Source organism: Ahaetulla prasina, chromosome 2 (assembly GCF_028640845.1).
Source record: "Ahaetulla prasina isolate Xishuangbanna chromosome 2, ASM2864084v1, whole genome shotgun sequence".
NCBI classification, from domain to species: Eukaryota; Metazoa; Chordata; class Lepidosauria; order Squamata; family Colubridae; genus Ahaetulla; species Ahaetulla prasina.
In genome coordinates, this window is record NC_080540.1 from 5,131,091 (window position 1) to 5,202,021 (window position 70,931).

The following is a 70,931-nucleotide window of genomic DNA, read 5'->3' on the forward strand; positions in this document are numbered from 1 at the left end:
GTGGATGTTTTACAAAGCAAAGGTTTTAAGGAGGTTTTTTATTTATTTATTTATTATTTTTTTAAACAAACAAAACAAAAAACCATCTTCAATCCAAATATAGTGTGTCGGTGGGCTGATTACAAATCTTTTGTGCAATTTCACCATGTACATATCATTAATTTATCTAGTCTTATATTTTATCAGTCTAATATATATCCAAACATTTTGATCAGTTAATACTTTAGTTAACTGTGACATTTCATTCTCTCATTTCATATACCGTATATACTCGAGTATAAGCCGAGTTTTTCGGCACGTTTTTTGTGCTGAAAAACGCCCCCTTGGCTTATACTCGAGTCTACCTCTGACCGACCCAGGAGAGGGTTTTTGCCCTCGGGAACAGCTGGGCCGGCAGGGCGAGCAAATGCTGCCGGCATGCTTTGCCAGCTCGGCCGGCTCGTTTTAGGCGGGCTGGCCTCCGGCGTTTCTTCCGCTTTTGATGGCGGCGGCGGTGGTCGGCGGAGGCGGGGCGGAGGGCGTTCGACATTTTGCCCCTCTCACTCGTCCTCCTCTTGCCCAGCGGTGGGGGCGGAGGCGTTGTCACCCTCGCCCTCCTCTCCAGCGAAATTGAGTGCGGCGGCAGTGGGGGTGGGTGGGTGGGGAGGCCGCCGTGAAGTGCCGGCTGGGGGCCGGGGCCAATCCGGGCTCCCCAGCCGGCTGCCTACGCACTCAATTTCGGCTTTGAAGGGAAGCAGTGACAAACAAATAGAGTTCTTCTGCCCCTTGGCGTTTGTCACCCTCGCCCTCCTCTCCGGCGAAATTGAGTGCGAGGCGGCAGTGGGGGTGGGGGGAGGCCGCCGTGAAGTGCCGGCTGGGGGCCAGGGCCAATCCGGGCTCCCCAGCCGGCACTCACGGCTCCCCACCAACGCCTCGACTTTCGAAGGGCGGTGACAAGCGAAGCAGCTCTCTTTGTTGTCACTCTGCCTCGGAGAAGGCGGAGGCGTTGTCACCCTCGCCCTCCTCTCCGAGCCGAAATTGAGTGCGGCGGCAGTGGGGGTGGGTGGGTGGGGAGGCCGCCGTGAAGTGCCGGCTGGGGGCCGGGCCAATCCCGGGCTCCCCAGCGGCACTCCGCCTCCCCGCACTCAATTTGACTTTCGAAGGAGGCGTGACAACGCCCCTCATGGCGAGTGACAAACAAATAGAGTTCTTCTACGCCCCTTGGCGTTTGTCACCCTCGCCCTCCTCTCCGGCGAAAAGTGAGTGCGGCGGCAGTGGGGGTGGGGAGGCCGCCGTGAAGTGCCGGCTGGGGAGCCGGGATTGGCTCCTGGGCTCCAGCCGGCACGGCGCCTCCTGCCGCACTCAGCCGGCTTTCGAAGGCGACGCCCTCGCCCACCGCGGGCAAGAGGAGGGCAGTGAGAGGCGAAAATGTGAGCGCCCCTCCGCCCCTCCGCCGACCACCGCCGCCGCCATCAGCGGCGGCGGAAAAGCGCCGGAGGCCAGCCGCCGCCCAAAGCAGCGGCCGAGCTGGCAAGCATGGCACTTCAATCCCGGGCTCCCCAGCCGGCACTTCACGGCCTCCCCACCACCACCACCCCCACTGCCGCCGCACTCAATTTGCTTTTCGGAGGAGGCGGCGAGTGTGTCAAGCGCCAAGGCGAGAAGAACTCTCTTTATTTGTTTGTCACTCTCGCCCTCCTCTTACTTCCTCCTCTACGCCCTCGGAGGCGGAGGCGTTGTCCTGAATACATCCCAATAAAATGCAAAGGTTTCAAAGCATGTTTTGGAAAAGCAGCGAGGATGGGGAGAATGCTGCCTTGAATGTGAAAAGCGTGGAAAACTCCAACTACAGTATAAAAAAAACATTTGCACTCAGTACTTTTTATTTTATTTTATTTTTGCCAAGTTTTCCCCAGGGTTTTCCCCTATGGAAATTGGGGAGGTGGGGAGAAAGAGGTGAAAAGAAAAGCCTCTTGGAAGCGAAAATCTGGCAAGAACAAACAATTTCTCCCCGAGAGAGAGGAGGAGGAGGAGGAGAGATGGGGCATTGCAAGCTAGGGTGGGAAGAAGGAGGAGGAAGAAGAAGGAGGCAAAAGAAACCGACCCTCGCAGATCACAAATTAGCTTTCCTTCTCCAAACCAATTTTTTAAAAAAACCCGTTCTACCCAGAGCAAATGGCAAATAAGCAGCCCGTTTTGAGTCTGATTATTGTTTCATGGTTGCCCTCTCTGATCTCCTTGTACATGACAAGGCACCTCTAACCCAGCGCTTTGTGTTTGTTATTGGTAATTCTCCTCTCCTTCTTCCATTGGAGTCCTCTCCCTTCCTTTCGAGCAGGCGGGCGATTTACCTTCTCTGCCTCTTTTATTTTCCTGGAGGTGGAGGTGTATTCCTAAGGATGCCTTCAGTGCTGGGGAAGGAGCCGATCCATGGAGGGAGGGCGGCGCTGCCGGCCGCTGCTTACAGAGGCGAAAGAGCCAGGAGACCTTGGCATGGGTGGGCGGCTGGTGTAAGGCAGGGCAGAACCTTGACCCATAAGGATCCCGGGAGGTGGGGGCGAAGAGAGGCAGAGAAGGAGGGAGGAGGAAGGAAAAGAAAAGAAAAGGGGAGTGAAAATAAGAGCAGTCCGAGCAATAAATAAATATTGCTGGGCTGCTTTCCAAAATCCTCAACGGAACTAAAAGTTGCAAGTGTTTTGTGAGTTCAAACAGTCCTTCAGACTAACACGTTTCATTAAAAGATACAAAGTTTGGTAAACTGAAGCTCGCTCTGTCCAATGCAAAAATCATCATCATCATAATAATAATAATAATGATAATAATAATAATAATAATAATGATGATGATAATGATAATAATAATAATAATAATAATAATAATAATAATAATAATGATGATGTTGATGATGATAATAATGTTAATAATGTTAATGATAATAATAATAATAATAATAATGATGATGATGATGATGATGATGATAATGATAATAACAATAATAATAATAATAATAATAATAATAATAATAATAATAATAATAATAATAATAATATTCAGCCGTGCTTACTTTGATGGCAGCCTGACGTAAAATGGGGGCAGGGGATACATACAGTTAGGGAAAATAACAAAACAATGTTTTGGGCTCAATTGCAGTCTTAAATTGAGGACTACGGTGCAATTTGAACCTTATTGGACACTTCATTCCTGGAGGGTTTTTAAAGAACAGACTGGACAATCCTTTGTCTGAAACAGTATAGGATCTCTTGCTTGAGGAGTGGGGACTGGACTAGAAGATCACTGTTAGTTTGGGATATGTTCAGAGCCCACACATCTGATGACATAAAAAAATTGGCAAAGTCATCTCAAGTCACTTTGGCCGTTATTCCAGGTGGGCTTACATCTGTATTGCAGCCCCTAGATGTCAGTTTAAATAAACCTTTCAAGGACCATGTGCGAAGGATGTGGCATGAATGGATGACATCTGGTCAAGCTCGTCTGACAAAAGTTGGAAATCTGAGAAAGCCAGACATAGAACTAATAGCACAGTGGGTTCGTGATGCATGGGAAGATATTCCAGAGGACATGGTGCAACGTGCCTTCAAGAAATGTGGCATTAGTAATGCTATGGATGGCAGTGAAGACAGCGCATTGTATGAGAGTGACACCAGTGATGATGCCGACTGTGAACTCAGTGATGACGACAACGTATATGCGGATAACATCACAGAAGCTGAAGTAGCTGAAGCTCTGTTTGGACAAACAGATGATGAGGAGGAGAACTCCAGTTTTGAGGGATTTTAGCTCTCGTTAGCTTGGTTGCTGTTACTTTTAAAGATACTGTATTTTTGATACCATATTCTTTTTGGGGACCCCCTTTTGCACTTTTATTGTTTTTCGTTCAAATAAATATTCATGTTATTTTACTTGGCTCTATCTTTATTTTTTACATTGACCAGTAGCTGCCTCATTTCCCACCCTCGGCTTATACTCGAGTCAATAGTTTTTCCCAGTTTTTGTGGTAAAATTAGGTACCTCGGCTTATATTCGGATCGGCTTATACTCGAGTATATACGGTAGGTTTTTCTAAATTAATATTATACATCATCCATTCCATCCTCTTAATCAATTATATAACTCAACCTTTCTCAAATCTCTTTAACATATTTTCCCTTCTAGCCATTGATAAAAAGGTCCAATATCTTATAATATTGTTTGTCTTCCTGCTCTCTGATTTCAAATGTCAATTTACTCATTTCTGCACATTCCATTATTTTCCTAATGATTGAGTCTTGCAATGGTAATTTTTCATTTTTCCAATTCTTAGCAAACACAATCCTAGCTGCTGTTACAACATTCACAATCAAATATCTCAATTCTCTATTATATGTTTTGGGTATAATTCCCAATAGGAAAACTTCTGGCTTAAAGTCTATATGTTTCTTTATCATCTTTTCCAACCATGTGTGGATTTTAGTCCAATATCTTTTAGTTTCTGCACATGTCCACCACATATGGGAATATCTGGTGAACCTTCCAACATTTTTTGGATTTGTTCTTAAACATTCTGGCTATTCTTGTTGGGGCAAGATGCCACCTGTAAAACATCCTGTACAAATTATCTTTATTTGAAGTAGACATCGTCATTTTATAATTTTGCGTCCACAATTTTTGCCATACCTCTAAATCAATTCCGTGTCCAAAATTTTTCCCCCAAGCAATCCTCGTCTCTTTAACTTGTTCATCTTCTAATTTAAACTCTAATAAATACCCATATAATTTCCTAATTAAATTGTCATCGGTACCTGTTAAAATTTTATCTAAATTAATCAAATTATTATAAAAACCTTCTGTTTTGGAATCTTTATCATATCTGGAGAGTATTTGCAAATAAGAAAACCAATTCATTTTTATACCTTGTGTTTCTAGTTTTTGCATAGTTTTTAGATCACCCTTTTCATTCAACAATTCACTATATCTAACAATTTGTTCTTTCCTAAATATTATTGAATATGAAAATGCCTCAATGGTTGGTACCCAGACTGGAATTTTTAAATAGTGAATTTTTTTTAATCCTTTCCCAGTTTAATAACAAAGCCTCTCTTATGGTTTTAAGGAGGTTTTGAGGCTGGTTGCCACCTGACACTTCCCTCTGCTTCCCTACTATTCCCAGAGGGGCTGCCAAGAACCCGGGGGAGGGGGGGGAGGCAGAAGGCTTGGGGTGGGGGGAAGGAAGGGAAGGGCCGTGTCTCCTCCAGATGCTGCTTCAAGGTCAGCCAGCATCCCACTTCATAGCAAACTCTGCATGGACACCTTGCCTGAACCTCTTTGGTTGTGGGGTTGGGGAATGGGAGGAGATCAGCCCTTTTCACACATGCTCTTCCCCATCTGATCTCTCTCACCTTCCTTTGAGTTTTCCTACTCACAACTATGCCTTGGCTCCCTTTGGACTTCATCCTGCTGGTTTCTTCCATTTTGGTTCATCAAAATCTTTGTTAAATGATGTAGGCTTTCCTGCCTGGGCAGGGGGTTGGACTAGAAGGCCTCCAAGGTCCCTTCCAACTCTGTTGTTGTTGTTGTTGTTATTATTATTATTATTAAATCTTGGTTTAGAACATAAGCATTTGTTTTTTATGGTTCCAATTTGGGTCGGTTAACAGGATCAGAGATTTTTGTCTTCCGAGCTTTAGGTCTTGTGCTGGAGCCCATCCTCAGGGAACTTCCCTCCAGCAGAGCGTATGCTATTGTCTGTGTGGTGTGGTTGTGTCTGTGGACCACACCAAGTTCTCTGAGGATGGGCTCCAGCACGAGTCCGAAAGCTCAGAAGGCAAAAGCTCTGATCCCGCTGACCTACCCAGATTGGATCCTGCAACTTCATCCTGGGACACGTATATTCGCCTTTGTTTTTTATCTTTATTTGTCAAAACGGCAATGCAGTGAAAGTTTTTGCCTTCATTATTTGTGTTTCCTATGGGCAGTCCTCGACTTATGACTAAAACTGGACTACCATCTCACTTGTTCAGCAAAGCGGTCATTATGTGAGAGATCATGTGACCGCTTTGCTCAAGAACTGCAATTCTGCCCTCACTGTTGCGCTTGTTATTAGCAATAGCACTTTGATTTAGATACATAGTGGTTTACAGCACTCTCTGAGCAGTTTACAGACGTCAGCATCTTGCCTTCAACAATTTTGTGGTTTTCTGTGTTTCTTGAAAGGAAATAATGTTCTCATTCTTCTTTTTTGTTCCACCAGCAGGAAAACAACTGTGATCAAAGATTTACCTTTAAGACAACTAACGAGAGATAGTAGAAATTCAGCCCAAGGCAGCAGCCAAAGGAAAGCATGAAGCATGGGAAACTCTTGGATCCCCCATCAGACAAAAGCAGCCCTCCAAGAACGCCCAAAAGAACCCATGAATGCTCAGAGTGTGGGAAATCCTTTGCTCACAGATCCCTCCTTTTGACCCACAGGAAGGTCCATGTGGGAAGGGGATCAAGTCAAGGTTTGGAGTGTGAGAAATTTTTCTCTGGGAAAAACTCCAAAGATCTCAGAAGCCTCACGACACCAAAACCCTATAAATGTGAGGAATGTGACTTATGCTTTGGTCAAAAGTCAGCCCTTCTCAGACATCAGAAAATCCACACAGGAGAGAAACCTTATCAATGTCTGGAATGTGGGAAATTTTTTGGTAGAAAAGCCACTCTCAGAAAACATGAGAGAATTCACACAGGGGAGAAACCTTACAAGTGTTGGGAATGTGGGAAGAGCTTTTCTCAGAACTCAAGTCTTTGGATCCATGAGAAGATTCATGCTGGAATCAAATCTTACAAGTGCTATGAGTGTGGAAAGTATTTCAGCCAGAGTTCAGGTCTTCGGAGTCATGAAAAAACACACACAGGGGAGAAAAATGTAAAGTGCCTTGAATGTGGGAAATGTTTTACCTCAAAATCCACACTGGTGCTACATCAGAGACGTCACACTGGAGAGAGACCCTATGAATGCCCAGAATGTGAGAGACGATTTGTGTTTTCTCATGAACTTCAAACACATCAGAAGTGGCACAAAGGGGACCTACCCCATAAATGTGGGGAGTGTGGGAAAAGTTTTATTTCACCAACCCGAGTTCAGATTCATCAGAGAATCCACACGGGGGAGAAGCCCTACAAATGTGGGGAGTGTGGGAAATGCTTTTCCCAAAAACAACACCTTGAACGCCATCAAATCTTCCACACAGGAGAGAAGCCATTCAGATGCGTAGAATGTGGAAAATCTTTTGCTTCTCATGGAGGCCTTTGGAGCCATCATAAAACCCACACAGGGGAGAAGCCACATCAATGCAACGACTGTGGAAGATTTTATCGTAGCTCATCAGCCCTTAGGAGTCATGTGAAAATTCACACAGGGGAAAAAAACTACAAATGTTTGGAGTGTGGGAGAACATTTGCTCATTCAGGTTCCCTTATAAGTCACAGCCGAATCCATACAGGAGAGAAACCCTATAAATGTGTGGAGTGTGGGAAATGTTTTGCCCAATCTTCAGCACTTCACCTGCACACCCGAAATCACACAGGAGTGTGGCCTTACAAGTGCACAGAGTGCGAAAAACCTTTTCCTAGTAAATCAAAGCTAAAAAGGCACCAAAAAGTCCATAGCAGAGATAAATCTCCTCAGCTGTGAACAACATTTGGGAGCACTTTTTTTCAACACAACCTTTACCAGGAGCTTCACACAATGACAAAATGGAAATCCTACAATTATTTGGTGCAAGTAAAAGCTTTTCCTACGGAAGGGACCTCAAATCCCATCAGAGAGTACACAATGAGGCAAAAGGGTGCAAATGTTGGGAATGTGAGAATATTTTGCTCACAAAGCCGTATTAGTCACTTACCGGAGTGATTACACAAAAGTGTTATAAGTATGTGGGGAGTAGATAAAATGGTTTGCAGAGAACAGGAGGTCCTTGACTTACGACCACAATGTGGAATGGATTTCTGGTCATAGGTTGCTACAGTCGTGAGTTAAGGAACCAGGAATTTCTTTTAATTTTTACTAGACTTTTTTGACCAATGAGAAGTGAAAATTTAGAGAGAAGAAAAGAGTGAAGGGTGGAATGAATCTGGTGGTTTATATAGTGATAAAATGTTGTTGTTAAATCTGCTGGTTGAGGATGAAGAAGGAAAGTTTCTTTTTCCTGTTACCCTCTTTGGAGGGATTTTTTTTCCTTTTTTTCATTGTTTTTTTCATATATTCACACAGAGATATTGGTATTAATTTACTTTCTGTGCATATAATTCTGAATAAAAGTATTTTTTAAAATAACCAAGAGGGCCTTTTTCAGAAGATGGACTGGGTGGCTCAAAAAAGACAAGATAGCAGTCAGATTGTGCCATACGGTGCAGCCAAAGTGGGTTGAGAAAGTGGCTCTCGGACCTCCCCTGGATCAGGAGATGGGCTGTGAGGAGGAGGAAGAGGAGGAGGAGATGGAAGGGTGTTTGAGAGTGCAGGGCCCATGGTTCCCAGCGGCTACTAGCGGAGGGAGCCTTGCAGGGGTGAAATGCTCCCATTTCAGACCAGATCGCCCGACCCGGTCGCGATGGCAGAAAACCAATAGCAAAAATCCCTGCCCCCCCCCCCATGCCCAGCTAAGCTGCACGATCATTAGAGGGTTTTTTTTTTCTTTTAAAAAGCATTTTTTCTTCAGCCGAAAAAATGCTTTTAAAAGAAAAAAAAGTTGGCCACGTCCACCCAGTCACATTACCCCCCACCAAGCCACACCCACAGAACCGGTAGTAACAAATTTTTCATTTCATCACTGGAGCCACGTTTTTAGAGGAGGGGCGGGAAACCTGTTGCAAGAGGCTACCGGAAGATGCCCCCTAGAGGAGAGATGGGAAATTGTTGGTCCCAGCAGGATCCACCCTTGGGGGGGGCTGGAGGGGGGAGGAAAATGAGGTGAAGGGGAGCTTCTTCCTGAGCCTCCTCCATCTTCCCAGGGTGGAAGAAGGCAGGCAGACACTCAACTGGTCCAGCAGTCCCCCTAAAGCTCTGGAGGGAACCATGGATCCCAGTGGGGCCTCTGCCCCCCAAAATACAAGAGATGGGAAGAGACCCCCAGAAGCTTTCTGGGCTGCAAGGAACGTAATATCCATGCTTCTCTATCCCTCTTCCTTTGGGGGAGAATCTGGGGAGGGGATCACAATACGGATTCCTACACCCATAATCCTCTGTTCTCCCAGCCCTTCGACCCCCACCTGCCCTGGAAGGTGAAAGGGGAAGATTTTCAGGTTTTTTGTGGGGGCGTCTTGCAGCTTGGGGTGTTTCATACCAGGACCGGACGGCAGTGTGAACTTCATTTTGTGTCCTCAAAGACACTCAACTGGAATCTCCCTTTCTCTTTGTGCCTGGAGGGGTGGACTACATGCCCCTTCAAGGTCTTTTGAGTCCAGGCTGAGTCTGCTGTGGTTTAGAAAGGGGAAAGTAGAGCCAGGGGTCTCTATGAAGAGCCTCCATCCTCCAGGTCATGGTTGTCCTAAGATGTTTTTCCAAAAGGGATCTGGACTTTTTTGGTTTTTTTCCCTTGAAAATATTTCCCTTCTCATTCCAGAAGCTTCTTGTCAGGAAATGTGATGAACTTGTGGGTGTGGGGCAGGGCTGTGAACTGTCAACTGGGTGTGGAAAACCTGGAAGCTTTTTCAGTTTTGGGTTTTCCCAGCTGTGCCAACGTGACAGCTCTAATGAATTGGAACTTTATTTTGTTGGGGGTCTTCCTTGGAACATTTCTTCCGTTCTGACTGAATGGTGGAGGATGGAAGGATTGATATTCCTTGCAGTCACTTGGTGCTGAATCAGGGTGCAAAGGGGTGTGGAGCCTTCCTGGGGCTGCTGAAAGGACCCTGTTGTAGACAGGAGGAGGGGGGGTCCTTTCCACCCCCCTCTGTTGTGGGAGGGCTGCTCATTTTGGCAAAGATTTGGCCCCTCTTTCCATCCAGGGCTCCTCTCTGTCCAGAAAGTGGAGGTGGCTGTCCTCAAAGGAGCCCCCCCCATGTCTTTTTAGATGCAGATGGGCATCTCCTCCTCCTGGGTTTGTCCTCTGGGACACAATACAAATCCTTCCTTTCTCCCCCTCCCAGTCAGTCAGAACTGAAGAAGCTTCTTAGGTGAGAAGGGAAATGTTTTCAAGGGGAAAGAATACCCAAGAAAGTCCAGTTTGCCTTTTTTTTGTGGGGAAAAGCACCTTTGTGAAGTGAAGCCAGAATTTTGGGGCTCCTTCAGATTCAGGCTCAGGGGAGGAAGCCCCCAGCAGTGGCTGGTCCGGAGCCTTTTTTAGAAGTTAGCCAAGTTGGGGGAGACGGAGAGTGCCTGGAGGGCTGGGGTCCCTGGAAACCATCCGAGCAGCAGCTCCTGGAGAGGTGAAACGTTCTTCCCCCCAAGAGCCCAGAGCGAACGAGCCCCCAGGAGCACCCCACCCAGGAGAGACCCCCCCCTTCAACACCAAGGACCCTGTGCTAAGCCTGTGGGACAGACCCTCCCTCCAGAAGTGGCTTCCTGGTGCAGCTTCCTGGTGCAGTTGAGGAATGGGAGGTGAAGGTCTCCCCTTGGGGAGCCAGCTGGTCCTGGGTTCAAATCCTGATGCTGCCACTCTCACCTTTGAGCATGGGAGCCTGCTGTGACCTGGCTGAGGTCCTGCTTTGAGAAATTGGGCAGAGAGGGTTGTGTTCTGTCCCCCTCGCCTCAGTCCAAGCGATGACTTAATTAGCCGCCACTATCAGCTCTGGCAGCAGAATAGCCAGCGTCTGCCAAGAGCCTCTGTTATCTTCTACTATGCTGGTGATTCACCTAGAAACAAACTTCAGCTCTTAATCAGTGGATTTGCCTGTTACAAAGAGACAGAGCAACTCTGGCTGCCTTTTATATCCTGTGGGGTGTGGCTCCATGACTCAGCACTTCCTAGGCCTGCCCCACCCTTGCTTCTGTTGTTCCCTCCTCTCCTGCCTACGAAACCTAGGATTCAACCAAGCCTGATTGCTGTCAGCTGGGTCTGGAGGCATGGCCTGGGGGGGGGGGAAGAGTCAGGGGACGGAGGCCTCGTTATCTCTTCCACCTGGCCTGTTTCTGGCTCCTGGAGCTGAGTCAGGCAAGCCAGTGCTCCCGAGGTAAGTCCTGACGGCCCTTCCCCCTCACTGTCCAAATCACTTTCTGGCAGCAGGCTCGGGGGTGCAGACACAACACTAATATCCATGCTTCCCTATCACTCTTTCTTTGGAGGGGATCACAATAAGGATTCCTACACCCATAATCCTCTGCTCTCCCAGCCTTTTGACCCCCACATGCCCTGGATACTGCAAACCTTTTTTCTCCCCCCCCCCCCGTCTTCATCCCCACTATCTTTCTTTGAATGGTTTTCAAGGCCTCTTTCCTGACCCCCTTCCAAATTGGCCTCCCTGTAGCCCCCCAAGATCATCTCCAAGGGAGGGGCCCCAGCACCCTTCACTCAAGGGAGAATTTGGAAGAGCAACTCAGACCCCCCCCCCCAGTAGAAGCAGAGAAGGTGAGAAGGGAAGATTATCAGTCGGGGGGGGGGTGTTGCAGCTTAAGGGGGGTGTTCAGGGGGCTGCTTCATGCCAGGACGCTTTAAGAGCGCAGAGTAGACTTCCTTTTCGGGGGGGGTGCATGATTCTCAACCCAAATCTCCCTTTCTCTGTGTGCTTGGAGGGGTGGACTTTTAAGGGTCTTTTAAGCCCCCCTTGAATCCAGGCTGAGTTTGCTGTGGTTTTGAAAGGGCAAAGTGGAGCCAGGGGTCTCCCTGAAGAGCCTCCATCCTCCAGGTCATGGTTGTCCCTAAGATGCTTTTCCAAGTGGCACCTGGACTTTCTTGTTTTTTTTTCCCCTTGAAAACATTTCCCTTCTCAGCCCAGAAGCTTCTCCAGTTCTGACTGAGCAGTGGAGGATGGAAGGATTGATAGTCATTTGGTGCTGAATCAGGGCGCAAAGGGATGTGGAGCCTTCCTGAGGCTGCCTCTAACTATGGTTCATTCTCTCCTTTTCTTCCATCCTCCATGAAATGGCATCTCCTCCCCAGCTGAATGCAGCACAATGTTTTCCTAGCTGTTTTACCTGGCAAGGGGACTTTTCTCTCTTGATCCCATAGAAATCTCCTTTGTGACATCCTTGCTGATGTTGTCAGAAGCTGGGATCAGCTGGACTCCTATTGGCTACTTCAGGGGGGCTTCTGGCATCTTCCTGCCCCCTCCAAGCACATGGTGGGTCCCCCTGTGAGCCCCTTGATCTAGACACCTGGTTCCCCAGAGGCTCCTCAAGTCTGATGGAGGCTCTTTCTCTTTATGGTTATGAGGTTCTCTGGAACGAAGGTCCATTCGTGGGCTAAATGGGAGGTCAACTGAGTATCTGGATATGGACACCTGGTTCCCCAGAAGTGGATCCCACGTAGCACAAAGGATGAAGGGCACCTAATTGGAGGGGAGGTGGCGTATCCCTCTATGCTGCTCTTCCTTTGGGTCAGGATCCCCCCCTCTTCTCCAGCTCCAGAAATGCCAGGAGCCTTAGAATCAATCAGGGAGAAGAGCTCAGGGTGGAAATCGGGGGTCCTTAGTGGTCTCTGAGCTTCGGTGTTTCCCCCGGAGACGTCTCATTACCCAACTAGGTAACAACATCAGGGCAGCAACCAACCACCAACCTCTGGGAGCCCCAAGGACTCTTCAACTCTTACGGGGCCTTTTTGCCAAACTCTTTCAGGGCATCTGCAGAGCTTCAGCTTCCAGTGCGCTCACAGACACATACAGACACACACACACACACAAAATATCACAAAAACACACAAAGGGTTTCGGAGCACGTAATCCTAGCTGAAAGCGGGAGGGGGACGGAGAAGAGGCGGAGCTTCAAGGAGTAGGCGGAACCCGAGAGGAAGGCAGAAGCCCCGCCCCCAGTCTCTCCTGTCCCACCGGCTGGATCTCCGCTTCTCTCCGCGAGTCCGTCTTCAAGCAGGCAGGACCGGCGCTGGATCCCTCGAGAGAGTCTCCTGGATCCCGCTCGGGGCAGGTGGGGCTGCTCTCCCTCTGGCTTCCAGATCCTCCCAACGCCAGGAGGAAGGGAGCTGCGGATCCCGCTCTTCGGCTCGCAAGGTTTTCCCCGGAGAGATCCGGCTCTGGCGTTGCCTGCAAGGACCGTCTCCCTCCCTTCCCTCCGGGGGGGGGTGGCAAATAGGGGGGTGGATCTACCCCCTTCTCACCCGGCCAAGGCTCCCCGGGGAGGGGGGGGTCCAGGCAGGAACTTTGGGGAGGTTACTTTCAGAAAGTCTCTCTGTGGGCCGTTTGAACAGGAAGCCTCTGAACATCCGTTTCCCTCAAGTGCAGTTGCAAAAATGGAGTAAACGGAGTTTTAAAAGGTGGTTTGAGATATGCAAGGTGGATTTAACACAGACTGACCTCAGGGCAATGGGAAGGGGAGCGTTTGGGACATAGAAAAGATTTAAATGATTTGAATGGAGCTCATGTTTTCTTCAAACCCCTCTCCCCGCCCCCGAGTTCCTCTTTCTTTGAGCTCCGTCTAAAAGGGGTAAAATAACATTCTTTATTTTTATGCTAATTTTTACTTTGCTTTTTCTTTAAAAATCTGGGTAGAATTTCTAAGCTTTGCATTTCCCTTGTTTTGCCCAGAAGAGGCTGGGATGTGGCATCGCCTCCTAGGTGGATGTTTTAGAATCCACAAACTCTTAAGGAAGTTTGGAGGCTGGTCTCCTGAGTAGCTCCCGGAATAAGCTGATGGCCAGAAGGCTGCCTTGCGTGATTTTCAAACGCCTGTCCAAAGTAGCTTTGGGTCTGTGACGTCCTCCTGGCTACTTTCCATCTCAACCAGTGGCAAACTCGCCTGACCAAATAACCAGCCAAGAGACAGCGAAGACCTTCCGTTTCTTTTATTGCCATAAACGGGGAGAAGCTTTCAAAGTTTGATCCTCTCCAAAGTTTACCTTCTCGAATCAAGATCTTTTATACATTCCCTGCACTGGCCGCCAGTCCCTATTTGTCAGAAATGGTGTAGGCTGACTAGATGACCTGTTAGGTCCCTTCCAATTTTGTTAATCTGTTAATCCTCGTTCCCCATTGGCTGAGATAACTATGAGGTTACATTTTCTCTGACTGCCTTCTTCATATTACCTGCTTCCCTCCCCAAACATGGCAAGTCAGATATTACATGTGCATTTAAATAAGCAAGACAATTTATGCAAGGTGGATCAATATTCAATAGTTTATGGAGCCATATTCTTTTAGCTTGTTTTGCAGTTCCTGGTTATTTTATGCATTCTTCGAACAATAGGGACTTTCCCAGGGGTGAAATGTAAAATTTGTTACCACCAGATCTGTGGGCGTGGCTTAGTGGGGGTGGGGGTAAAGTGACTGGGTGCACATGGCCAAGTTTTTTTAAAAAAAAACTTTTAAAAGCATTTTTTCTACAACCTCTTCGGAAGAGTTTTTAAAAGCTGCGCAGGCTGAAGAAAAAATGCTTTTAAAAGTAAAAAAAAACCCAACCTCTGATGATCCCTCAGTTCAGCTCGGCATGGGGTGGGGGCAGGGATTTTTGCTACCGATTCTCCAAACCACCCACTGCCATCATTACCGGATCAGGTGATCCGGTCCGAACCAGGAGCATTTCACCCCTGGTCTTTCCTCTTATTGATGAACGTATCTTTTCTTTTATGTACACTGAGAGCATATGCACCAAGACAAATTCCTTGTGTGTCCAATCACACTTGGCCAATAAAATTCTATTCTATTCTATTCGTTTTAGTTTTAGTTTTCTCTTTCCTGTTTTTCAGTTTGCTTTGTTTTACCTTTAAGCTAGCTATTTCCTCTTGTAGCTACCTCCCCTTCCAATTTTATATTCGTAAGATCTTTCACTTACCTCTCTCAGTGTGGCAGCCACTTCTTGGTGGATGTTTTAGAAAGCAGAAATTTGAGGCTGGTCTTGTGAGCAGCTGGTAGAACAAGCTGATGGCCAGAAGGTTGCCTTGCGTGATTTTAAAATGCCTGTCCAAAGTAGCTTTGGGTCCCAGGAAGCCTGGAATCTTGGTGGTCTTGCAGCCTCCAAAAGAGTGGGAAAGAGCAGCCCTTTTCACTCATGCTCTTCCCCATCTGATCTCTCACCTTCCATTGAGTCTCCCTACTCAGAACTATGCATTGGTCCCTATTGGACTTCATCCTGCTGGTTTCTTACCTTTTGGCCCGTCAAGATCTTCTTGAATCATGATTCTATCTCCATTGTTTCGTGTCCTCAACCAATAATCTTATTTTTTCCCTCCTTCTTCCAGGTCATTTATTAGATTATGGTGGGGCAGGTAGGGAGGAGGTGAGGCTAACATGGACGGTATTGTGTTAGCTACAAAAGAAATGATGGAGTATCGCATTGGAGGAGACTGCTAAACTGAGAGCAAACACCCCCTGCACTTCCTGCTTCACCCACCTGCTCTTCATTTTTAATTTGACACTATTGTGCCATCATTTTTTTATCCCATTGTTTATCGTTTCATTATTCTGATATTGTTTCTGATTTACACCTATATTCATTTCTCCATTTTTACTTTCCTAAGTCCCCTGGAGTAGGCCCTCAGTGAGATGGGTGGCAAATAAATTTAAACAACAAGTAAATAAACAGCACGAAGAAGAGCTGCGTGGTCTTCCCAAGAGGAAGAGGCTGAGCCGTGAAACGGATCCATGCGGGGAGAGGAAACGTGTCACGAGAAAGCCAGGATGGATTAGCCAGGATGGGATGGAGCTCATAAGCAGAAAAATCAGAAAGAGCAAGAAAAGGGGAAAAGAAATGAGTTGCTTACTCTAACCACAACACTTTCCTTCTCTTTTGCTTCTGCGATGCCTTAATCTTTTGCGTTGCCTGTTCTGTAGTCCTCGATTTACGACTACAGTTGGGATTAGAATCCCACTTGTTTTGGAAAGTGATCGTTACGTGAGATATCACATGATGGCTTTGCTCAATGAGTGAAATTCTACACTCACTATCTCGGTTGTTAAGTGATTTCACAGTTCATTAAGTGGATGGAGCCACAGGTAAGAATCACAGGTGTGTCTCGGGTGTGTGTGTGTGTGTGAGGAGGGAGGGGGCAGGGGAGGCCCCCAGATTCCCAGTACAGTTTGACTTGAGGAGGTCCTGAAGAAGCTTAGAGAGGCTTTGGTCCACATTGCTTATAAACAGTATGGAACATGCAGCTTGGACAACAGCACAAGGCTGCAGAGGCCACTGGTCTGGGGATTAAGGCTGCTTTTCTTGGCGGCAGTGGTGGCACTTTTTTAAAATTTTTTTATTTTTATTTGCATTTATATCCCGCCCTTCTTCGAAGACTCAGGGCGGCTTACACTATGTCAAGCAATAGTCTTCATCCATTTGTATATTATATACAAACTCAACTTTTATTGCCCCCAACAATCTGGGTCCTCATTTTACCTACCTTATAAAGAATGGAAGGCTGAGTCAATCTTGGGCCTGGTGGGACTTGAACCTGCAGTAATTGCAAGCAGCTGTGTTAATAACAGACTGTTTTAGCAGTCTGAGCCACCAGAGGCCCTTTTCAGAGGCTCTGGGCTGAAGTCCAGGCCTGGAGTCAATGGCAGATGGCTGAAATGGTTTTAGTCTTCGGCCTCCACTTAAGGCACCACCCTGGCATTTCTGGCCCGTTGCAGGGCCCAGTTGGGGCGACTGAGGCTTTGGGGAGTGGCTGCACTTTTGCACCTCACTTAATTCATGCGTGGCCTGGGCTGCACCTCCAGGGTCTCCCCCACACCCCCTTCAGGCACCCCTCCACTTCTTCCCTGGGTCTCCCTCCACTTAACAACCCACAAAATCACTTAATGACCACAACAGCATGAGGGTTTTCCTCCTAGTGATTTTGTGAGTCTCTAAATTTCTTTGTTTTTAAAAAAATATTTTTTATTGTTTTATATCATACATTCCATGTGGGGCAATGCGTTCTCTAGGTGTCCATGGTGTTAACATACCAACAATATCATTGTCATTATAATCGTATACATATAAACAAATATGCGGTAATGTATAAACAAATAATAATATCAATCATCTTTACAACATGTGCTGTCTTCCATCAAAGAATCGATTATATAACCGTCAAAATATTAACTCATCAGTTTTTCTTTCTCATGTAGACCATATTTCATCCAATTCCATTCCTCTAATTTCAATATCTGTCATTTAACCATTTGTAGAATAGTTCCCATGTTGTAAAATAATCTGAATCTTCTTTTCCTTTAATTTTGGTGGGTTAACCTGTCCACCTCTGTACACTCCAAATTTTTTTTATGATAATAATATCATCTTCAGGGGTTTCTGGGTTTTTCCAACATTGTGCATATACAATCCTAGTTGCTGTTCGGATATGTAAAACAAAATATGTGTTACCCTTATTATAGTTTCCTGGAAGTATGCCCAACAAATATGTCTGAGGTTTCAAATCTGTGTGTTGCCTTGTGCTATTTTCCAGCCATGCGTGTATTTTCTTCCAGTATTTTTATACTTTGGGACATGTCCACCATATATGGTAATAGGAGCCTGGTGTCCGATTGCAGTTCCAACATTTAACAGACCTGTTTTTATACATGCACTACCTGACTCTGTGGTCTCTTCCCAAAATCCCCAAAGCTTTAACCAAAAACTATCTACTATTGACCTCACCCCATTCCTAAGAGGTCTGTAAGGGGCATACATAAGAGCACCAGCGTGCCTACCGTTCCTGTCCCAATGTCCCCTTTGATTGTATCCAATTCGTATAATTTTTTTATACTTGTGCTTATATATATATGCTTATATATCATATAGTTATTTCATGCTTATGCTTACATATACTGTTATGACCAAATAAATAAAATAAAATAAATAAATAAATAATAAAATGTTAAAATGTTCGCTAATCTTGCAGGAGAATAATGCCATCTATGAAACAATTTATTGAGGTTTTCTGTGTATGATGTTGATATTGTAAGTTTATGATTTCTATTCCATGAGTCTCTACATTTCTGAAAAGAAAATTCTCTGTTTCTCTTCCCTTCACCAAAGATTTACCTGCAAGTCAACTATCAACAGATAGTAGAAAATCAGCACAAGGCAGCAGCTGCCAGAACACATGGAGTGTGGGACACTTTTGGATCCCTCATCAGACACAAGCAGCCCTCTGAAAAACCAGAAAACATCCCACGAATGCTCAGAGTGTGGGAATGGTCTCCAGTCCCTCCTTTTGACCCACAGGAAGGTCCATGTGGGAAGGGGATCCAGTCAAGGTTTGAAGGGTGAGAAGTCCTTCTCTGGAACAGACACCAAAGATCTCGGAAGCCCCCCAAAAATAAAACGCTATAAATGTGAGGAATGTGATTTATGCTTTGGTCTAAAGTCAGCCCTTCTTAGACATCAGAAAATCCACACTGGAGAGAAACCTTATCCATGTCTGGAATGTGGGATTTTTTTCCGTAGAAAAGCCACTCTTAGAAACCACGAGAGAATTCACACAGGGGAGAAACCTTACAAGTGTTGGGAATGTGGGAAGAGCTTTTCTCAGAAATCAAATCTTTTGACCCATGAGAAGATTCATGCGGGAATAAAATCTTGCAAGTGCTTTGAGTGTGGAAAATGTTTCACCCTGAGTTCATCTCTTCAGAGACATTGGAAAACACACACAGGGGAGAAAAATGAAAAGTGCCTCGAATGTGGGAAATGTTTTACCTCAAAATCAAACCTGGAGCGACACCAGAGACGTCACACCGGAGAGAGACCCTATGAATGCCCAGATTGTGAGAAACGATATGTGTATTCTTTTGAACTTCGGAGACACCAGGAATGGCACAAAGGGGAGAAACCCCATCAATGTGGGGAGTGTGGGAAAGGTTTTCTTACACAAAGTGAGGTTCAGAGTCATGAAAGAATCCACACAGGGGAGAAGCCATTCAGCTGCGTCGAATGTGGGAAATCTTTTGGTTATAAGGGAAATCTTTCCGCGCATCAGAAAATTCACACAGGGGAGAAGTCACATCAATGCAACGAATGCGGGAGATTTTATATTAACACATCAACCCTTAGAGAGCATATAAAAGTTCACACAGGAGAAAAAAACTACAAATGTTTAAACTGTGGGAGAACATTTGCTCGTTCATCTTCCCTTAGAATTCACAGCCGAATCCATACAGGAGAGAAACCTTATAAATGCTCAGAGTGCGATAAATGTTTTTCACAGAAAGGTTCTCTTGTGATGCATCAGCGAATCCACACTGGAGAGAAACCCTGTAAATGTCTGGAGTGTGGAAAATGTTTTGCCCAGCCTTCAGCACTTCGTACGCACACCCGAAGTCACGCAGGAGAATAGCCTCACAAGTGCACAGAGTGCGAGAAACCTTTTCCTAGTAAATAAAACCTTTAAAAGCACCAGAAAATACACAACAGAGATAAATCTCTTCAGCTGTGAACAATGTAGGAAACCCTTTTTCTCCAACATTCAGTTGGAAACCTTTACCAGGAACTTCACACAGTGACAGAAGGGAAATCGTACAAATATTTGATGTGGGGAAAATGTTTTTCCTAGTCAAGCAACCTTAAATCCCATCGGACACCACACAGTGAGGCAAAAGGGCACAAGTGCTGGGAGTGTGAGGAAGTTTTGCTCACAAAAGCCACATTAGTAACTTATGTGTGGAGTAGATATAATGTTTTGCAGGGAACAGGAAGTCCTCGACTTAGGACCATCACTTGGAATGGATTTCCGGTCATACGATGCTACAGTTTAAGTATTTTTGTTAATTTTTACCACTTTTGTTGATCAATAAAGAGAACTCTGAAGATTTGGAGAGGAGAAAATGGGGTGAGGGTGGAATGAAGATGCATCTGGTGCTTTATTTAGTGATTAAATGTTGATGTTGAATATAGTTGCTAAAGAGGAAGAAGAAACGTTCCTTTTTCTTACTATCTTTTTTGGAGTGATTTTTTTCACATTGTCTTTTTCATGTTTTCATACAGACACACACATACTTGTATTGTTTCTTTGTTGGATCTGTAAATACAATCCTTAATAAAATTATTATTCAAAATAATCAAGAGGACTATTTTCAGGTATGACAAAAACCTCAAGATGGCAGCCAAATTGCGCCACAGTGTTTATTCAGAAACTTGCTGGGTTTTTTTAGCTCTGTGTTTGATGCCCTTTAAAACGGACAGAACACCAGTTGTGTAGAAACAGCTGCCATTCCGATTCTTTGGGCTCCATCTCCTCCCGCTGGACACTTGACTTCCTGTGTGGAATTCAAAGGGGAACTTTAGGAGAAATGTCCTGGGTTGGAATTTGGATGGATCCCTGCTCTTAAGGGCAGATCGTTGGTGGCCACCTACATGTGCCTGACACACCCATGATTAAATGAACCACATCTTACTGAGGACACACATTGTAGGTCACAAGAAGTGCGACTTTCCATTATGTCATCAATTTATTGGAAATTGGAAATTGATACCAAGTTGAGTTTCATGTAACACCAAATTCAGTTACTGTGAGGCTGTTGTGTGTGCAATTAAGGCTACTGTGTTCATATTTGTGGATTTAACGATGAATTTACATTCCTTTAAGTTTATTCTGAGTCTTTACGGAGATATTACAATATTATTCATATATTGTGTTACATTAAATATTTTTCTTGACTATTTCTATCAATCCAAACCCAATATATCTATTTTTCATCAAAATATCACTTCAAATAGTGTACATTTAATAGGATCTTTTTGTGGGATTCATAAACCTCACTAAAGGAGACCTACCTTAACTCCTCCTTTGCCTTTAACCCTGGTTAAAAACAACTCTAGCTGTTTTCCTTGGGAAGTGGTCTTTTCCCTCTTGACCCCATAGAAATCTCCTTTATGACATCGTGGCTGAGCTGGGATCTGCCAGTCTCCTATTGGCTCCTTCAAGGGGGCTTCTGGCATTTCTCCACCCCCTCCAAGCAGAGGGCAGATGCAGCCATGAAGGTTCACTCCAGGCAGCCATCAACCTGCGACCATTTGCAGTTATGACGGACAGATCTGCAAATGGGACCCAGACCCATAAAACCCAAACCAAGAGAACCAAAAGGATCAGGCTCCCCTTGTAGACACAGATACTCCAGTCCTCCAGTCCCAGCTTTACCCTGTCCCAGGTATTGGTCAACAGTTATTTGCAAAAATAATAAAAGGCAGATATAAATAAAAAAGGAAAAAGGAAATCATTTCTATTTTGCAGAGGCTTGGCAATATTGTCACAATATTGTATTGTGCTGCCTCTATGGGAACAAGCATGAGATCTGGGCTGCTCCCCCAAACTCTGTCGGGGGGGGGGAGGGTCTCTGGGGATTTGGAAATCAAAGAATGGGAGAAAACCCACCCATGCTCAGAGACCCTCACCCAATTTTCATTCTCACGATGGAGGGTCATCGTGTAACCTCTGTACCAATGGCTATTAGAGATCAGTGAAAGATCTGATGACAGCTAAACTAAAAGATCCTGGGAGCGAAAATAAATATTTATTATCTAGGTAGGAATACCAAAAAAAGGAAAAAAATACAAAAACAAAAGTAACTGAAGATTACTGGCACTTTGAAGGGAGATCCTCAAGAGAGAAACCTCAAAGGGGCTTCTCTGTGCCGGGCTTCATGCAACCTCACACAAACACACTGGAGCAGGAGGGGCAGCCCCGCTTCCACCGTGCAGGGGAACCGTCTTTCCATGGGCAGAGGAACCCTCGACACCGACGCCCATCGAGGGAACAGGGCAGGTTTCTTGACTGGGAGGGGAGACTGAGAGGGAGGGAGGGAGGGAGGGGAGAAGAGGCTGCTAAGGGGCGGGGCTGCAAGGAGGGGGCGGAGTCCCAGATGAGCGCAGGAGATCCGCCCACAGTTCTCTCCGCCCACTGCCTGGATCTCCGCTTCCCTCCGCGTGTCCCGCTTCGGCCGGTGAGGATCGGCGCTGGATCCCTCGGGAGAGCTTTCTGCATTACGCTCGCGTCAGGTGGGGTTGCTCTCCCTCCGGCTTCCAAGCCGCCCTTCCTCCCAGGAGATCTTCCCCCGTCAGGAGGAAGAGAGCTGCAGATCCCGCTCTTCGGCTTGCCGGGGTTTTCTCGGGGAGATCCGGTTCTGGTGTTGCCTGCAGGGAGTGAATCCCTGGGGGGGAGGGGCAAATAGTGGGGTGGATCTGCCCCCTCCTCGCCCGGCCAAGGCTCCCCGGGGGACTCTGGGTGGATCCGGGAAGGAGCTTTTGGGGAGGTTACTTTCAGAAGGTCTCTCTGTGGTCCGTTTGAACAGGAAGCCTCTGAACATCCGTTTCCCTCAAGTGCAGTTGCAAAAGTGGAGCAAACGGAGCTTTAAAAGGTGTTTTGAGATATGCCAGGTGGATTTAACACAGACTGACCTCCTTGCAATGGGGAGGCTGGGATGTGGCATCGCCTCCGTGGTGGATGTTTTTGAATCCACAAATTCTTAGGAAGTTTGGCGGCTCCTCTGTTGCATGGGCCCAGAGGCTGAAGGTGATTGGTAAGACTTTACAGCAAACAGTGTCCAGAATCAACAGCATAGAAAGTCTAGAATCAACAGCACTTTATTGAGCATCAAGTTTATATAGTTTCTCATTTCTCACCTAACATACGTGTTACTTCATTATTGGTTAATTAGTCTCCAAGGCACAATAATTGGTTAGCAATTACATCATTGGCTTTTCGTGTGAATCCGTGTTTATGCTAGAAAGCAAATGCAACAGTGTTTCAGGGCTACAACTTTGTTTCGTCCTGTATTCTTGTATATGCTGGGAACGCTGCTTAAATGAGCTTTGCCATCCAAGATAAGAGCGCTACCCGCATTCCAAAATGCATACATGATGAACAACAAAATGTTAGCCCTTCACAAACCCTTCACTACTCTCCTGAGCAGCTCCTGGAACAAGCTGATGGCCAGAAGGCTGCCTTGCGTGATTTTAAAACGCCTGTCCAAAGTAGCTTTGGTTCTGTGACATCCTCCTGGCTACTTTCCATCTCAACCAGTGGCAAACGTGGCTGACCAATAAGCAGCCAAGACACAGCAAAGACCTTCCGTTTCTTTTATTGCCATAAACGGGGAGAAGCTTTCAAAGTTGATTCTCTCCAAAGTTCATCATCTCAAATCAACCCCTTTATAAATTCCCTACACTGGCTGCCCATCTCTCCTCCTTCCCCATTGGCTGAGATACCATGAGGTTCCATTCTTGCCTACCATCTTCTACATATTTCCTGCTTCCCTCCCCAAACATGCTAAATCATACATGACATGTGAAGTTGAATGAGCAGACAATCTATGCAAGGTGGGTCAATATTCAGTTGTCTCTTGACTCTTTTAGCTTGTTTTCAAGTTCCTAGTTATTTTATCGATTATTTAAACCATAGGGGTTTTTCTCTTCTTCCGTTTTAGTTTTGTCTTTTCTGTTTTTCAGTTCGCTTTGTTTTACCTTTAAGCCAGCTATTTCCTCTTGCAGCTACTTCCTCTTATGATTTTAACTTCTGAAATTTAACTTTCACTTACTCCTATCAGTGTGGCATAGCCTCCTTGATGGATGTTTTAGAATCCACAAACTCTAAGGAAGTTTTGAGGCTGGTCTTGTGAGCAGCTCCCAGAAAAAGCTGATGGCCAGAAGGTTGCCTTGCGTGATTTTAAAATGCCTGTCCAAAGTAGCTTTGGGTCCCAGGAAGCCTGGAATCTTGGTGGCCCTGCAGCCTCCAAAAAGAGCAGGAAAGATGATCCCTTTTCTAATCTCCCTTGTCTTCCTTTGAGTTTTCCTATTCACAACTATGCATTGGTCCCTGTTGGACTTCATCCTGCTGGTTTCTTCCTTTTTGGCCCATCAAGATCTTCTTGAATCTCGATTCTATCTCCTGTTATTTTGTGTCCTCAACAAAGAATCCTATTTTTTTTCCTCCTTATATACCTTATGATTCTTAATGAATGTATCTTTTCTTTTATGTACACTGAGAGCATATGAACCAAGACAAATTCCTTGTGTGTCCAATCACACTTGGCCAATAAAAAATTCTATTCTATTCTATTCTATTCTGTTCTATTCTTTCATGGGGAAATGTTCTCTCGGCCCAAACTGGATCTTGGTTCATTGATTCCATTTTAGCTATGATTTGTGCAGATTGTTCCTCTTTAGGCTTTATCCCACAATGCACTTGGGGGTTTCAGTTTAGTAAGCTGAAATTCTTAGGCCTTCTCCTAAAGCTTAAATTTTAATTGAAATTCTCTGGATCCTTTATTGGGGATCCTTTATCTGCGGCTTCTCCTTCTGAAGCTATTCAGTGAGTCCCCCACGCCACCCCTTCAGAAACTGTAGGATCGAATTTATCCCAGGATTAAGCCATGTCACAGATTGTTGGTTTATCTATTTTTTCTTCTATTGCTTTCGGGGCCAGTTGGGATCACAAACAGGATCATTAATTTAAATTTTGAGAAGCTCTATGTAGCTTTATTTTCTCTGATCAGCAATGATCCTTTTCGGGGTACCTGTGCTGGCTCCCCTGGAGAAGGATGAAACGCCAAATCGGAGCCCTTTCCCCCTCCTCTTTTCCTGCCTGATCTTCTGGGATCCAGTCTCTTTTAGGGTGGCCTGGCTGAACTTCCCCTTCTAATATAGAAAGCTTTTTGGTTGGACCTGGTTGTGCTCAGGGCATCAGACAAGCAGCCTGGGATGGCCCAGGGAATCGGTCGGCCTCTCTCCCATCCGGGTAGGAAATGCAGAGGGAGGACCTTAATTCAGCCAGTCCTGTGTCTTGTGCTAAATTGGGGTTTGTGGAAGAAGCCAGATGTGGCCCCGGAGGGAAACTCTTGATGGAGAAGGCAGCAGCTGCTCTGTCCCCCTCCCTTCTTGCCCAAGGCAGGTGTGGCCCTTCCTACTGAAGGACCCCTGTGGGGCAGGTAGAGAGGAGGGGGCTACTAGACTGATAGCCAAGCCTATTTCCTCCAGCACTCACTGCTTCACCCACCCTCCATTTTTCCTTTGACATTACTGTACTTCATTGTGTGTCCCATGGCTTCTCATTTCATTACTTGGTACTGTTGTTTTTACACTTATATTCCTTTCTCCCTTTTTACTCTCATAAGACCCCTGGAGGAGCCCCTCGGTGAGATGGGTGGCAAATAAATTTAAACCGCAAATAAATAAATAGCACAAAGGAGGGTTGCATGGTCTTACCAAGAGGAAGAGACTGAGCTGTGAAACGGATCCATGCAGGGAGAGGAAACGTGTCATGAGAAAGTCAGGATCAACTAGTCATGATGGGATGGAGCTCATAAGTGGAATAATCAGAAAAAGCAAGAAAAGGGGAGAAGAAATGGGTTGTTTACACTAACCTCAACTCTCTTGCCTCTTCTTTGGCTTCTGTGATGCCTTAATCTTTTGGGTTGCCTGTAGATAGTCCTCGACTTATGACTACAAATGGAATTGGAATTTCACTTGTTTAGCAAAGTGGCCATTATGTGAGGTATCACATGATGTCTTTACTCAATTAGTCTAATGATTTCACTAGTCATTGAGTGGATGAAATCCCAGATAAGAAGCACGGCTTTGTCTCGGGGAAGGGGGGCCGAGGGCAGGGGAGGCCATCGGAGTCCCAGCACAGCGCTATTTGACTTGAGGGGGTCCTGGAGAAGCTTAGAGGAGCCTGGGACACCTTGCTTAGAGAATGGCAGAAGGCTGCAAAGGCCTTAATCCTGCCTGGGGGTTAAGGGCGCATTTCTGGGTGATAGTGAGCTGAAGTCCAGGCCTGGGATCAGTGGCAAATGGCTGAAGGCCCCAGGCCTCCACTTTTTTTTTTTAATGAAAAAGTTTTATTTTTACATTAATATCCAATAACATATTTAATGTACAGTCATATATAATTAGTCAAGCTTGTTCAGTCACCACCCCCTCCTTTTAACTCTCTTCCCTCTTCTACCTTCTTCTACTTTCCGCACCTTCCTCCCCTTCTCTTATCTACATCCTCTCCTCCCTCCACCCTACACCTTCCTTCTCCGTCTTCTACCCCTCTTTCTTCCTCTTCTCCTCTTTCCTCTTTCCTACCTCCTACTCTCTTCTCCTTTCTCCCTCCCCACCATTCTGAAATGGTAGCTGGGCAAACCCGACCTTACATTAATTATATTTATACATCTTCAATAATCCCTGTACATTAACCATCATTCCATTTTCTACCCTCGTCCCCCCTTAATTCCCCTCCCCTTTACCCCCACCCCCGCAAGACTTCCCAGAACAAAATGTGGGGTATCAAAACTAACAATCATAATCCAAAATAAATCTTAAATTATAATCTCTAGTCACTCCACACATCATCACACTCTCATTCCCCCCTCCTTTAAAAATATATCTAATACAAAACAATTCTTAAATTTACTCATATGCTATTTGATACTTTTTAATCTGATACTTATTTTGAATATAATCAATCCACATTTTCCATTCTAAAATATATTTTTCTTGTGTATAGTCTTTCAGATAAGCATAAATTTTTGCCATTTCTGCCAGATTTGATACTTTAAGTATTCATTCTTCAATTGTAGCTAGTTCTTCTTTCTTCCAATATTGAGCAATCAAAAGTCTTGCGGCTGTTATTAAGTTTAAAATCAGCTTAGTCTCTATAGCTGTAGAATCCATAATTATTCCTAGTAAAAAAACCTGTGGAGTAAACTTAATCTTCTTTTTCAGAATATTCTGCATAATCCACCATAATCCACCATCCAAAATGCTTTAACTTTTTTGCAAGTCCACCATATATGGTAATAAATGGCATCTTCACAATCACATCTCCAACATTTAGCCTGTACATTAGGATATATACATGACAACTTTTTGGGGTCCAAGTGCCATCTATAAAACATCTTATAAAAATTTTCTCTCATATTTTGCGCCTGTGTAAATTTAACATTCCTCACCCAAATTCTTTCCCAAGTTTTCAACATTATTGGTTGTTGAAAATTTTATGCCCACTTAATCATACAGTCCTTAACCAATTCAGTCTCAGAGTCTATTTCTACTAATACATTATACAACCTCTTAATATGCTGTTGGCCTCCACTTAAGGCACCATCATGGCATTTCTGCCCCATTGCAGGGCCCAGATGGGGCAACTGAAGCTTCTGGGAGCAGCTGCAGTTTTGTACCCCACTGCGTGGCCTGTGCTGGACTTCCAGGGTGTCCCCCACTTCCTTCAGGCACCCCTCCACTTCTTCCCTGGGTCTCCCTTTACTTAATGACCCCCAAAAAATCACTTAATGACCACAACAACATAAATGTTTTTCTCCTAGAGATTTTGTGACTCTACATTTCTGGAAATTCTCTTCTCTTCTCTGCTTCTGTTTCCTTCCAATAGCAGATAAAAGATTGCGACCAGATTTACCTGCAAGTCAACCTGTCAACAGAGAGTAGAAAAATCAGTGCAAGACAGCAGTCACCAGAAAGGATGGAGCCTGGGAAACTCTTGGATCCCGCATCAGACACAAGCAACAGTCCGGAAAACCACCAAAAACCTCATGAATGCTCAGAGTGTGGGAAATCTTTTGCTCGCAGGTCCCTCCTTTTGACCCACTGGAAGGTCCATGTGGGAAGTGGATCCAGTAAAGATCATGAGGGTGAGAAAGACGCCAAAGATTTCAGAAGCTCCTCAAGACGAAAACCCTATAAATGTGCTGAATGTGACTTATGCTTTGCTCGAAAGTCAGACCTTCTTACACATCAGAAAATCCACACTGGAGAGAAACCTTATCAATGTCTGGAATGTGGGACATTTTTCGTGAAAAAACCACTCTCAGAAACCACAAGAGAATTCACACAGGGGAGAAACCTTACAACTGTTGGGAATGTGGGAAGAGCTTTTCTCGGAACTCAAGTCTTTGGGCCCATGAGAAGGTTCATGCAGGAATCAAATCTTACAAGTGCTTTGAGTGTGGGAAATGTTTCATACAGAGTTCAAGTCTTCGGAAACATCAGAAAACACACACAGGGGAGAAAAACGAAAAGTGCCTCGAATGTGGGAAATGTTTTACCAAGAAATCATCCCTGGTGCGACATCAAAAACTTCACACTGGAGAGAAACCCTATGAATGCCCAGAATGTGAGAAGCGATTTATATATTCCTATGAACTTCGGAGACACCAGAAGTGGCACAAAGAGGAGAAACCCCATGAATGTGGGGAGTGTGGGAAAAGTTTTTTTTCCTCAGGAGATTTTCAGGTTCATCAGAGAATCCACACAGGGGAGAAACCCTACAAATGTGAGGAGTGCGGGAAATGCTTCTCCCAAAAAGCAAACCTTGGAACCCATCAGAGGCTCCACACAGGAGAGAAGCCATACAGCTGCGTAGAATGTGGGAAATGTTTCACTCAAAAGGGAGACCTTTGGAGACATCATAAAACCCACACAGGAGAGAAGCCATTCACCTGCATAGAATGTGGAAAATGTTTCACTCATAAGGGAGATCTTTCGACACATCATAGAACCCACACAGGGGAGAAGCCACATCAATGCTATGAATGTGGAAGATTTTATCGTACCACATCGGCCCTTAGAAGTCATGTGAAAACTCACACAGGGGAAAAAAACTACAAATGCTTAGATTGTGGGAAAGCATTTGCCCTTTCATTTCACCTCAGAAATCACAGCCGAATCCATACAGGAGAGAAGCCCCATAAATGCTCAGAGTGCGATAAAAGCTTTTCTCAAAAAAAGTCTCTTTTGAAGCATCAGCAAATCCACACTGGAGGAAAAAAACAAATGCCTGGAGAGTGAGAAATGTTTTGTACTTCACACCCACACCCAACATCAACAAATTTCACACACAGTGACGGAAGAGAAATCCTACAATGGTTTAGTGTGGGGAAAATGTTTTTCGTAGTCAAATAATCTTAAATGTCCATCTGAGTGTGCACAGTGGGGCAAAAGGCCATAAACATCGGCAGTGTGAGCAGGTTCACAAAGCAGCAGCACTAGTAACACAACACAAGAATAACTCTTGATGTCTTGAATAACACAAGAGAAAAACATTTCAGGTGTTGGGGAAGCACAGGTAGACCTTGACTTATGATCACAATCATGAACGGATTTTGCACTCGTAAGTTGTTGTAGATGCCAGTTAAGACTCGGGGTGCATTGCAGGCCCTTATCTGCCGTGGGAGCTCTCGTATTCACATGGAAGAGACCCCAAGAGACAGGAGATAGGATTAAAAAGTAAAACTTTTAAGCTTTCATGGAAGTTTTGTTCCCATGGGAACTGTGTCTTCTGATTGAACAACCTTAAGAAAATTATTTGCACTGCCCTATGGCAGATTCTGAATTTCTCTGGGGTGCACTTTTCCCACATGGATCACCCCAGATTTTCTAGCCTCCAAACCCCCTGAAAGAAGGTCTTGCAGTCCCCGCATCTCGCGGGTTCCTCTTGAGGACAATTGAATAATGGCACGGGACCGGGATACTTACGGGACCACCTGCTGCCGCCAGTTACCTCCCATCGTCCGGTGCGTCCAGTCCGCTCCCACAGGGAGGGCCTCCTTAGGGTGCCGTCGGCCAACCAATGTCGGCTGGCGGCCCCCAGGGGAAGAGCGTTCTCTGTGGGGGCTCCGGCCTTGTGGAACGATTTGCCGGTGGGACTCCGTCTTCTCCCTGATCTTCGGACCTTTAAGCGCGAGCTCAAGACCTTCTTTTTTCACCAAGCGGGGCTGGCCTGATTGATTTTAATATTGTGGGTTTTTAGTGGGCTTTTAAATCGGGGTTTTATTCTATTTTTGTAATTTTCTTAATTAATATTTTTAACCTACAGCGATTGAATTAGATTTTTAAACTGGATATTGTATTTTAAATTTTTGGATTATTGGTGTTTTATCTGCTGTACACCGCCCTCAGTCTTCGGAGAAGGGTGGTATAAAAATTTGAAAAATAAATAAATAAATAAATAAATAAATAAATTTTTCCTGGGCGAGAAAGAGAAGAGGAAGGGTGAAGAGGAAGTCAAACCAAATCTTTCTTGATGATTTAACCAAAAATAATTCTTCTTTTTTTTTACCTCATTTCTGGGTATCTAAATAAAGAGTTATTATTTCAGGTAATGTTTAATAGGTTTCAATTTTGTTACTATTATTTGGTAATGTTTAATTTTTATGAGGAGAATTTGGAAAGGGGGATTATATACTTAATGTCATTAAGTTCTTTTGTTAATATTTGCTGCATATTTCTTGGTCAGGAGGGAGAGCTGAAGATTTAGAGATATGTTTGTAGGAAATGGGATCAGGTATAGAATGAAGACGCACCTGGTTGTAATTGAAGAGACACGGGTGGGTTCTACTTACCTTTACTACTGGTTTGCAACTGGAGTGGCGGTGCACTCTTGCTTCGCTCACGTGTGCATGCGCAGAAGCTTCTGCACATGCACAGATTGTCTATGATGACATCCGGGTCGGTGGACGGAGCCTCCCGCCAGGTTTACTACCGGTTCACAAGAATCGGACCGAACCGGGAGCAACCCACCACTTGAGAGACAGTGATATCACACACTCAGGATTCATTGGGAGCACAGGTTACTTAGCACATACGTGACTTTGAACTATGCAAAATTTGGTTTAGTGTGAGTTGTAAATGGATACCAGGTTGCCCTTCATGTGACCCAAAATTCAGTTAATGTCAGGATTTTATAGGTGCAATTAAGGCTACTGTGTGTATTGTTATGGTTTTAACCAAAAATTTCTTTTTTAAAGTATATTTTCTTCATTACTGTGATGTTTCATTATTATTCATATATCATGTTATATTAAACATTTTTCTTGCCTATTTGTGGCCAATTACTCTATTTTTCATCTCTTCAAATAGTCTAAGTCGAATTCAATGTTTTTGTGGGATTTACTAATCGCACTAATAGAGATCTACCTTAATTCCTCAGGAGCCCTTAATCCTGGTTTATTCTCTCCTTCTCCTCCATCCTCCATGAAATGGCATCTCCTCCCCAGCTGAATGCAGCACAATGTTTTCCTCGCTGTTTTACTTGGGAAGTGGACTTTTCTCCCTTGATCCCATAGAAATCTCCTTTGTGACATCATTGCTGATGTGCTCAGAAGCTGGGATCAGCTGGACTCCTATTGGCTACTTCAGGAGGGCTTCTGGCATCTCTTTGTCCCCTCCAAGCACAAGGGCTGCTTCATGCCAGTACCAGAGGGAAGTATGGACTTCCTGTTGTACCCCTCCATGACTCAACCTAAATCTCCCTTTGCGATTTAGCGGCCTCCTGTGAGCCCCTTGATCCGGACACCTGGTTCCCCAGAGGCGCCTTGTACCCGGATGCTCCTCAAGTCTGATGGAGGTTCTTTCTCTTTATGGATTTTAAGGCTCTTTGGGAAGAAGGTCCAATTCTGGGATACATGGAAGGTCAACTGAAGAGAAGGAAAAAGGGGCCGTTCTGGCATTTCATGCTGCTAATTCCTACACACACACACACACACACACACACACCCCATGTGGGGGTCTCTGCTGTCTTCCCTTCTCAGCTGAAGTGGGAGAGGCTGAGTTTGGGTTGGTCCCTCCTTTCAGCCAACAGCTCATCAGCTCATCACCTGGAAGACAGAGGCAGCCATGGAGGTTCACTACAGGCAGCCATCAACCTGCAACCATTTTAAGTTATGACAGAGGCTGCCCACAAAAGGTACTTTAGGATTGCGATCCATAACGGGCAAACAACCATAAATTGAAGATCACCTGTATGCATTTATTTTTTATTTATTATCGAATTTAGAAACCACCTATATCACCCAGAGAGCGAATGATTTGCCGTGTTGGGAAGACATCTGTTTCGTTCTATGTCCACCTTTCTTGTATAACACAGTAGGGGGGGGGCTCACAACCAAAGTAAAACCAAACCCAAGAGAACCAAAAAAACTGGCATCTGAAACACACACACAAACACACACCACAATTGCTAATCCTGCATTCCCAGCCTTCCCCTGTCCCAGAAAATGGGGGTGGGGGGGAAGAGCCTTCTACAGCTTTCTAGAAGACTTTGTGGCTGAGGATGAAGAGGGAAAGTTTCTTTTTCTTACTTTCTTTTTCCTTACTATTTATTTTGGAGAGATTTTTTTCCCGTTTTTTCATATTGTCTTTCATATGTTGAAACACACACAATCACACACACTATATTCACAGACGTACATAGTTGTATTCAATGGTGGGATTCAAGTAATTTAACAACCAGTTCTCTGCCCTAATGATTTCTTCCAACAACCAGTTTGCCAAACTGCTCAGAAAGTTAACAACCGGTTCTCCCGAAGTGGTGCGAACTGGCTGAATCCCACCACTGGTTGTATTGAGTCTCTTTGTTTGATCTGTGAATATAATCCTTAATAAAAGTATTGTTCAAAATAATCAAGAAGAGTGTTTTTAGAGCTTGGACGGAGTCAGGGCAGCTGTCAGATGGTGCCATACTCTGCAGTCAAAGTCCTGCTGCTTTCTAGCTTTATATGTGTTTCTCTTTAAAACAGCCGCCATCTTGATTCTTTTGGCTCCATCCTCTCTCGCTGGACACTTCCGACTTTGGGATTGAATTCAAAGGAGTAGATTTGCCATTAACTTTAGGAAAAATGTCTTGGTGATTCGGATGGACCCCTGTTCTTAAGGGCAGATGATAGGTGGCTGCCTAAATGTGATTAATGGGACCCCACCTCACTTAGGACACAGAGGGCATTCGGAAAGTATTCAGACCCCTTGACTTTTGTCCATTTTCTTATGCTGCAGCCTGATTCTGCAGTTACTGAAATTCATTTTTTTCCTCATTAATCTACACTCAGTACCCCATAATGAGAAACAATAACCGAATTTTAGAAATGTCTGCAAATTTATTTAAAAAAAGAAAAAAACTGAAATAAGACATTGGCATAAGTATTCAGAGCCTTCATTCAGTTACTTTGTTGAAGCACCTCTGGCAGCAGTTACAGCCTCAAATCTTTTTGGGTAAGAAGTGACAAGCTTTGCACACCTGGATCGGGGGATTTTCTGCCATTCTTCCTTGCAAATCCTCTCAAGCTCAGTCAGGTTGGATGGTGACCATCCGTGGAGAGCCATTTTCTGGTCCCTCCAGAGATGGGAAGGGAGATGTGTGGGAGAGGTTCACTGCAGGGGTGAAATCCAGCAGGTTCTGACACGTTCTGGAGAACCAGTAGTGGAAATTTTGAGCAGCTCGGAGAACCGGTAGAGGAAATTTTGAAATAGAATAGAATAGAATAGAATTTTTTTTTTATTGGCCAAGTGTGATTGGATACACAAGGAATTTGTCTTGGTGCTGTAAGGAAATAGATATACTGAAATACTAGAATTAGTAGAAACTTGCTACTTGTTTCCTGCAACATATATGTATGAGATATGATGTCTTCATATAGCTGCATGCTGTAAATATTTGTTTCTTGTGAGACAAACATATATATTATGCCCTTTATAGTTATAACACAAATATGCCACATTGACTAATTTCCTGGACTGTTATTGGGGTCTCTTGTGAAGTATCTGGCATTTGTCAAACTATATGTCCCACCATATGATCAGAGCCTTATAATCTCCCCATCCTGCTTAAGAAGGTATCTCATCTTTGATCTTTTGAGTTCCCTCCACTCCAGGGGGCTAAATAGCCAAGTGTGAACACAAAGAAGATGATCAGGAAGAGATAATGCTGATGATGCTAATTAAGAGGCTCTACCTACCCCGTTTCAGGGGATATACAAACCAAATTCCAGGGATACACAAATCAAAGATGCCAGAATTGGAGGTTTATGACGTCCCTAAAGAATATAAAAGGGATTCGGATTCCCTCTCTTGTTTTTAGTTCTTCCCTGCATGTATCTTGTATGTGTTTGGAACAGCTAACCATTTAAGTTTGATGAAGATTGAATGCTATTTTACTCAAGCCTCTGTTTCTTGTTTGGCATTTATGAGCTTAAACATATTATTATTGGACCTTACAGTGCATACGCTCTCAGTGTACATAAAAGAAAAGATACGTTCATCAAGAATTCTAAGGTGTAACACTTAACGATAGTCATAGGGTACAAATAAGCAATCAGGAAACAGTCGATATCAATATAAATCGTAAGGATAGAACCAGCAAATACCACCTGTCTGGCCCCAGTGTGGTGGGAATGGCGATTTTGCGGTATCCTTCCCCTGCCATGCCCACAAGGCACACCCACCAAGCCACGCCCCTCCCACCAAGCCACACCCACAGAACCGGTAGTAAAATTTGGATTTCACCACTAGTTCACTGCCTTGACTTATTTGTAAAAATAATAAAGGTGGATATAAGTAACTAAAAATGAAATCGTTTCTATTTCGCAGTGGCTTGGCAATGTTTCCAGGCTTGTTTCCCTGTTGTATTGTGTTGCCTCTATGGGAACAAGCACAACATCTGAGCTGCTCCCCCAAACTCTCTTCTTTCCTGTCTTGGGGCTTCTAGCGATTAGCAAAGGAATGTGAGAAGACCCACCTAAGCTCAGAGACCCCCATACCCCCAATTTAAACTCTCATGATGGAGGGTCATCATGTAACCCCTGCACCAGTGGCTCTGACAGATCGGTGTCAGATCTGATGATACCTGAATTAAAAGTTCCTGGGAGTAAAAATAAATATTTATTATCCTGTTAGGAAGGAACACCAAAAAAGGAAAGATATCAAAAAAAGGAAAACTCGCGGCTGGTTACTGGCACTTCAAACGGAGTTTCTAAAGAGAAAAACCTTAAAATCACTAAGGGTTAAATTGCAACCTATGACCATCATTTGTGTTGTAAATGTTGTACCTTTGATGAAGGTTTTTTTTTTCTTTTCATTTATGTACACTGAGAGTGGATGCACCAAAACAAATTCCTTGGCCAATAAATTCAATTCAATTCAATTCAATTCAACTCAACTCAATTCTATTCTATTAAAAGGGCTTCTCTGTGCCTGCCCTCATACAAGGCAGACACATACACACGAGCAGGAAGGTCAGCCCTGCTTCCAACGTGCAGAGAGGGACACTCTTCGCATGGGCAGAGGAACCCTCCAGATAGATGCCCATCGGAGGATCAAAGGAACCTTTGCAGCACGTGGTCCTGGCTTGGGAAGGGAGATTAGAGGGGAGGAGCGGAGGAGGAAGGAGCTGAGGCTGCTAAGGGGCGGGGCTTCCAGGCGGGGGCGGGGCCGAAAGTAGAGGATAAACCCCGCCATCCTCCCATTAGCTGGATCTCCGCTTCCCATCCCCCGGCGGGACTCAATGCTAGATCCCTTGGGAGAGGCTCCTGGATTCCGCTCGGGGCAGGTGGGGCTGCTCTCCCTCCGGCCTCCAGGGGGGCAAAGCAAAGGGGGCTCCGTCCCAGGACTGGATCTTCCCCCTCCTCGCCCGGCCAAGGTTCCCCAGGGGACTCCGGGTGGATCCGGGAAGGAACTTTTGAGGAAGTTGCTTTCAGAAGGTCTCTCTGTGGTCCGTCAAAGCACGAGGTCTCTGAGCATCCATATCCCGCAAGTGCAGTTGGAAAAAAAATGGAGTAAACAAATTATCCAGGTAGGAAGGAACACCAAAAAAGGAAAAAATACCAAAAAAAACCCGGTAACCGAAGATTACTGGCACTTTGAACGGAGATCCTCAAGAGAAAAACCTCAAAGGGGCTTCTCAGTGCCGGGCTTCATGCAACCTCACACAGACACACTGGAGCAGGAGGGGCAGCCCCGTTTCCACCGTGCAGGGGAACCGTCTTTCCATGGGCAGAGGAACCCTCGACACCGACGCCCATCGGAGGAACAGGGCAGCTTTCCTGGCTGGGAGGGGAGACTGAGAAGGAGGGAGGGAGGGGGAGGAGAAGAGGCTGCTAAGGGGCGGGGCTGCAAGGAGGGGGCGGAGCCCCAGATGAGCGCTGAAGACCTGCCCCTACTTCTCTCTGCTCTCGTTGCCTGGATCTCCGCTTCCCTCCGCGTGTCCCGCTTCGCCCGGCGAGAATCGGTGTTGGATCCTCGGGAGAGCTTTCTGGATTACGCTCGCGTCAGGTGGGGCTGCTCTCCCTCCGGCCTTCGGGCGGCCCCTCCTCCCAGGAGATCTTCCCCCCGCCAGGAGGAAGGGAGCTGCGGATCCCGCTCTACGGCTTGCCGGGGTTTCCTCGGGGAGATCCGGCTCTGGCGTTGCCTGCAGGGAGCAGATCCCGCTTTCCCCTGGGGGGGGGGCAAATAGAGGGGTGGATCTGCCCCCTCCTCACCCGGCAAACGCTCCCGGGGTGTGTGTGCTCCGGGTGAATCCGGGAAGGAGCTTTTGGGGAAGTTACTTTCAGAAGGTCTCTGTGTCGTCCGTTTAACAGGAAGCCTCTGAACATCCGTTTCCCTCAAGTGCAGTTGCAAAAGTGGAGCAAACGGAGTTTTAAAAGGTGTTTTGAGATATGCAATGTGGATTTAACATAGACTGACCTCCTTGCAATGGGGAGGCTGGGATGTGGCATCGCCTCCTAGGTGGGTGTTTTAGAATCCACAAACTCTAAGAAAGTTTGGAGGCTGATCTCCTGAGCAGCTCCTAGAACAAGCTGATGGCCAGAAGGTTGCCTTGCGTGATTTTAAAACGCCTGTCCAAAGTAGCTTTGGGTCCCAGGAAGCCTGGAATCTTGGTGGCCTTGCAGCCTCCAAAAAGAGCAGGAAAGATGAGCCCTTTTCTGATCTCACTTGTCTTCCTTTGAGTTGTCCTATTCACAACTATGCATTGGTCCCTGTTGGACTTCATCCTGCTGGTTTCTTCCTTTTTGGCCCATCAAGATCTTCTTAAATCTCGATTCTATCTCCTGTTATTTGTGTCCCCAACAAAAATTCCTATTTTTTCCCTCCTTCTTCCAGGTCATTTATAGATTAAGCTCAGCGTTACTGAGGAAGTTTGGGAAAATACCATAAAAATATTAACAGAATTAACCAAGTTATCTTGCTTATATGGTGCAAGCCTAGGAAAGTATAGAGAGGTTGCTAAATGTAATCATGCGCATAATGACCTATGTACTAGATAATTCTTGTAAAAGAACATATTGCAAGATGTGACTACATCTTGCAAAGTAACAGATGGTGTAAGATAATACTCATATATGGAAATATAGTAAGATAGCTAATTATGAGAACTCCTTTTTACATATGTTTACTTTGGTATAACTAGAGAAGAGTAAGGCTTCAGGCGAGGCTGGGATTGCAAAATGTATAAATGTCACAATTGGGCGTAGCTGGTTTTTTTTTTTCAAAATTTGGCATGTTAATGCTCTGAACCTTTGGGCAAAAAAACCTGTTTCTCTGTCCCTTCATGCTCTTGTGTCCTGAATAGGTTACAGGATTTGCTGCTTCATTACTGTCGGCATCTGAGCCTTTTTCATTTCTCTTTGGAGGAGACCAGTGAACTCCAGAGAGGAAAAAGAGACATTCTTGGATCAAAAGCCACAACATTTTAATCAGGATCCATTCTTGAAAATTTGGAAATCTTGGCCCGGTTGGAGAAGCAGCTTCCTGCCCAAAGGGCAAATCGACGATTAAGGAGAAATCAAACTGGTCATCGGTGAGGGTCATCCCTGGCCTTGACTCAGAAAGCTAACAGAGACCTCTTAGCTGTAACTTTAAAGGTGAGTCAATGAAACATGGTTTGGAAAATAAGCCTTTTTAAAATCTTTATGTGGCAATGCGATAAAATTGGGTTTTTCTGCCAAGGTGCAGAGTGAAGGCATAATTTGTTTAATCAATAATAGTTGTAGAAGCCACTCTTGGTTGAGTTGGAGGTGGACCCTGGACAGAAGGCCAGGAGTGGGGGAGTCGTATCTGCTGAGTGGATGCAGCCCTGAAGCCAAAAGAGGCTGCCTGGGGACTCAAGTGGAGGTGCAGCTGCCCCCCCCCCCCGCCCAGCCTTCATCTGCTTCTGTCAACACTGTCAAACTATCTACTAAATCTGGACTCCTATTAATCTTCTCATCGTTCCCATCACTCATCTCCTTCCACTTATGACTGTAACTTTGTTGCTTCTATCCTTACCATTTATGTTGTTATTGATTGTTTCCTGATTGCTTATTTGTACCCTATGGCTATCATCAAGTGTTGTACCTTATGATTCTTGATGAATGTATCTTTTCTTTTATGTACGCTGAGAGCATATGCACCAAGACAAATTCCTTGTGTGTCCAATCACACTTGGACAATAAAAAATTCTATTGCATTCCATGCCATGCCATGCTATTCTATTTTATTCTTTCATGGGGAAATGTTCTCTGGGCCCAAACTGGATCTTGGTTCAGTGATTCAATTTTTAGCTATGATGCGTACAGATTGTTCCTGTTTAGGCCTTAACCTACAATGCACTTGGGGGTTACAGTTTAGTAGGCCTTCTCCTAAGGCTTAAATTTTAATTGAAATTTTCTGGATCCTTTACTGGGGATCCTTTATTTGGGTCTTTTCCTTCTGAAGCTATTCAGTGAGCCCCCCTCCCTTTCAGAAACTGTAGGATCGAATTTACCACAGGATTAAGTCATGTCACAGATTGTTGGTTTATCTATTTTTTTTTCTATTGCTTTCGGGGCCAGTTGAGATAACAAACAGGATCATTCATTTCAATTTTGAGAAGCTCTATGTACATTTATTTTCTCTGATCAGCAATGATGCCTCTTCTGGCTCTCCTGGAGAAGGATGAAACGCCAAATCGGAGCCCTTTCCCCCTCCTCTTTTCCTGCCTGATCTTCTGGGATCCAGTCTCTTTTCGCGTGGACTGACTGAACTTCCCCTTCTAATATATAAAATTTTTCGGTCGGACCTGGTTGTGCTCAGGGCATCAGACAAGGAGCCTGGTGGGATGGCCCAGGGAATTGGCCGGCCTCTCTCCCATCCGGTTAGGAAATGCAGAGGGAGGACCTCAATTCAGCCAGTCCTGTGTCTTGCGCTAAACTGGGGTTTGTGGAAGAAGCCAGATGTGGCCCCGGAGGGAAACTCTTGATGGAGAAGGCAGCAGCTGCTCTGTCCCCCTCCCTTCTTGCCCAAGGCAGGTGTGGCCCTTCCTACTGAAGGACCCCTGTGGGGCAGGTAGAGAGGAGGGGGCTACTAGACTGATAGCCAAGCCTATTTCCTCCAGCACTCACTGCTTCACCCACCCTCCATTTCTCATTTGACATTACTGTACCTTCATTGTGTGTCCCATGGCTTCTCATTTCATTACCTGGTACTGTTGTTTTTACACTTATATTCCTTTCTCCGTTTTTGCTCCCATAAGACCCCTGGAGGAGCCCCTCGGTGAGATGGGTGGCAAATAAATTTAAACAGCAAATAAATAAATAGCACAAAGGAGACTTGCATGGTCTTCCCAAGAGGAAGAGACTGAGCTGTGAAATGGATCCATGCAGGGAGAGGAAACGTGTCACCAGCAAGCCAGGGTCAACCAGTCATGATGGGATGGAGCTCATAAGTGGAATAATCAGAAAAAGCAAGAAAAGGGGAGAAGAAATGGGTTGTTTACACTATCCTCAACCCTCTTTCCTCTTCTTTGGCTTCTGTGATGCCTTAATCTTTTGGGTTGCCTGTAGATAGTCCTCGACTTATGACTACAAATGGAATTGGAATTTCACTTGTTTAGCAAAGTGGCCATTATGTGAGGTATCACATGATGTCTTTACTCAATTAGTGTAACGATTTCACTGGTCATTGAGTGGATGAAGTCGCAGGAAAGAAGCACAGCTTTGTCTCGGGGGAGGGGGGGCCGAGGGCAGGGGGGGGTCATTGGAGTCCCAGCACAGCCCTATTTGACTTGAGGGGGTCCTGGAGAAGCTTAGAGGAGCTTTGGGACATGTTGCTTGGAAACGGTATGGAAATACGCGGCTTGGAGAATGGCAGAAGGCTGCAAAGGCCTTAATTCTGCCTGGAGCTTAAGGACACATTTCTGGGTTGGCAGCAGTGACAGAGGCTGAAGTCCAGGCCTGGGGTCAGTGGCTGATGGCTGAAATAGCTGAAGGCCCCAGGCCTCCACTTGAGGCACCATCATGGCATTTCTGCCCCATTGCAGGGCCCAGATGGGGCGACTGAGGCTTCTGGGGCGGCTGCAGCTTTGTACCCCACTGCGTGGCCTGTGCTGGACTTCCAGGGTGTCCCCCACTCCCTTCAGGCACCCCTCCATGTCTTCCCTGGATCTCCCTTTACTTAATGACCCCCCCCCAAAAATCAGTTAATGACCCCAAAAACATAAATGTTTTCCTCCTAGAGATTTTGTGACTCTCTACATTTCTGGAAATGAAATTCTCTTCTCTGCTTGTGTTTCCTTCCAACAGCGGATAAAAGATTGCGACCAGATTGACCTGCAAGTCAACCTGTCAACAGATAGTAGAAAATCAAAGCAAGGCAGCAGCCAAGAGGAAGCATGGAGCCTGGGAAGCTCTTGGATCCCCCGTCAGACACAAGCAGCACTCCACAAAACGACCAAAAACCCCATGAATGCTCAGAGTGTGGGAAATCCTTTACTCTCCAGTCCCTCCTTTTGACCCACAGGAAGGTCCATGTGGGAAGCGGATCCAGTGAATGTATGGAGGGCAAGAAACCCTCTGGAAAAGACGCCAAAGATTTGAGAAAGCCCACAACACTAAAAACCTATAAATGTGAGGAATGTGACTTATGCTTTGGTCAAAAGGCACACCTTCTTAGACATCAGAAAATCCACACTGGAGAGACCCCTTATCAATGTCTGGAATGTGAGAATTTTTTCCGTGAAAAAACCACTCTCAGAAACCACGAGAGAATTCACACAGGGGAGAAACCTTACAAGTGCTGGGAATGTGGGAAGAGCTTTGCTCAGAACTCAAGTCTTTGGAGCCATGAGAAGGTTCATGCAGGAATCAAATCTTACAAATGCTTTGAGTGTGGAAAATCTTTCATCCAGAGTTGGGGTCTTCGTTATCATGAGAAAACACACAAAGAAAAGGAAAAATGCCTCGAATGTGGGAAATGTTTTATCTCAAAATCAAACCTGGAGCGACATCAAAAACTTCACACCGGAGAGAAACCGTATGAATGCCCAGAATGTGAGAAACGCTTTGTGGATTCTCGTGAACTTAAGAGACATCAGAAAAGGCACCAAGAGGAGAAACCGTATAAATGTGGGGAGTGTGGGAAAACTTTTCTTTTTCCAGGAGAGTTTCAAATTCATCAGGGAATCCACACTGGGGAGAAACCCTACAAATGTGGGGAGTGTGGGAAAAGTTTTATTTCACAAGGAGTGCTTCAAATTCATCAGAGAATCCACACTGGGGAGAAACCCTACAAATGTGAGGAATGTGGGAGATGCTTCACCCAAAAACAAACCCTTGGAAGCCATCAGAGGCTCCACACAGGAGAGAAGCCATACAGATGTATAGAATGTGGGAAATGTTTCACTCACAAGGGAGGCCTTCGGAGTCATCATAGAACCCACACAGGAGAGAAGCCACATCAATGCTACGAATGTGGAAGATTTTTTCGTAGCTCATCAGCTCTTAGAAGTCATGGAAAAATTCACACAGGGGAAAAAAACTACAAATGTTTAGACTGTGGGAGAACATTTGCCGATTCATCGTCCTTTAGAAAACACAGCCGAATCCATACAGGAGAAAAACCCCACAAATGCTCAGAGTGCGATAAATGTTTTTCACGGAAAGGTTTTCTTGTGATGCATCAGCGAATCCACACTGGAGAAAAACCCTATAAATGTCTTGAGTGTGGGAAATGTTTTGCCCAACCTTCAGCACTTCGCACGCACACCCGAATTCACACAAGACAGTAGCCTCACAAGTGTGCAGAGTGTGAGAAACCTTTTCCTAGTAAATCAAAGCTAAAAAAGCACCACAAAGTTCATGGCAGATATAAATCTCTTCAGCTGTGAACAACATTGGAAACCCTTTTTTTACCAACATTCAGTTGGAAACCTTTACCAGGAACTTCACACAGTGACAGAAGGGAAATCGTACAAATATTTGATGCAGGGAAAATGTTTTTCCTAGTCAAGCAACCTTAAGTCCCATCAGAGAGTACACAATGAGGCAAAAGGGCACAAGTGCTGGGAGTGTGAGGATGTTTTGCTCACAAAAGCCACATTAGTAACCTATGTGTGGAGTAGATATAATGTTTTGCAGGGAACAGGAAGTCCTCAAGTTAGGACCATCACTTGGAATGGATTTCCGGTCATACGATGCTACAGTTTAAGTAGATTTGTTAATTTTTACCAGACTTTTGTTGATCAATAAAGAGAACCAGTGGTGGGATTCAAGTAATTTAACAACTGGTTCTCTGCCCTAATGATTTCTTCCAACCACCAGTTTGCCAATCTGTTCAGAAAGTTAACAACCGGTTCTCCCAAAGTGGTGCGAACTGGTTGAATCGCACTACTGAAGAGCACTGAAGATTTAGAGAGGAGAAAATGGGGTGAGGGTGGAATGCATCTGGTGCTTTATTTAGTGATAAAATATTGATGTTGAATATAGTTGCTAAAGAGGATTTTACCATCTTTTTTGGAGTGATTTTTTTCACTTTCATGTTTTCATACAGACACACACACATCTGTATTGTTTCTTTGTTGGATCTGCAAATATAATCCTTAATGAAATAATTGTTCAAAAAAACCCAGAGGACTATTTTCAGGGTATGGACTGGCAGGATGTCAAAAACCTCAAGATGGCAGTCAAATTGCGCCATAGTGTTTAGTCAAAATTTTGCTGGTTTTTTAATTTACAACACATGGAACACCAGTTTTGTAGACACAGCTGCCATTCCGATTCTTTGGGCTCCATCCTCCCTCGCTGGGCACTTTAGACTTCCTGTGTTGAATGCAAAGGGGAACTTTAGGAGAAATGTCCTGGGTTGGAATTTGGATGGATCCCTGCTCTTAAGGGCAGATCATTGGTGGCCACCTATATGTGCCTGACACACCCCTGATTAAATGAACCCCATCTTACTTGGACACACATTGTAAATTATGTCATCCATTTATTGCAAATTGTAAATTAATACCAAGTTGCGTTTCATGTGACCCCAAATTCAGTTACTGTGAGGCTGTTGTGTGTGCAGTTAAAGCTACTGTGTGCACAGTTGTGGATTTAACAGAAATTTACATTCCTTTAAGTATATTGACTCTTTTCTGAGATATTACATTATTATTCATAAATAATAATATTACATTAAATATTTTTCTTGCCTATTTCCATCAATCCAAACTCAATTTATCTATGTTTCATAAAAATATCACTTCAGATAGTGTACATTTAATAGGATCTTTTTGTGAGATTCATGAACCTCACTAAAGGAGACCTATCTTAACTCCTCCTTTGCCTTTAACCCTGGTTAAAGACAACTCTAGCTGTTTTCCTTGGGAGGTGGTCTTTTCCCTCTTGACCCCCTAGAAATCTCCTTTGTGACATCGTTGCTGAGCTGAGATCTGCCAGTCTCCTATTGGCTACTTCGGGGGGGGGGGCTTCTGGCATTTCTCCATCGCCTTCAAGCACAGGGCGGGGCCCTCTGAAACACCTGGTTCCCCAAAGACGCCTGGTACCCAGATGCTTCTCAAGTCTGATGGAGGCTCTTTCTCTTTATGGATTTAAAGCTCTTTGGGAAGAAGGTCCAATCCTGGGATACACGGAAGGGCCTCTAGTGGCTCAGACTGCTAAGACAGTCTGTTATTAACACAGCTGCTTGCAATTACTGCAAGTTCAAGTCCCCCCAGGCCCAGGATTGACTCAGCCTTCCATCCTTTATAAGGTAGGTAAAATGATGACCCAGATTGTTGGGGGCAATAAGTTGACTTTGTATATAATATACAAATGGATGATGACTATTGCTTGACATACTGTAAGCCGCCCTGACTCTTCGGAGAAGGGCGGGATATAAATGCAAATAAAAAAAAACTGAAAATAGGAAAAAGGGGCCGTTTTGCCATTTCATGCTTCTAATTCCTACACACACACACACACACCATGTCCATTTTCCAGCGTTCAGCTCCTCCTGCCAACAAAGGGGGTTTCATTATTTGTGGCCCCTCCTGTGTGGGGTCTCTGCCGTCTTTCCTTCTCAGCTCAAGTGGGAGAGGCTGAGTTTGGGTCGGTCCCCCCTTTCAGCCAAGAGCTCATCACCTGGAGGGCAGAGGCAGCCATGGAGGTTCACTCCAGGCAGTCATCAACCTTAGACTGTTTGAAGTTATGACGGACACATCCCTGAATGGGACCTATGAGCCAGACCCATAATGGGGAGACTCCATTAAGTCGTAGACCATCTGTACTTATTCACTATGACATTCTAAACCACAAATCTCACCTACAGAGTGACTTATTTGTTGGGAACACATTTCTCCATCCCTTTGACTCTTGCGTCCACCCCTCTTGTGAAACACAACTTGGGGGGAGGGGGGCTGACAACAAAGATAAAACCAAAACCAAGAGAATCAAAAGGATCAGGCTCCCCTTGTAGACATAGAAGAGTGGTGGACTTCAACTCCCAGAATTCCCCAGCCAGCAACTTGCTCAACTATATAGCTTATGCTGGCTGGAGAATTCTGGGAATTGAATTCCAGCACTCGTCAAGGAGCCAAGTTTGGACACCTCTGCTCTACGGGAACAAGCACAAGATCTGAGCTGCCCCCCAAACTCTCTTCCTTCCCTGTCTTGGGGTCTCTGGGGATTAGCAAAGGAATGGGAGAAGACCCACCCATGCTCAGAGATACACACAAACCCCCATTTAAACTCTCAGGATGGAGGGTGCCCATGTAACCTCTGTACCAATGGCTGTTAGAGATCAGTGTAAGACCTGATGATACCTGAATTAAAAGTTCCTGGGAGTGGAAATAAATATTTATTATCCAGGTAGGAAGGAACACCGAAAAAGGAAAAAATACCCAAAAAAATGGTAACTGAAGATTACTGGCACTTTGAACGGAGATCCTCTAGAGAAAAACCTCAAAGGGGCTTCTCTGTGCCGGGCTTCATGCAACCTCACACAAACACACTGGAGCAGGAGGGGCAGCCCCGCTTCCACCGTGCAGGGGAACCGTCTTTCCATGGGCAGAGGAACCCTCGACACCGATGCTCATCGGAGGAACAGGGCAGGTTTCCCGGCTGGGAGGGGAGCTTGAGAGAGAGGGAGGGAGGGGGAGGAGAAGAGGCTGCTAAGGGGCGGGGCTGTAAGGAGGGGGCGGAGCCCCAGATGAGCGCTGGAGACTCGCCCCCACTTGTCTCCGCCCACTGCCTGGATCTCCGCTTCCCTCCGCGTGTCCCGCTTCGCCCGGCGAGGATCGCCGCTGGATCCCTCGGGAGAGCTTTCTGGATTACGCTCGCATCAGGTGGGGCTGCTCTCCCTCCGGCCTCCAGGCCGCCCCTCCTCCCAGGAGATCTTCTCCCCGCCAGGGCTTGCCGTTGTTTCCTCGGGGAGATCCGGCTCTGGCGTTGCCTGCAGGGACCGGATCCCTGGGGGGGGGGCAAATAGAGGGGTGGATCTGCCCCCTCTTCGCCCAGCCAAGGCTCCCGGGGGCTTATCAGGGGGAACTTTTGGGGAGGTTACTTTCGGAAGGTCTCTGTGTGGTCCGTTTGAACACGAAGCCTCTGAACATCCGTTTCCCTCAAGTGCAGTTGCAATAATGGAGCAAACGGAGCTTTAAAAGGTGTTTTGAGATACGCAAGGTGGATTTAACACAGACTGACCTCAGGGCAATGGGGAGGCTGGGATGTGGCATCGCCTCCTTGGTGGATGTTTTAGAATCCACAAACTCTAAGGAAGTTTGGAGGCTGATCTTGTGAGCAGCTCCTAGAACAAGCTGATGGCCAGAAGGTCGCCTTGCGTGATTTTAAAATGTCTGTCCAAAGTAGCTTTGGTTCTGTGATGTCCTCCTGGCTACTTTCCATCTCAACCAGTGGCAAACGTGGCTGACCAATAAGCAGCCAAGACACAGTGAAGACCTTCCGTTTCTTTTATTGCCATAAACAGGGAGAAGCTTTCAAAGTTGATTCTCTCCAAAGTTCATCATCTCAAATCAACCCTTTTCTAAATTCCCTACAATGGCCGCCCATCTCTCCTCCTTCCCCATTGGCTGAGATACTATGAGGTTCCATTCTCGCCTACCATCTTCTACATATTTCCTGCTTCCCTCCCCAAACATGCTAAATCATACATGACATGTGACGTTGAATGAGCAGACAATCTATGCAAGGTGGGTCAATATTCAGTTGTCTCTTGACTCTTTTAGCTTGTTTTCGAGTTCCTAGTTATTTTATCGCTTCTTTAAACCATAGGGGTTTTTCTCTTCTTCCGTTTTAGTTTTGTCTTTTCTTTTTTTCAGTTCGCTTTGTTTTACCTTTAAGCCAGCTATTTCCTCTTGCAGCTACTTCCTCTTATGATTTTAACTTCTGAAATTTAACTTTCACTTACTCCTATCAGTGTGGCAGACCCTCCTTGGTGGGTGTTTTACAATCCACAAACTCTTAGGAAGTTTTGAGGCTGGTCTTGTGAGCAGCTCCCAGAACAAGCTGATGGCCAGAAGGTTGCCTTGTGTGATTTTAAAATGTCTGTCCAAAGTAGCTTTGGGTCCCAGGATCTTGGTAGCCCTGCAGCCTCCAAAAAGAGGAGGAAGGAGCAGCCCTTTTCTGATCTCGCTTGTCTTTTGAGTTTTTCTATTCACAACTATGCGTTGGTCTTTTTTGGACTTTATCCTTCTGGTTTCCTTCTTTTTGGCCCATCAAGATCTTCTTGAATCTCAATTCTATCTCCTGTTATTTTGTGTCTTCAGCAAAAAATTTATAGATTAAGCTCAGTATTACTGTCGGCATCTGAGCTGTTTTCATTTCTCTTTGCAGGAGACCAGTGAACTCCAGAGAGGAGAAAGGGGCGTTCTTGGATCAGAAACCACAACATTTTGATCAGGATCCATTCTTGAAAATTTGGAAATCTTGGCCCGGTTGGAGAAGCAGTTTCCTGCACAAAGGGCCAATCAATTAAGGAGAAATCAAACTGGTCATCGGTGAGGGTCATCCCTGGCCTTGACTCAGAAAGCTAACAGAGACCTCTTAGCTGTAACTTTAAAGGTGAGTCAATGAAACTTGGTTTGGAAAATAAGCCTTTTTAAAATCTTTATGTGGCAATGCGATAAAATTGGGTTTTTCTGCCAAGGTGCAGAGTGAAGGCATAATTTGTTTAATCAATATTAGTTGTAAGAAGCCACTCTTGGTTGAGTTGGAGGTGGACCCTGGACAGAAGACCAGGAATGGGGGAGCAGCATCTGCTGAGTGGATGCAGCCCTGAAGCCGAAAGAGGCTGCCTGGGGACTCAAGTGGAGGTGGGGCTGCCCCGTCCAGCCTTCATTTGGTTCAGCCAACACTATCAAACTATCTACTAAATCTGGGCTCCTATTAATCTTCTCATTGTTCCCATCACTCATCTCCTTCCACTTATGACTGTAACTTTGTTGCTTGTATCCTTATCATTTATACTGATATTGATTGTTTCCTGATTGCTGATTTGTACCCTATGGCTATCATCAAGTGTCCCTTATGATTCTTGATGGTCTTTTCTTTTATATACACTGAGAGTGGATGCACCAAGACAAATTCCTTGTGTGTCCAATCACACTTGGCCAATAAAAAATTCTATTCTATTCTATTCTATTCTATTCTACTCTACTCTACTCTTTCATGGGGAAATGTTCTCTCGGCCCAAACTGGGTCTTGGTTCAGTGATTCCATTTTAGCTATGATGTGTGCAGATTGTTCCTGTTTAGGCCTTGTCCCACAATGCACTTGGGGGTTACAGTTTAGTAAGCTGAAATTCTTAGGCCTTCTCCTAAGGTTTAAATTTTAATTGAAATTCTATGGATCTTTTATTGGGGATCCTTTATTTCGGTCTTTTCCTTCTGAAGCTATTCAGTGAGTCCCCCACCCCACCCCTTCAGAAACTGTAGGATCGAATTTATCCCAGGATTAAGCCATGTCACAGATTGTTGGTTTATCTATTTTTTCTTCTATTGCTTTCGGGGCCAGTTGGGATAACAAACAGGATCATTCATTTCAATTTTGAAATGATTAACAATGATCCTGTGCTTACTCTCCTGGAGAAGGATGAAATGCCAAATCAAAGTCATTCCACCCTCCTCTTTTCCTGCCTGATCTTCTGGGATCCAGTCTCTTTTAGGGTGGCCAGACTGAACTTCCCCTTCTAATATAGGCAGCTTTTTGGTTGGACCTGGTTGTGCTCAGGGCATCAGACAAGCAGCCTGGGGTGGCCCAGGGAATCGGCCGGCCTCTCTCCCATCCGGGTAGGAAATGCAGAGGGATGGCCTCAATTCAGCCAGTCCTGTGTCTTGTGCTAAACTGTGGTTTGTGGAAGAAGCCAGATGTGGCCCCGGAGGGAAACTCTTGATGGAGAAGGCAGCAGCTGCTCTGTCCCCCTCCCTTCTTGCCCAAGGCAGATGTGGCCCTTCCTACTGAAGGACCCCTGTGGGGCAGGTAGAGAGGAGGGGGCTACTAGACTGATAGCAGAGCCTATTTCCTCCGGCACTCACTGCTTCACCCACCCTCCATTTTCATTTGACATTACTGTACCTTCATTGTGTGTCCCATGGCTTCTCATTTCATTACTTGGTACTGTTGTTTTTACACTTATATTCCTTTCTCCGTTTTTTACTCTCATAAGACCCCTGGAGGAGCCCCTCGCAGAGATGGGTGGCAAATAAATTTAAACCGCAAATAAATATATAGCACAAAGGAGAGTTGCATGGTCTTCCCAAGAGGAAGAGACTGAGCTGTGAAACGGATCCATGCAGGGAGAGGAAATGTCTCATGAGAAAGTCAGGATCAACTAGTCATGATGGGATGGAGCTCATAAGTGGAATAATCAGAAAATGCAAGAAAAGGGGAGAAGAAATGGGTTGTTTCCACTAACCTCAACTCTCTTTCCTCCTCTTTGGCTTCTGTGATGCCTTAATCTTTTGGGTTGCCTGTAGGTAGTCCTCGACTTATGACTACAAATGGAATTGGAATCTCGCTTCTTTAGCAAAGTAGTCATTATGTGAGGAATCACATGATGTCTTTACTCAATTAGTGTAACAATTTCACTGGTCATTGAGTGGATGAAGTCGCAGGAAAGAAGCATGACTTTGTCTTGGGGGTGGGGGGGGGCAGAGGGCAGGGGAGGCCATCGGAGTCCCAGCACAGCCCTATTTGACTTGAGGGGGTCCTGGAGAAGCTCAGAGGAGCTTTGGGACACATTGCTTGGAAACGGTGTGGAACACGCGGCTTGGAAAATGGCACAAGGCTGCAAAGGCCTTAATCCTGCCTGGATTAAGGACACATTTCTGGGTGGCAGCAGTGACAGAGGCTGAAGTCCAGGCCTGGGGTCAGTGGCTGATGGCTGAAATGGCTGAAGGCCCCAGGCCTCCACTTAAGGCACCATCATGGCATTTCTGCCCCATTGCAGGGCCCAGATGGGGCGACTGAGGCTTCTGGGGCGGCTGCAGCTTTGTACCCCACTGCGTGGCCTGTGCTGGACTTCTAGGATATCCCCCACCCCCTTCAGGCACCCCTCCACTTCTTCCCTGGATCTCCCTTTACTTAATGACCCCCCCAAAAATCCCTTAATGACCACAACAACATAAATGTTTTCCTCCTAGAGATTTTGTGACTCTCTACATTTCTGGAAAGGAAATTCTCTTCTCTGCTTGTGTTTCCTTCCAACAGCGGATAAAAGATTGCGACCAGACTTACCTGCAACTCAACCGTCAACAGATAGTAGAAAATCAAAGCAAGGCAGCAGCCAAGAGGAAGCATGGAGCCTGGGAAGCTCTTGGATCCCCCGTCAGACACAAGCAGCACTCCACAAAACGACAAAAAACCCCATGAATGCTCAGAGTGTGGGAAATCCTTTACTCTCCAGTCCCTCCTTTTGACCCACAGGAAGGTCCATGTGGGAAGCGAATCCAGTGAAGGTTTGGAGGGCGAGAAATCCTCTGGAAATGACGCCAAAGATCTCAGAAGCTTCTCCAGACTAAAACCCTATAAATGTGAGAAATGTGACTTACGCTTTGGTCAAAAGTCACACCTTCTTACACATCAGAAAATCCACACTGGAGAGAAACCTTATCAATGTCTGGAATGCGGGAATTTTTTCCGTGAAAAAGCCCATCTTAGAAACCACGAGAGAATTCACACAGGGGAGAAACCTTACAAGTGTTGGGAATGTGGGAAGAGGTTTTCTCAGAAATCAGGTCTTTGGAGCCATGAGAAGGTTCATGCAGGAATCAAATCTTACAAGTGTTTTGAGTGTGGAAAATGTTTCACACAGAGTTCAAATCTTCAGAGTCATTGGAAAACACACACACGGGAGAAAAACAAAAAGTGCCTCCAAGGTGGGAAATGTTTTACCTTGGAATCAAATCTGGTGCTATATCAGAGACGTTACATGGGAGAGAAACCCTATGAATGCCCAGAATGTGAGAAACGCTTTGTGGATTCTTCTGAACTTCAGAGACACCAGATGAGGCACAAAGAGGAGAAACCCCATCAATGTGGGGAGTGTGGGAAAAGTTTTTTTTCACTGCACAAGCTTCAGATTCATCAGAGGATTCACACGGGGGAGAAACCCTACAAATGTGAGGCGTGTGGGAAATGCTTTTCCCAAAAACCACACCTTGGACGCCATCAGAGGGTCCACACAGGAGAGAAGCCATACAGCTGCGTAGAATGTGGGAATTGTTTCACTGAAAAGGGAGACCTTCGGAGACATCATAGAACCCACACAGGGGAGAAACCATATCAATGCTACGAATGTGGAAGATTTTATCCTACCTCATCAGCTCTTAGAGCTCATAGAAAAACTCACACAGGGGAAAAAAACTACAAATGTTTAGACTGTGGGAGAACATTTGCTCATTCATTTCACCTTATAAGCCACAGCCGAATCCATACAGGAGAGAGACCCTACAAATGCTCAGAGTGTGATAAATGTTTTTCACGGAAAGATACTCTTGTGAAGCATCAGCGAATCCATACTGGAGAAACCCTATAAATGTCTGGAGTGGGAAAAGTTTTTTTTCACTGCACAAGCTTCAGATTCATCAGAGGATTCACACGGGGGAGAAACCCTACAAATGTGAGGAGTGTGGGAAATGCTTTTCCCAAAAACCACACCTTGGACGCCATCAGAGGGTCCACACAGGAGAGAAGCCATACAGCTGCGTAGAATGTGGGAATTGTTTCACTGAAAAGGGAGACCTTCGGAGACATCATAGAACCCACACAGGGGAGAAACCATATCAATGCTACGAATGTGGAAGATTTTATCCTACCTCATCAGCTCTTAGAGCTCATAGAAAAACTCACACAGGGGAAAAAAACTACAAATGTTTAGACTGTGGGAGAACATTTGCTCATTCATTTCACCTTATAAGCCACAGCCGAATCCATACAGGAGAGAGACCCTACAAATGCTCAGAGTGTGATAAATGTTTTTCACGGAAAGATACTCTTGTGAAGCATCAGCGAATCCACACTGGAGAGAAACCCTATAAATGTCTGGAGTGTGGGAAATGTTTTGCCCAACCTTACACACTTCACATGCACACCCAAATTCACGCTGGAAGTAGCCTCACAAGTGCACAGAGTGTGAGAAAGCTTTTCCTAGTAAATCAAATCTAAAATAGCACCAGAAAGTCCATAGCAGAGATAAATCTCTTCAGCTGTAAAAAATGTTGGAAACACTTTTTTAAAAAAAACATGCAGTTGTAAACGTTTACCAGGAACTTCACACAGTGACAGAAGGAAATTGTACAAATATTTGATGTGGGGAAAATGTTTTTCCTAGTCAAGCAACCTTAAATCCCATCAGAGAGCACACAATTTATTTATGTATTTATTTAATTAATTAAATTTCTATACCGCCCTTCTCCCGAAGGACTCAGGACGGTTTACAGCCAATGTAAAACAATAATTCATAAATAAGGTTAAAAAAACGCTATAAAAATCTAATTCAATTTTGGCAAACGTTAAAACTAATTAAAACAATAATAAAACCTGTTGGGAATCATTACTGCAATGGTCAGGTAATTTTGCTTTGCATTAGCCATATAATCTTTGGAAAAGCAATATAAACCTGTAGATATAGATTCTTGTCAGAATCGGACTATGTACAAGAAAACTAGCAAGCAGAAAATGTAGTTGCATTATACGTGTATTTCTGTATATCCTGTTCCAACCACATAACCATTAACTGATGTTTCCATGCCTCGCTGCACCTAAACATTCTGTAACAGGAAAAGTTCTTTAGAAATGTGCCCACACCTGCTGTTGCAAACTGCTCGGAAACGCTAACCACAGAGCCTGTCCCGATAACACCGGACATGATATGAAAACTGCTTTGCACACATATATCCATCCTACTCAGCTGTGCTTGCAAACATAATTGCCATATATGTATATCCGACCCAATATGTCAGTTTATGTGCGGTTAATCAGGATCACATGCTTGCCTTCTGAAACTCTGTAACCCACCCCTAACAAACCCCAATAAAAGAGTTTGTCTCGAGCTAGCTCGGGGCTCGCTCACTCTGAGGAGAATTTGACTCCGTGTCTTCGTTCTCACTCCGTCTGGTGCAGGGGCTGCCCGGACCGCCTCGTGGCGAGCCCGTTGGCTGCGAGAAACGCCACAAAAACCCTAACTAAAAACCATTAATACATTAGGCCAGCCCTGCGCGGTGGAACAAAAGGGTCTTGGGCTCGCGTCGGAAAGTCCGGAGGTCGGGGAGTGATCGTAACCCCGGAGGAAGCTCATTCCAGAGGGTAGGTGCCCCCACAGAGAAGGTTCTCCCCCTGGGGGTCGCCAGCTGGCATTGTTTGGCTGACGGCACCCTGAGGAGACCCTCTCTGTGGGAGCGCACAAGTCGGTGGGAGGCTGTCGGTGGCAGCAGGCGGTCCCGTAAATAGCCCGGTCCTAAGTCATGGAGCGCTTTAAAGGTGGTTACCAACATCTTGAATTGCACCCGGAAGACCACCGGCAACCAGTGCAGCCTACGTAGGAGAGGTGTTACGTGGGAGCCACGAGTAGCTCCCTCTATCACCCGCGCACCTGCGTTCTGGACCAGTTGGAGCTTCTGGGTGCCCTTCAAGGGGAGCCCCATGTAGAGAGCATTACAGTAGTCCAGGCGGGAAGTGACGAGGGCATGAGTGACCGTGCACAAAGAATCCCGGTCTATGAAGGGGCGCAACTGGCGAATCAGGCGTACCTGATAAAAGGCTCTTCTGGCGACGGCCATCATATATTCCTCGAACGACAACTGAGCATCCAGGAGAACACCCAAGTTTCGGACCCTCTCCATAGGGGCCAGTGATTTGGCTCCAACAGTCAGCGATGGAACCAGCTGACTGTACCAGAACGCCACAGCCACTCAGTCTTGGAGGGATTGAGTCTGAGCCCATTCCTCCCCATCCAGACTCATACGGCTTCCAAACACCGGGACATCACTTCGACGGCCTCATTGGGGTGGTCGGGGGTGGAAATGTACAGCTGCGTGTCATCAGCGTACTGATAATATTGCACCCCAAAACCACGGATGATCTCCCCCAGCGGCTTCATATAGATGTTGAACAGGAGAGGCGAGAGAACTGACCCCTGAGGCACCCCACATGTGAGGCGCCTCGCGGTCGACCTCTGCCCCCCTGCGAACACCGTCTGCGATCGGTTTTAGAGATAGGAGGAGAACCACTGAAAAACAGTGCTCCCCACTCTCAATCTCTCCAATCGTCGCAGCAGGATACCATGGACAATGGTATCAAAAGCTGCTGAGAGGTCTAATAGGACCAGGATAGAGGAGCAGCCCCTATCCCGAGCCCTCCAGAGATCATCCACCAACGCGACCAAAGCCGTCTCCGTGCTGTACCCAGGTCGGAAGCCGGACTGGAACGGGTCTAAATAGACAGTTTCCTCCAGGTACTGAGGAAGCTGTCGTGCCACCACACTCTCAACTACCTTCGCCAAAAAACAAAGGTTGGAGACAGGACGGTAATTTGATAAAACAACTGGATCCAGGGAAGGCTTCTTGAGGAGGGGCTTCACCACCGCCTCCTTCAAGGCAGACAGGAAGACGCCCTCCCTCAAAGAAGCATTAACAATTCCCTGTAGCCAGCCTCGCATAACCTCCTGTGTGGCCAGTACCAACCAGGAGGGACACGGGTCCAATAAACCTGTGGTCGCATTCAGCCTCCCCAGTATCCTGTCTATGTCCTCGGGAGCCACAGGGTCAAACTCATCCCAGATAATATCACCAAGAACAGCCTCTATCATCCCACCTGAATCCACCCAATCAGAGTCCAGCCCATCCCGAATCTGAGCGATTTTATCGTGCAGATATTGTCCAAAATCCTCAGCACGACCCTGCAAGGGGTCCTCCCGCGCCCCCTGATGAAGTAGGGAGGGGGTCACCCTAAACAGGGCGGCTGGGCGGTTATCTGCCGATGCAATAAGAGTGGAAAAATACTCACGTTTTGCCACTCTTATCGCCACCAGATAGGTCTGAATATGAGACCTAACTAGTGTTCGATCAGGTTCAGAATGGCTAGCCCTCCAATCACTCTCTAGGTGTCTTTTCCGGCGTTTCATCTCTCTCAGCTCCTCGGAGTACCAAGGAGCTGGTCGAGATCGGCGCCGGGTCAGAGGTCGCAAAGGCATGACTCAGTCCAAAGCCCCAGTCGCCGACCTTTCCCAGGCGGTGACTAGTTTTTCCGCCGAGCCGTGAGCCAGGTCCTCAGGAAGTGGCCCAAGCTCCATCAGGAACCTCTTCGGGTCCATCAGGCGCCTGGGACGGAACCAACGACTCAGTTCCATCTCCCTGTGGTGTGGGCTGGCAGTTCTGAAGTCAAGTCAAAGGAGCGAATGATCCGACCATGACAGGGGATTAATGACTAAGTCCCCTAATTCTAGATCATTCAGCCACTGTCCCGAGACGAAAATCAGATCCAGAGTGTTTCCCCATTGTGAGTGGGACCATTAACTAACTGGGTCAGGTCCAGGGCCGTCATGGAAGCCATGAACTCCCGAGCCGCTGCCGATGATTCACCAACCGATGGCAGGTTGAAATCCCCCATAACCATGAGTCTGGGGGTATCAACCGCCGTCCCGGCTATCACCTCCAGCAGCTCGGGCAGGGCTGTTGCCATGTAGCAAGGAGCCAGGTACATGATCAACAAGCCCACCTGCAACCCCCGACCCCACTTCACATCTGGCTATCTGCGGGACAATGATCTCCCTCGGCTCCAAATCTTCATTGATAATAACCGCCACCCACCACCCCTACCTTGGGCCCTTGGCTGATGAAATGCACGGAAGCCCGGTGGGCACATTTCAACAAGGGGGACCCCCCCCCTGTGCCCAACCAGTATAAGATCACAAATGAGGGGGGCTTTATTCAACACGGACCTGACAATGAGGCAAAAGGGCACAAGTTCTGGGAGTATGAGGATGTTTTGCTCACAAAAGCCACATTAGTAATTTATGTGTGGAGTAGATAACACGTTTTGCAGGGAACAGGAAGTCCTCGACTTAGGACCATCACTTGGAATGGATTTCCGGTCATACGATGCTACAGTTTAAATATTTTTGTTAATTTTTACCAGACTTTTGTTGGTCAATAAAGAGAACTCTGAAGATTTAGAGAGGAGAAAATGGGGTGAGGGTGGAATGAAGATGCATCTGGTGCTTTATTTAGTCATAAAATATTGATGTTGAATACAGTTGCTAAAGAGGAAGAGGGAAAGTTCCTTTTTCTTACTATCTTTTTTGGAGTGATTTTCTTCTCATTGTCTTTTTCATGTTTTTATACAGACACACACATACTTACATTGTTTCTTTGTTGGATCTGTAAATACAATCCTTAATAAAATTATTGTTCAAAACAATCAAGAGGACTATTTTCAGGGTATGTCAAAAACCTCAAGATGGCAGTCAAATTGCGCCACAGTGTTTAGTCAAAACCTTGCTGGTTTTTTTTAGCTCTGTGTTTGATGCCCTTTAAAACGGACAGAACACCAGTTGTGTAGAAACAGCTGCCATTCCGATTCTTTGGGCTCCATTTCCCCCCGCTGGACACTTTTGACTTCCTGTGTGGAATTCAAAGGGGAACTTTAGGAGAAATGTCCTGGGTTGGAATTTGGATGGATCCCTGCTCTTAAGGGCAGATCATTGGTGGCCATCTACATGTGCCTGACACACCCGTGATTAAATGAACCGCAAGTGAGCACTGTACACCAGAACAACTAGACACAAGAACAGTTTTTTCCCGAAGGCCATCACTCTGCTAAACAAATAATTCCCTCAACACTGTCAGACTATTTACTGAATCTGCACTACTATTAATCGTTTCATAGTTCCCATCACCAATCTCTTTCCACTTATGACTGTATGACTATAACTTGTTGCTGGCAATCCTTATGATTTATATTGATATATTGATCATCAATTGTGTTGTAAATGTTGTACCTTGATGAACGTATCTTTTCTTTTATGTACACTGAGAGAATATGCACCAAGACAAATTCCTTGTGTGTCCAATCACACTTGGCCAATAAAATTCTATTCTATTCTATTCTATTCTATCTTAACATAGGACACACATCGTACGTAGATCACAAGATTATGTCATCAATTTATTGTAAATTGTAAATTGATACCAAGTTGAGTTTCATGTGACCCCAAATTCAGTTAGTGTGAGGCTGTTGTGTGTGCAATTAAGACTACTGTGTGCACACTTGCAGATTTAACCATAAATTTACATTCCTCTAAGTCTATTCTGACTCTTTACAGAGATATTTCATTATTATTCATAAATAATAATGTTGCATTAAATATTTTTCTTGCCTATTTCCATCAATCCAAATCCAATTAATCTATTTTTCATAAAAAATATCACTTCAAATAGTGTACATTTAATAGGATCTTTTTGTGGGATTCATAAACCTCACTAAAGGAGACCTACCTTAACTCCTCCTTTGCCTTTAACCCTGGTTAAAAACAACTCTAGCTGTTTTCCTTGGGAAGTGGTCTTTTCCCTCTTGACCCCATAGAAATCTCCTTTATGACATCCTGGCTGAGCTGGGATCTGCCAGTCTCCTATTGGCTACTTCAGGGGGGCTTCTGGCATTTCTCCATTCCCTTCAAGCACAGGGCGGGGCCCTCTGTGAGCACCTTGATCCGGACACCTGGTTCCCCAGAGGCGCCCGGTATTCAGATGCCCCTCAATTCTGATGGAGGCTCTTTCTCCTTATGGTTTTAAGGCTCTTTGGGAAGAAGGTCCAGTCGTGGGATACACGGAAGGTCAACTGAAAATAGGAAAAAGAGGCCGTTTTGCCATTTCATGCTGCTAATTCCTACACACACACCATGTCCATTTTCCAGCATTCAGCTCCTCCTGCCAACAAAGGGGGTTTCATTATTTGTGGGCCCTCCTCTGGGGGTCTCTGCTGTCTTTCCTTCTCAGCTCAAGTGGGAGAGACTGAGTTTGAGTCAGTCCCCCCTTTCAGCCAAAAGCTCATCAGGTTGGACCTGGTTGTGCTCAGGGCATCAGGCAATCAGCCTGGGGCGGCCCAGGGAATCGGCCGGCCTCTCTCCCATCCGGGTAGGAAATGCAGAGGGATGACCTCAATTCAGATAGTCCTGTGTCTTAAACTGTGGTTTGTGGAAGAAGCCACAAACTTTGTTTTGCAAATCAAAATGAAAAATGCACTCGAAAGTCCATATCAGAGATAAAGGTTTTGAAAGAGGTCAGGTGTCTGCTAGGTGCTACTGCCAGCAGAGACAAGAGGCGTATTCTTAAGATAGTCAAGAATGCCAGCAAGGATTGTGATGTTGATGCTATTATACATCTTGGCACAAATGATCTGTCCCAAAAGGATGCACTTTCTGTGCAGAATGATTTCCAGAGCTTGGGGTATGAACTTAATAGTATAGGTTGTAGGCTTATCTTTTCAGAGGTTTTACCAGTATATAAGGAACAAAAAGGTAAAGGCAAGCGTATAATGGAGTTTAATGTGTGGCTAAAGGAGTGGTGTAAAAGGGAAGGCTTTGGTTTTATTAGTCACGATGTCTGCAACTGGTCCAATGAAAAACTGTACAAAAGAGATGGATTGCATCCATCAAAGAAAGGGACTGAGTTACTTAGCAATAAATTCGCAGATTTTCTGGATAAACATTTAAACTGAACAGTGGGGACAGAGAATTAATTGATACAGAAAATTTCTGTCCCCAGCAACCAAAAACTAAAAGGGTTTATCAGTACATGTAACATAGATGTCTGTGTGGGTAAGACTATCAGCCCTGCTATCAAGCAAAACCAAGCATTTAACAGTGAGTGCCATACCATGTGCACTAAACCAACAGGTGGCAAGAAAGTAGGGGCAGTCAGGCAGAACATAGGTTATGTAGACAGTAAATACAAGGTCAATCCAAATGGACTCAAATGTCTATACACCAATGCACAGAGTATGAGGAATAAAGAGGGTGAATTAGAAATTCAAATAAATGAGGGCAGATATAATATTGTTGCCATTACAAAAACTTGGTGGGATGAAACTGACAAATGGAACATACAGCTAGAGGGATATAAATCATTTAAAAGAAATAGACCAAGTAAAAGAGGAGGTGGAGTTGCACTACATATAAGAAATAACTACATCTCTACAGAAATAGAGCACAACAATGATGAAAATCATCTGAATGTATTTGGGTCAATATAAAAGGGGTAAAAAACGATATTGCCATAGGTCTATACTATAGGCCACCCAACCAAACAGAGGAAGTAGATGAACTTTTTGCTAGTCAGCTAACTAAGGTATGTAGGAAGCACATCACAGTAGTAATGGGGGATTTTAACTACCCTGACATCAACTGGGAAACAAACTCTGCACCAAGTGGAAGATCCAACAGGTTCCTAACAAACCTAGCAGACAACTTTGTTTCCCAAAAAGTAGAGAAGGCAACAAGGGATCAGCCATACTGGACTTAATTCTCACTAACAGAGATGAAATGATAGAAAGTGTTGAAGCTACAGGAACCTTGGGGGCAAGTGACCATGCAATATTGGAATTCGCCATTAAACAAATACAAGTAGTAGAACAAAGTCAAACTAGAGTCTTGGACTTTAAGAGAGCTAATTTCAATAAATTTAGAGAGAGCTTGAGAAGGATTCAATGGATGAGAATCCTAAGGGGGAAAACAACTCAAGAAGCTTGGGAAATTTTGAAAAGTGAGATTATAAAAGCGCAGTCTAGCACAATACCAATAAAGAAGAAAAATAATAGATCTCAAAAGAAACCAGCATGGATGCATAAATAACTATCTGACAAATTGAAAGACAAAAAGGACAAATATAAAAAGTGGAAAGAGGGGCAAATAACTAAGGCAGAATATCAGCAAATAGCCCGAGCCTGTAAAGATGAAGTGAGGAAAGCTAAGGCTCACAACGGACAAAGGCTAGCGACAAAAGTAAAAAAATAACAAAAAAAAGCTTCATCCAACATGTTGAAAAGAAGAAAAAAGTCAAGGAAACAATTGGCCCATTGCTGGGAGAAAGTGGCAAGAAGATGACAAGCAACAGGGAGAAAGCATATCTACTTAACTCATTTTTTGCATCTGTCTTTACACAAAAGGAAAAAACAATCCAACCTATCAAAAACAGCACCACAAAAAAACTGATTAGAAACACAAGTTAAAATAGGGAAGAAAATGGTAAGTGAACACCTGTCTACCCTAGACGAGTTCAAATCACCAGGACCGGATGGATTACACCCCAAGGTTCTGAAGGAACTGGCAGACGTGATCTCAGAACCACTGAACTATATCTTTCAAAGATCCTGGAGCCCAGGGGAGCTGCCAGAGGACTGGAAAAGAGCTGATATAGTTCCCATCTTCAAAAAAGGGGAAAAAAAACAGATCCAGGAAACTACAGACCTATCAGCCTGACCTCAATACCGGGGAAGATTCTGGAAAAGATAATCAAGCAATCAACCGGCAAATACCACCTCTGGCTGGCCCCAGAGTGGGGTGGGAATGAAGATTTTGCAGTATCCTTTCCCTGCCACGCCCACCAAGCCACACCACGCCCACCAAGCCACGCCCACAGAACCGGTAGTAAAAAAAATTGGATTTCACCACTGTGCTGAGACTCTAGAAAGAGTGCAGAGAAGAGCAACAAAGATAATTAGGGGACTGGAGGCTAAAACATATGAAGAACGGTTGCAAGAATTCAGTATGCCTAGTTTAATAAAAAGAAGGACTAGGGGAGACATGATAGCTGTGTTCCAATATCTCAGGGGTTGCCACAAAGAAGAGGGAGTCGGGCTGTTCTCCAAAGCACCTGAGGGTAGAACAAGAAGCAATGGGTGGAAACTGATCAAAGAAAGAAGCAACTTAGAACTAAGGAGAAATTTCCTGACAGTTAGAACAATTAATAAGTGGAACGACTTGCCTGTAGAAGTTGTGAATGCTCCAACACTGGAAATTTTTAAGAAAATGTTGGATAACCATCTGTCTGAGATGGTGTAGGGTTTCCTGCCTGGGCAGGGGGTTGGTCTAGAAGGCCTCCAAGGTCCCTTCCAACTCTGTTGTTATATTATATTATATTTATTTTATTTTATATTATTTATATTATATTATATTATATTATATTATATTATATTATATTATATTATATTATATTATATTATATTTTATTATATTATATTATATTATATTATATTATTTTATATTATTATATTATATTATATTATATTATATTATATTATATTATATTATATTATATTATATTATATTATATATTTATTATATTATATTATATTATATTATTATATTATGCCAATGCGATGTTTCACTTTTTTTATAAAATGTACAGACATTTCTAAAATTCTGTTTTCACTTTTATCATTATGAGGTACTGAGTGTAGATTAATGAGACAAAATGAATTTCAACTGTAGAATCAGCATACCTCAATTGACAAACGAGTGAAAAAGAATAGAATAGAATAGAATAGAATTTTTATTGGCCAAGTGTGATTGGACACCACAAGGAATTTGTCTTGGTGCATATGCTCTCAGTGTACATAAAAGAAAAGATACGTTCATCAAGGTACAACATTTACAACACAATTGATGGTCAATATATCAATATAAATCATAAGGATTGCCAGCAACAAAGTTACAGTCATACAGTCATAAGTGGAAAGAGATTGGTGATGGGAACTATGAGAAGATTAATAGTAGTGCAGATTTAGTAAATAGTTTGACAGTGTTGAGGGAATTATTTGTTTAGCAGAGTGATGGCCTTCGGGAAAAAACTGTTCTTGTGTCTAGTTCTGTTGGCCTGAATACTTAGTAAATGCACTGTAGTTGTTGATGTGCTCAGAAGCTGGAATCCACCTGACTCCTTTTGGCTACTTCAGGGTGGCTTCTGGCATCTCCCCGCCCCCTCCAAACACAGGGCGGGACCCCTTGTGAGCCCCTTGATCCGGACACCTGGTTCCCCAGAGGCTCCTCAAGTCTGATGGAAGCTCTTCCTCTTTATGGATTAAAGGCTGTTTGGGAAGAAGATCTCAGGGGCTGCCACAAAGAAGAGGGAGTCAAGATATTCTCCAAAGCACCTGAAGGCAGGACAAGAAGCAACGAGTGAAAACTAATCAAGGAGAAAAGCAACCTAGAACTAAGGAGAAATTTCCTTACCGAACAATGAACCAGTGGAACGACTTGCCACCAGAAGTTGTGATTACTCCAACACTGGAGGTTTTTAAGAAAATGTTGGATAACCATCTGTCTGAGATGGTGTAGGGTTTCCTGCCTGGGCAGGGGGTTGGTCTAGAAGGCCTCCAAGGTCCCTTCCAACTCTGTTGTTATATTATATTATATTTATTTTATTTTATATTATTTATATTTATATATTATTTTATATATTATATTATATTATATTATATTATATTATATTATATATTATATTATATATTATATTATATATTATTATATTATATTATATTATATTATATATTATATTATATATTATATTATATTATATTATATTATATTATTATATTATATTATATTATATTATATTATATTATATTATATTATATTATATTATGCCAATGGGATGTTTCACTTTTTTTAAAAAATGTACAGACATTTCTAAAATTCTGTTTTCACTTTTATCATTATGAGGTACTGAGTGTAGATTAATGAGACAAAATGAATTTCAACTGTAGAATCAGCATACCTCAATTGACAAACGAGTGAAAAAGAATAGAATAGAATAGAATAGAATTTTTATTGGCCAAGTGTGATTGGACACCACAAGGAATTTGTCTTGGTGCATATGCTCTCAGTGTACATAAAAGAAAAGATACGTTCATCAAGGTACAACATTTACAACACAATTGATGGTCAATATATCAATATAAATCATAAGGATTGCCAGCAACAAAGTTACAGTCATACAGTCATAAGTGGAAAGAGATTGGTGATGGGAACTATGAGAAGATTAATAGTAGTGCAGATTTAGTAAATAGTTTGACAGTGTTGAGGGAATTATTTGTTTAGCAGAGTGATGGCCTTCGGGAAAAAAATGTTCTTGTGTCTAGTTCTGTTGGCCTGAATACTTAGTAAATGCACTGTAGTTGTTGATGTGCTCAGAAGCTGGAATCCACCTGACTCCTTTTGGCTACTTCAGGGTGGCTTCTGGCATCTCCCCGCCCCCTCCAAACACAGGGCGGGATCCCTTGTGAGCCCCTTGATCCGGACACCTGGTTCCCCAGAGGCTCCTCAAGTCTGATGGAAGCTCTTTCTCTTTATGGATTAAAGGCTGTTTCGGAAGATCTCAGGGGCTGCCACAAATAAGAGGGAGTCAAGTTATTCTCCAAAGCACCTGAAGGCAGGACAAGAAGCAACGAGTGAAAACTAATCAAGGAGAAAAGCAACCTAGAACTAAGGAGAAATTTCCTTACCGAACAATGAACCAGTGGAACGACTTGCCACCAGAAGTTTATTTTTATTTATTTATTTATTTAATTAAATTTTTATACCGCCCTTCTCCCGAAGGACTCAGGGCGGTGTACAGCCAAGATAAAACACGAAATATATACAAGTTAAAACATTTAAAACCTAGCAAATTACAAAAAGGCTGAATATTAAAATTTAGTTTTAAAATTTTAAAAATATTAATAAAACCCCAAATTAAAATTTGACACTATTATGCCAGTCCCGCTTGAATAAATAGGTGTGTTTTGAGCTCACGACGGAAAAGTCCGAAGATCAGGCACTTGACATAAGCCAGGGGGAAGTTCGTTCCAGAGCGTCGGTGCCCCCACAGAGAAGGCCCTGTTCCTGGGGGCTGCCAGCCGACACTGTTTGGCGGACGGCACCCTGAGGAGACCCTCTCTGTGAGAGCGTACGGGTCGGTGGGAGGCATAGGGTAACAGCAGGCGGTCTCGTAAGTACCCGGGTCCTAAGCCATGGAGCGCTTTAAAGGTGGTAACCAAAATCTTGAAGCGCACCCGGAAAACCACAGGAAGCCAGTGCAGGCTACGGAGTAGTGGTGACGTGGGAGCCACAGTGCTCCCGTTACCACTCGCGCAGCCACATTCTGGACTAACTGTAGCCTCCGGGTGCACCTCAAGGGCAGCCCCATGTAGAGAGCATTGCAGTAATCCAACCTAGATGTAACCAGAGCGTGAGTGACCGTGCATAAGGCATCCCGGTCAAGGAAGGGACGCAACTGGCGGACCAAGCGAACTTGGTAAAAAGCCCTCCTGGAGACGTTGTGATTGCTCCAACACTGGAGGTTTTTAAGAAGAGATTGGACAATTATTTCTCTGCAATAGTACAGGTAGTTCTCAAATTACGAAAGCTCATTTAGTGACTGTTCAAAGTTACAACAGCACTGAAAAAAGTGAATTCTGACCGTTTTTCACACTTACGACTGTTGCAACGGTTGCATCCCAACGGTCAACGTGATCAAAATTCAGACGCTTGGCAATTGGTTAATATTTAAGTGTCCTGGGGTCATGTGATCTCCTTTGGCAGCCTTGTGACAAGCCAAGTCTATGAGGAAGCCAGATTCACTGAACAACACTGTTACTAACTTAACACCTGCAGTGATCCACTGAACAACAGGGGCAAGAAAAAGTTGTAAAACGGGGCAAAAGTCACTTAGCAATAGCAAATATCTCACTTAGCAACAGAACTATTGGGGTCGTAAATCGAGGACTACTTGTATAAGGTTTTTCCCCCTGAGAAGGGGGCTGGACTAGAAGACCTCCAAGGTCCCTTCCGACTCTTGATACTGTAATCTGCAGTTTTTCCTCTGGAAATCCGTTCATACTCCCACACCATTCAAAGGGTGTCCATCCCAAATCGCATAGCTAAAAATCCGTAGAAATTCTGTCCTCGTGATTGTCGTGATTGTCTCAAAGGGGCTTTTTTTTCCAGGACTTTTCAAAATTTCTGGGTTCTATCATATCGCAAGATCTCAAATGGACAGCTAACATCAAAAACATCATTAAAAAAGGACAACAAAGACTGTTCTTTCTGCGCCAACTCAGTAAGCTCAAACTGCCCAAGGAGCTGCTGATCCAATTCTACAGAGGAATTATTGAGTCTGTCATTTGCACCTCTATAACTGTCTGGTTCGGTTCTGCAACCCAACAAGAAAGACACAGACTTCAGAGGATAATTAGAACTGCAGAAAAAATAATTGCTACCAACTTGCCTTCCATTGAGGACCTGTATACTGCACGAATCAAGAAGAGGGCCGTGAAAATATTTGCAGATCCCTCGCATCCTGGACATAAACTGTTTCAACTCCTACCCTCAAAACGACGCTATAGAGCACTGCACACCAGAACAACTAGACACAAGAACAGTTTCTTCCCGAAGGCCATCACTCTGCTAAACAAATAATTCCCTCAACACTGTCAGACTATTTACTGAATCTGCACTACTATTAATCGTTTCATAGTTCCCATCACCAATCTCTTTCCACTTATGACTGTATGACTATAACTTGTTGCTGGCAATCCTTATGATTTATATTGATATATTGATCATCAATTGTGTTGTAAATGTTGTACCTTGATGAACGTATCTTTTCTTTTATGTAGACTGAGAGCATATGCACCAAGACAAATTCCTTGTGTGTCCAATCACACTTGGCCAATAAAATTCTATTCTATTCTATTCTATTCTATTCTATTCTATTCTATTCTATTCTATTCTAAAAGAACCCATTCAAAGGGGTCTTCCCCGTTCCTCCCCTGCCCGCGAAGGGTTAAAACCATCGAGTTTGCCGCCGGCCAGAAGGGCCGGGAAGAAACTTGCGCGGCGGGTTCGATGGCCGCCCGGTTCCTTCCTGTTGCTGGAGGGGGAGGAGAAAGGGGCGAGTTGCAAAGGGAGGTGGGGGGGAAAGAGAGAGAGAGAGAGAAAAAAAAACGAGATTGGTGGGTTGCAATCCCGGGCTTTGCTCTCTCGCCTGCCCCGGGCCAGACCCGGGTTCGGTCCTGCTGCAGAGGTGAGTTTTGGGAGGGAAGCCCGCCCGCCTGATCTCTGCCCGGATCCCGATTGCGATTCCTCGCGATGGAGGATTCCTGGCAGTGGATCTTTCCCGCTTCTTTGCAATTGCAGCCCCGCTTGCACGAAGTGTGGCTTCCCTCTGTCTGTCTGTCTGTCCACCCATCCATTCTTTCTGTCTGGCATTCTGTTCAATGGGGGGAGGGGGGGGAACATTCTATGCGGGTCGCTCCATCCATCCATCAGAATAGCTGGAAAGGGACCTTGGAGGCCTTCTAGTCTAACCCCCCTTGCTCAAGCAGGGGATCCTATATAGCAGGGGTCTCCAACCTTGGCAACTTTAAGCCTGGAGGACTTCAACTCCCAGAATTCCCCAGCCAGCTTTGCTGGCTGGGGGGTTCTGGGAGTTGAAGTCCGCCAGGCTTAAAGTTGCCAAGGTTGGAGACCCCTGCTATATACCATTTCAGACATGGGGCTGTCCAGTCTCTTCTTAAAAACTTCCAGTTAATGAAGCCCCAGCCAAATAACGAGGCGCAAGCCAAGAGACCTTTTAGTCAGCCCAAGGAACAAGCGGAGGGAAGTCTGTCCAGAAACGTGGCTTGGTTTGGAATGTGGCATCCTGAAAATGCCCCCTCCCTTTTCAGTAAATTCCCATGGTTTTGTTGCCAAGAATGTGTCTCTAACTTTTCCCCTCCTCTTTTGTTTTTATCTTTTCCTCTGTAGGCGATTCTCTGCTGGAGGCACAGAGTTACAGCTGGACACAGGGCTCAAGCACACTTAAGGAATATCCCTTCCTTCCTTCCTTCCTTCCTTTTCTTTTATGTACACTGAGAGCATCTGCACCAAGACAAATTCCTTGTGTATCCAATCATACTTGGCCAGTAAAAAATTCTATTCTATTCTATTCTATTCTATTCTATTCTATTCTATTCTATTCTATTCTATTCTATTCTTATATGTACACTGAGAGCATTTGCACCAAGACAAATTCCTTGTGTGTCTAATCACACTTGGCCAATAAAAATTTTATTCTGTTCTGTTCTGTTCTGTTCTATTCTATTCTATTCTATTCTATTCTATTCTATTCTATTCCTTCCTTCCTTCCTTCCTTTTCTTTTATGTACACTGAGAGCATATGCACCAAGACAAATTCCTTGTGTGTCTAATCACACTTGGCCAATAAAAATTTTATTCTGTTCTGTTCTGTTCTGTTCTATTCTATTCTATTCTATTCTATTCTATTCTATTCTATTCTATTCTATTCTATTCTATTCTAGTCCTTTGTTCCTTCCTTCCTTTTCTTTTATGTACACTGAGAGCATATGCACCAAGACAAATTCCTTGTGTGTCTAATCACACTTGGCCAATAAAAATTTTATTCTATTCTATTCTATTCTATTCTATTCTATTCTATTCTATTCTATTCTATTCTAGTCCTTTGTTCCTTCCTTCCTTTTCTTTTATGTACACTGAGAGCATATGCACCAAGACGAATTTCTTGTGTGTCTAATCACACTTGGCCAATAAAAATTCTATTCTATTCCATTCCATTCCATTCCATTCCATTCCATTCTATTCTATTCTATTCTATTCTATTCTATTCTATTCCTTCCTTCCTTCCTTTTCTTTTATGTACACTGAGAGAATATGCACCAAGACAAATTCCTTGTGTGTCTAATCACACTTGGCCAATAAAAATTCTATTCTATTCTATTCTATTCTAGTCTAGTCTAGTCTAGTCTAGTCTAGTCTAGTCTAGTCTATTCTATTCTAGTCCTTTGTTCCTTCCTTTTCTGTACACTGGGAGCACATGCACCAAGACGAATTTCTTGTGTGTCTAATCACACTTGGCCAATAAAAATTCTATTCCATTCCATTCCATTCTATTCTATTCTATTCCTTCGTTCCTTCCAGCGCCATTGACATCAATGGGTTTCTACTCCAGGTAGGTGGGACTAAGCTATAACAGTTGTACAAGGACATAATTTTGACAAGCTTGTATGTTTTTAGCTCAGGAAAGCCTATAGTTCTATGGTATTAAATATCATTTGAGTTGAGCAGGTGTCAGCAGGTACATCAAGGTGAATGAGGTGTGGGGGCGCTATGGATCCCTTTTTAAGTCAAACATGCTGTCAGCCTCCACTCCAAACTTCGTATCTCTTTGTGCTCCTTATATTCAGTTGTTAGATAGAATGGGATTGTATTTCTAATTTCTAATGTAAATAGCTATTGGATTCAAGTTAAGAAGAGAGGGGCCTTTAAGAGTGTCGGTCTGACATAATTAAGGTGGGAGGGGAGATTAATGTTTTGAATTCAACAGGAATGTTTGGGCGCGAACGCTAACGGACATTGCATTCCTGATTTGATTGACAACCAGAGACCTGCGGAAGAAGATTACCCCGGGACCCCGGGAAGGAGCTGGCATTGGACCAGATCTGATGACCTTTTGGGACAGAGGAGGGAGGAATAGGGTGATACAGATTGTCAGCCATATTCTGTCTCAGATTCAACTTTAACCCTGCTGCAATCCAGATGTAATTAGTAAAAGTACTTTTCTTTATTTGCAAATGAAGTCAAGGTGTATTCTTTCCTAGTTATAGTCAGAGGCAGCCTGACACATGCATTTTCTTGAAGGGCCACTGTGCAAACTCAGGAACAGACGCAGCTGCTTTAAAGAGGGACCAGTAGATGCACAGTGCTGTTTCTGCTTCCAGTTTTTCAAGCTTGACAACTGGGGGATGTATGGACTTCAACTCCCAGAGTTCCACAGGGCTATTCTTCACATCTCTTCAACTTGCCACGCTTGAATAACACTCGTCTAGAGAAATCTGTAGTCCCCAAATTCTCAGCAACGGCCACACTGACAGAAGAATTCTGGGAATCGAAATCCAGAGGCTCCTGGTTCTCCCTGTCTATTCTCTCTCTCTCTCTCACTTCTTGATCTGATTCTTTTTCTCTGTTGCTCCTCTTGGCTTTTGCTTTCTCACTCCTCTCTGCTGCCTGAATTCTAAATTATGTACTCCCAGAATTCTCAGCCGTGACTGGAGAACTCTGGGATCCTTTGTCAGTGTCCAGTCAGCACGGCCACGGCTGAGACCAATATCTGTGCTCCCAGAATTCTCTGCAATAGCCGTTCTGCCTGGAGAATTCTGGGAAATGAAGTCTAGAGCAGGGGTCTCCAATCTTAGTAACTTTAAGGCTTGTGGACTTCAACTCCCAGATGTTGTGTTCCACTCCTCCGCTGACGGCCGGGTCAGGGAAATCCGAATCAGGCTTGCCTCTGCAGCTCTGCCAAAGTCCTAGCAAAGTCCTCAGGGCAGGCAGGAGACCAGAAAGCGACTTCAGCAAGATAAGGTAGACTTTGCCTGACTCAGAGAATGCCAGAAAGCAGATCCTTTATATAGGCTGTGGGGTGTGGCTCCATGACTCAGCACTTATCCAGGCCTGCCCCGCCCTTCCTTCTGTTGCCGCCGCCTATCAGTTCTCCTGAAGCGAGGGTCACTCCAGTCTGCAGCTGTTGGTAATTGACCTTCCTCAGGCACACATGCTGTGGGGGAGGGGTCTAGTTGCTCCGTTTGCCTGGGCATGGAGCCAGAGCTGGGGGCTGGAGGCACTTCTTCCTCCTCGGCCTGTCTGGGCATGGAGCCAGGGCTGGGGCCAGGAGGCATGCTAGGACATTCCTCAGCGTTCGGAAGCAGATAAGACAGGCCCGGCTGCAGGGAAAGCGGACGAGGCACAACACCAGATTCCTCAGCCAGCAAAGCTCCACAAGCCTTAAAGTCCACAAGCCTTAAAGTTACTAAGGTTGGAGACCCCTGGTCTAGAGGGTCCCCTGGTTGGAGAAGGCAGTAATAGTTCTTCTATCTCAGCAGCTCTTTTAAATAACCCGATGTAATGACATTTATCTCCTTGTGGCAGGCAGATTTCTTGAGTGGCTGCAAGCCGACCAAGGTTGGACTTTCGTCATTTCAACCAAATTGGGACCCAAAGCCAGTAGACACAAAGAATTGAAAGGGAAGGGAGGAAACCAAGCTGGACCAAAGTCACTCTGCCCTGGGGGAGCTGAAATGGCCTCCAAGGAGGAAGAGGAAGACTTGATGAGCCCCCGGGATCGACAGGGTTATCTTCCAGTGGAACAGCAAGAGGAGGAAGCAGAAGGACAGTATGTGGCAAGTCCTGGAGATGTTTCTGAAGGAACAGGGATGAGCAACCATGTCGGCCTGCTGAAAAACGAAGAGAGAACATCTCATGGGAAAGATGTCCCAGGGATGAAGGCAAGATCTCCATCTCAACCTGGGCATGCTCCGTTCCCGGCTTCCCAACGCTGGGATGATTTATTGCTGACCTCCATTGAAAAGGCGGTCAAAACTCACCCCGGAAAATGGATGTCCCAGCTCATCCCAGGCCTCAAAGACGAAGGAGAAGCCTTTGAGGACAAGGAGATTGGAGACTACGGGAAGGTGAAGGCAGCCATCTTGCGGGTGGACGCGATCAGCACTGAAGTCCAGCGGCAGCATTTCCGACGGTTCTTATACCGAGAGGTTGACGGTCCCCGGGAAGCCTGCAGCCGTCTCTGGTTCCTGTGCCACCGGTGGCTAAAGCCGGAGAGGCACACCAAGGAGCAGATCCTGGAGCTGCTGGTCCTGGAGCAGTTCTTGGCCATCCTGCCCACAAAGATCCAGGGCTGGGTCAAAGATGGCTGCCCTGAGACTTGTGCCCAGGCGGTGACTCTGGCTGAAGACTTCCTCTTGAGCCAACAAGAAGTTGAGAGACCGACTCAGCAGGTAATAGATTTTCAGGAGAATAGATTGGTGTTGCAGGATTAACACTTCTGCAAAGCGTTCCAAGCGTAAAACATTTGAAGGTTGTAAACAGTTTGGGGTAGGATTCCTCCTTAAGGGGGTATTGAATCAGATTTGTTTCTGTTTCAGTAAATTGCAACTGAATTGATCAACCTTACCTTCTGCACGCTGAAGTTTTTAACAGTTGTTCAAGCATGTTTATCTGGATCTTTAGTCAATAACAACAAGATTTGTACCATGTTTCTCCAAAAACACGACCCACCCCAATAATAAGGCCAACCCTAATTTTTTGGGGTGGGCCCTACCACGAAAATAAGCCTGGCGGATGGGCGTAGCCAGCATGAGTGGTGGTGTGGGTGCGGTGGGGTGCAACTGTCTGGCTGCAGCCCGCTGGCCCTTTGGAGCTGTGCAAATACCTGTTGTGTCTGCGCCCCCCGAGCCAGGCCCCCTGCCAGAAAGTGACTTGGAAAGTGAGGGGGAAGGGCCATCAGGACTTACCTCAGGAGCACCGGCTTCCCTGGCTCAGCTCCAGGAGCCAGAGGCAGGCC

The 70,931-nt window shown here is 45.0% G+C and overlaps 4 protein-coding genes and 1 pseudogene across 14 annotated transcripts in view; all 5 read left to right on the forward strand.

Annotated features, from left to right (window-relative positions):
• The first annotated feature begins 12,910 nt into the window (after positions 1-12,910).
• On the forward strand, positions 12,911-20,106 carry LOC131192781 (zinc finger protein OZF-like). Of its 5 annotated transcripts, XM_058172295.1 has the most exons (3): positions 12,936-13,033; positions 15,579-16,053; positions 18,071-20,106. In XM_058172295.1, the coding sequence occupies exon 3, from the start codon at positions 18,138-18,140 to the stop codon at positions 19,365-19,367; it is 1,230 nt and encodes a 409-aa protein (XP_058028278.1). In that variant the 5' UTR covers positions 12,936-13,033; positions 15,579-16,053; positions 18,071-18,137; the 3' UTR covers positions 19,368-20,106. The 5 variants fall into 5 exon arrangements, with proteins under 5 accessions (XP_058028275.1, XP_058028278.1, XP_058028274.1 ...); XM_058172292.1 differs by lacking the exon at positions 15,579-16,053 and having other exon boundaries at positions 12,911-13,033; XM_058172291.1 differs by lacking the exon at positions 12,936-13,033 and having other exon boundaries at positions 13,049-16,053.
• A 1,816-nt stretch (positions 20,107-21,922) lies between these two features.
• Positions 21,923-31,153, forward strand: LOC131192786 (gastrula zinc finger protein XlCGF17.1-like). 2 transcript variants are annotated; one of them, XM_058172304.1, is made up of 2 exons: positions 21,923-22,024; positions 27,402-31,153. In XM_058172304.1, the coding sequence occupies exon 2, from the start codon at positions 27,728-27,730 to the stop codon at positions 28,811-28,813; it is 1,086 nt and encodes a 361-aa protein (XP_058028287.1). In that variant the 5' UTR covers positions 21,923-22,024; positions 27,402-27,727; the 3' UTR covers positions 28,814-31,153. The 2 variants fall into 2 exon arrangements, with proteins under 2 accessions (XP_058028287.1, XP_058028286.1); XM_058172303.1 differs by having other exon boundaries at positions 21,930-22,024; positions 27,399-31,153.
• A 4,476-nt stretch (positions 31,154-35,629) lies between these two features.
• Positions 35,630-51,061, forward strand: LOC131189512 (zinc finger protein 260-like; annotated as a pseudogene).
• A 26-nt stretch (positions 51,062-51,087) lies between these two features.
• Positions 51,088-52,602, forward strand: LOC131189513 (gastrula zinc finger protein XlCGF17.1-like; the record flags this gene model as incomplete). The annotated part of the gene is made up of 1 exon (XM_058165625.1): positions 51,088-52,602. A coding segment is annotated over one exon (603 nt), but the record flags the coding sequence as incomplete, so codon positions are not given.
• A 12,851-nt stretch (positions 52,603-65,453) lies between these two features.
• LOC131192683 (zinc finger and SCAN domain-containing protein 2-like) overlaps positions 65,454-70,931 on the forward strand; it is a 14,992-nt gene continuing 9,514 nt past the window's right edge. The window contains exons 1-4 of one of the 6 annotated variants that reach the window (XM_058172074.1): positions 65,454-65,582; positions 66,305-67,526; positions 67,902-68,115; positions 69,500-70,365. In XM_058172074.1, coding sequence (XP_058028057.1) covers positions 69,649-70,365 — 717 coding nt within the window. In that variant the 5' untranslated portion in view covers positions 65,454-65,582; positions 66,305-67,526; positions 67,902-68,115; positions 69,500-69,648. Of the gene's footprint in view, positions 65,583-66,304; positions 67,527-67,901; positions 70,366-70,931 lie in introns of all 6 variants that reach the window. The other 5 variants (XM_058172075.1, XM_058172076.1, XM_058172073.1 and 2 more) reach the window with 5 other exon arrangements.

What these genes read in the sequence shown, in the direction of transcription:
- LOC131192781 (XM_058172292.1), top strand. Translation starts at nt 18,138, where the DNA reads ATGGAGTGTGGGACACTTTTGGATCCCTCATCAGACACAAGCAGCCCT.
- LOC131192786 (XM_058172304.1), top strand. Translation starts at nt 27,728, where the DNA reads ATGCTTTGCTCGAAAGTCAGACCTTCTTACACATCAGAAAATCCACAC.